At 40.9% G+C, this 72089-nt stretch overlaps 1 protein-coding gene across 1 annotated transcript; it reads left to right on the top strand.

The window, feature by feature from the left end:
* Nucleotides 1-1626: 1626 nt before the first annotated feature.
* NOP10 (NOP10 ribonucleoprotein) lies at nucleotides 1627-45651 on the top strand. Its single transcript, XM_044058691.1, has 2 exons — nucleotides 1627-1806; nucleotides 44895-45651. The coding sequence occupies exons 1-2, from the start codon at nucleotides 1753-1755 to the stop codon at nucleotides 45033-45035; spliced, it is 195 nt and encodes a 64-aa protein (XP_043914626.1). The 5' UTR covers nucleotides 1627-1752; the 3' UTR covers nucleotides 45036-45651.
* Nucleotides 45652-72089: the final 26438 nt, after the last annotated feature.

Here is a 72089-nt window from a genome sequence, read left to right on the forward strand (position 1 = left end):
AGAAAACTGACTTCTTACAGACATGACAAGAATGTAATCTGCTTTCACTGGACAACAGGACATGTTTTTCTAAGAAAGTTTAAAAATGTGCTTTTCTAATCCACAAGGCGTTTTCTTGAAGACAGTTTACTTAGCATTTGGACAAGAACAGATGTGTTAGCATTTGCGTCATCAAAGCAGTATCTTTCCAAAACCTAGAGGGTGTGTGTTTAACTAAAATATGTATAAAAAGTCTGTATTAAATTTAGTTATGTTAGAGGTATGGTAGGGACACAAGTCCTGAGGTAAATGGTATATCTCTCACATCATCTGTACTATATGAGAAGTAAAGTTGGAACAGTACTTTTAAGCTGCAACGTTGGTCCGTTTGATTTATTATAAAAAGTTATTGGTTACTGCTCTCTAAAGTTGATGCTGCAAAGTATATTCTCTCATCAGTGTATATTCTGCAAGTTTCTGTATGCGACAGACTGTGAATGCAACTATAACCAGACTTTGATTCCAGCCAGCAAGACTGAGTGTCTTAAGAAGACTTCAAATCCATCACACCAAGCAAGCAGCAAGCAGAGAGCTAAATATTTTTTCAATAGCGACCCAGCTGAGTGTCAAGAGCCATATATTTTTTCACCATTCAAAAGCACCTTAATATGAGGAACTTTCCTCATTTTATTTTATTTATTTATTTTTATTTTACATTTGTTAACCGGGAAAGTCTGACTTAATACAGGTCCATTTTCAGCGGAGGCCCAGGGAGAAAAGCTCCAAATGTACAAAAACAAGTGTAAATACAGTGAAATTATTACAGTGAGTTATTACAAAACTGAGATTTGTTTAACGATATGTACACACAAGTACATGTTTTTCTCTCATTTTGATCTTAAATATCCATATCCAGGTCAGTCACTTAGTGATTGCTAATAATTTTTTAGCTAATATCCATGGTAATTAATTCTGAATCGCATTAATTCATCAAAAGAATGCTTCAGAAATATAAATTAGCACATTTTAATCATCCTTATTTTATTTATCCTCTGTTGACTAAGTTAGTTCCACTAGGCTGTGGCCTCTTTTCAAGGGAAACCTAAGATAGCATTTATACTAGTAAGGGAACTAATATGGCCAGGGCAGCAGGGAACTTCCTTCTATTTTTGATAGGTGTCCCAGGACCTTTTACATACACATGAAATACCACCACTTCGAGCAGACAGGAGTGCAGCATCCTCATATACCACAGTACAGTAACAGCAATCAGTGTACCTAGTGTGGGACTAGAACCTACAGTCCTGTGCATCAAAAGCGAGTGTACCCCCACATTTCAACATGGATCATTTCTGTGAGCTTCCTAGCTGAAGTTAAAGTTCCACATTTTGCTTATTTGACTCGTTATGAGAAGAAATGTTCCACGTCGGGGGGAGGCTGAAAGTTTGAGAGCAATGACTAGACCTCATCCTTGGGCAAAAAAAAGATTCGTGGATGACATGATGCTGCAAACCGAAGACGCAGAGCGAAACATACATGGAAATCTGTTACAGATAAAAACGACAACAACTTAAAATACAAAGTAAGGCGCCTGGTAAACTTCAATTCCCAGGGTGCATTTCGTCAAAGGTCCCGTTTTGGCGCAAATTGAGAGCGACAATATACTTTTGGGAAATACAAAGCGTGTAAGGCTGTTTACTCTAAGCCGAGTATTAGGTGGCGCAAGGGTGAATGCACTTTGTAGCGTGATTTGTTTTGTTGTCTCTTGCTACGATGTTTTTACAATATTTTCTCGATGAAAATGGAGAACGGGTGTATACGCTGAAGGTAAGTGTGTGGGTCTGCGAGGAAGACAGTAGTTTCTTATTTTCATGGTTAGTGTCAAATCATGCTTATGCGTGCACCTTTTCATAAACCATAAGTCTGGGGGGCTTATGAGCACTTTTGTAACGTGGTTTCCAGGGACTGAATAGTTTCACTCATCTTGGTAGCTGTGAAACTGTTTTCCTGACAGTAACTTTTGTATTGTGTGAGCCTGTCCTCAGTGCTTGCTGTTTAATGTCGCATATTGCTGTGCAGCTGTTTTTTTTTTTTAACTTTTGTTGTATGCATACCATTCAATCATGTCCAAGAAATCTGGACAAAGCTTGACATAACTGGGTTCAAAGGCCAAAAAATGGGGACCGTTTTTAAATATTGCTGTTATAAACTTAGAAAGGTGAGTAACGGGAGGATTTGAATTGGCATGCAATGTATGTCCTCGTTTAGTGACTTCAATCCGCAACTCATCCCAGTGATTTAAAACCACAGATTTTATGAGAAGCCAAAAATTAGGCAAAATCTGGACAGGTATTATGATTGTAGGTATTGTCTAATGTTGCATTAGGTATCTTTCATTTTTTTTTTTTCTTGAAGCAGTTTTACAAAACTGCCTCTTGCCATGGTTCTAATTTCCACAGTGTCTTGATTGTTGTATGCATTTTCCCCAAAGTGTTATAATATAAAACAATTTTATCTATGAGTTTCACATTGTATTAGAACAGTACCTCGCATTTAGCTCTGTGCAGATGGCGTCTTGCCAGTGATTGACATGGGAAATGGGAGTGGAAACGCCCAATAACTGACAGGCATGCTAATTCGCCTGTGACGTAATGCATGTCATCCCGTAATAGTCACACAATACAAATTTCAATGCCGGAAAGTGGCCTTCCATTGAACAAGCTAGTCCAATTGGTAATCTAACAGTGTAGTACCTCGCAAACCCCTCCCCTGACACGCCCACGACTTACGAAGCGGCATTAATAGTAATTAGCTGTCGTGTAGCTGTCACCAGAATGAAATTGAATGTTTATTTAATTAAGTATATAAACCACCATAAAAAGCATGACATATATTTAAAATACTATATTCAAAACACTGTCAGATCCGATCCGGTATGAAAAGTTAACTTTACTTCACTTTCAATTACATTTCTCTTCCTGCATCCACAGACGGAATTGCACCAAATACTGCCACATGAGTCAGTGCCACAACCACGCATATTTAATGAAATGGACATCAAATGGGTTAAAAGCATAACATATATATAGGTGGCAACCATGTGTTAAAGCAATAGTTACAACTTCTTTTGTGGCAGGTAGTTGTGCTTTAAATGGTTGTTAATATTTTCAGAAGATTTCTGTTATTACATATAGGTTAACATAGTAACGTTAGGAGAGTGTAAAATTAGCGGTTACTCGTGTAAGTGTAAAATTGAAATTAGCGGTTATTAATGTAAACACGGGCAGTGGAACAGCTGAATAAAGGGTGTTTTTCTAACATCTGTCACTCAGCTGTACGACGACCTGCCAATCACTGTGGACACGCCCTAACCTCCGCCGAACCGCCCGCGAGGTACTACACTGTTCGTAGTAAGGATATTAAATGCTTGGTTATTAAATAATTATGGCGAAATTGAAGTGTATTAACGCACCACCGAGTTCGTGCAGGAATGGGCGTGCCCGCCGTGATTGACATGCGGGAGGGCGGGAATTAACAGTGCCAATGTGCCGTGATTGACACACAATGCTAATGACCTTTCCATTCAAGTAATATAACATTAACATGGTGTTGTATCTAGTCATTATGCTAAGTGTGAACCTACCTCATTGTTGCATAGAGTCATTATCACATCAAAATGCACTGTTAATATCTGAAAATGTTAGTTTTTAACACACCCTTAACATGCAGGCAGCAAATTGTTCTATGATCTTCTTCATTTTCTCAATATAAAGTGGTCCTACTGTCCCAGTAGTTCTGTTTGCTTCAGAGAAGGTCTGTTGTTATCTGGAACAAGGGCACACATGGTGCCCAGTTATCTAGACTAGTATATGTGGAGATTGAAGTACGGACATGGCTTTGACACTTTGCTTCTGAACTTTTTGTGTCATATCAGAGTACCAAGAAGCTCAAGCAGTGGAGCTGGATGAAGGCTCTGACAAGGAAAATGAACTGCCTTGACTGTATACTTAATTATGAGTCACTTCATAGCTCATCTTCCTGATGTAGTTGGTGTTAGAGGTTGTGGGTGTCTGAAATAGAGGCACATGCTACGTGTACGTATTTTCTGTTTATAAATGTAACTGTACAAACAGTACTTGCCTTTGTACTTTTGCCCCTATTTGCGAAATAAAAAAAGATTTGCTTTCACAGCAATCGCATCTGCGTTTTTATGTTATACATACAATGTTTTCTTTATAATCTATAATCTTTGTGCAATTACCTTGTGTTTTGGTGGCATTTACAGCAATCGCAACTGCATTTGAATACGCGTATAATGTTTTCTGTTTATAGGTCTAGATTACCTTGTTACGGTGGCATCTTTCAATCAAACGGTGGACGGTGCATTCAAAATGCTCGCATGCGGGGTTTGGGAGGGGCTTGCTACTGCACATCTGGTGGGTTAATACACTTCAATTTTGCCATAATTATTACTTTTTCTCTCTGTTTTTGTCAGGGGGACAAGCCCCCCCCCCCCCTGCAACCCCCCACACCTCCCACTACTTCAGTATACCGGCTCCGACATCGCCCTACATTGAGGATGAGGGTAAATTGAGCAGTGCTGTTTCAGGTGCTTACTGTATACTTTTTCTTACTGTACTTCCTGATTTGCTTTTCATTTCCCTCTCCTGCTACCATCAGTTGCTATATTTCAAATAAAATGCCATTCCTGTACTGTCAACAGAACGCATTCATCAGTATAGGTTCATAGTCAACAGAACGCATTCATCAGTATAGGTTCATAGTCAACAGAACGCATTCATCAGTATAGATTCATAGGTTCATACTAATAGGTTCATACTAGGCTATCTGCCCTAGGGCATTTATAAGCCTAGCCAGAGTGTTTGGCTTTCGCCACCCATTTTAAATTAATTTTGCTATGCCCTTTTTCAAGGTTAGTATACTGTGCCTCTGTCTAACAGTGACACCGAAGTGATACCTGGGGTAAACCTACGATCTCCCATCCACTCATCAAGATTCCTCTTGAAGAGAGTCAATGAGGGACTCTGCCTAACCTGGACTGGGATTTTATTCCAGAGTGAAGGGAGCCTCTGGGTTATGAATCTGTCCCTTCAGCGTGTCCTATTTATTTCAGTGCTGAGGTTCAAGTCTCTGTAGCACGTAGCTCGATGGGATTTGGATTTTCTGAGGTGCAGCATGTCCATTAATTCTGGGTTGGATGTGGCTTTATACGTCAGGCACAGATCGCCTCTGAGCAGGCGGTATGCCACTGAGTAGAGCTGGACTTAGCATGTGGCATCTGTTTGAGCCCTTTGATCCTCTTGGTGAGGTACTTTTGGGGTCTTTCCAGTTGCTGCAGGTGTCTGGTAAGGTATCAATTATGGGCCTGATGTGGGATGAGTAAAGAGGCACGATTATCTCTCCTGATCTAGATGTGAATCCCTTCATGATTAGGTGGGCTATATAAAATGTTTTTCTAACCACTTTGGCCACGTGGTTGTCAAATGAGAGATTGCTATTAGCTTGGGTCCCCAGGTCCCTAATTACTTCTGTACTTAATGGATTGCCACCTATGTGGTAATTTGTGGGCACTTTGTTTTTGCCAAAGGGGATGACTATACACTTTTTGGCGTTTAGCTTGAGACCATGGCTCTGGCACCAGTTGTCTGTTTCTATGAGGCCCTTTTGGAGGATGCTTGTGTTGGCTGGCTAGTCGATTATGGTGCCCAGTTTGCAGTCATCTGCGAACTTGGTCAGCCACAGTCCTTCCGTTTTGGCCTGTACCTCCGAGAAATATATACCGAACAAGAGAGGTTCCAGGACTGAGCCTTATGGGACGCCACTTGTAACTGGTTTGGAGTCTGACATGGCTGCAGCAATTCTAGCCATGTGGGTTCTGTCCTTGAGCCAGTTTGCAACCCATCTAGTGACATAGGGGTTTATATTTAAGCTGGTGAGCTTATCTATAATGCCCGGGTGGGGTGTTGTATTGAAGGCTTTTGCGAGGTACAGGTGGGCTGTGTGGACCACCTTCCCCTCGTCAATGGCCTTGGTGAATGTTTCAAAGAAATCGACCAGGTTTAAGAGGCTGGATCTGCCCTTAACAAAGCCGAACTGGGTAGGATCCAGTGTCTGTAGGTCCCCAATATCTTTATTTATGAGGTCCATGATGATCCTTTCCATAGCTTTGCAGACCAAGATAGTCAGGCTTATTGGGTGATAGTTTCCAGGATCCGTTGAGGCACCACCTTTGAGGAGAGGGACCACTGTTGCTGTACGCCACTCTTTGGGTACATATCCTGTAGTAAGGCTGAGATTGAACAGTAGTTTTATGTTTGGGTTTAGCTCTTCTTGGAGTTCATGTAGGACGCAGCCCGGGACACCGTCTGGTCCCATTGATGCTGTGTTTTTTCCTTTGGAGAGGGCGGCTCTTAGAGCATCTGAGATGTCAGGGGGGCAGCACTCTGCTGGGATAGATATTTGCCCTTTTGGGGGGGGGGGGGGTTTGCGCTGAACCTGTCAGCTAGGATGTTGGCAATGTCTGTGGGTTCGGTGTATTTTTTTGTCATTTTGGACTAATTCTGAGCATATCTGTTAATTCCCACCCAGGTTCCTAACACAACTAAAGAAAGTCTTGTGATTATCCTTGGTGTCCTGTGCAATCTTTCTCTCTAAGCTGGCCTTAGACGATTTTATGAGTGCCCGTAGTTTTTTGTTAATACTGATCAGAGATGCCTTCCCTTTTTGGGATTTTGCTCTATCATGTAGTAGCTTCCTCTTTCTATTGTATAGTTTGTTTATGGCTGGGGTCCACCAGACAGGACGTCTGCCTTTGGAGGATTGGGTCTTGGTTTTATTTGGGATTGCATGATCCATGCATTCCTGAAGGTGTTAATGCGTTTATAAAGGATTCTGCAGTCTGGGCCATATTTTCCACAGGCCTGGGGGCTTTGAAGGATTTCACCTCGGTTTTGAGGAGTGTGAGATTTGCTTTAGAGAAGTTTTTCACTGTGGTTTTCTGGGCAGGGGTCGGGATGTGAATATCCAGTGAGATTAGTTTATGGTCTGATCTTACCAGTGAGGGATACACTTCTGGTCTGGAGCATAGAGTCCCCGTGTTGGTGATGATCAGGTCCAGTATGTTTTCCCCTCTTGTGGGAGTGGTAACAGTTGTTCCATACCATTTGAGTTTATAAATTCTAGGAACCTTTGGGCTAGGGTGTTGGAGTTAGAGTAATGCTCCCAGTCTATGTTTGGGTAGTTGAAGTCGCCCAATATTATGGTGTTTGGAGAGACCTTCATATTTTCCAGCCTTCTCAGGAAGGCCGAGTGGGGTTTCTGGGTTTGGGAGGGTGGTCTGTAGCAGGCTATAAACTGGAAGGCAGTTTGCACATGGATAGTCTCTGATGCTTCGTGCTGTCCCACCAACCTGGAGGTGTGGATATCTTTGACGAATATTGATACTCCCCCCCTCCTTTTGTGATTCGGTCCAAGTTTTGGGTCCGAGAAACATGGTATGAGGTATAACCTGGTAGTGCTGGGGTGCTCTTGGGAGCCTTGAACCAGGTTTCTGTTACTGCACAGATATCTGTGCTCTCCATGCTAAGGAGAGTTTTGAGTGCGTCTTATCTGTTTAGAACTGGGGTTGAGTAGCATTACTGTTTCTTATCCCTTGTGATACCCATGGAGGTGGGTTTGTCTTTTGAGCCTTGCCTAAAAAAGGCACTATGGGGGTAGCAAGAGCCTTTGCCAATATCCGAAAGCCCAGGCTGACAGGCATTGGATCCTCTTTGAATGACATCAATACTTAAGCCAATTGTTGAAATTGATCATCTTGTCTTCATATTGTGGCATCATTCTTGGTGAGGGTAAGATGCTACTCAAGGTCAGGGTCATACCGGCCTAGGCTACATGCTCAGAGAGCTTCTCTGTCTCTTTTTTTCATGTAGTCCAGGGAGGTACATCTCAGGTCATTCATACCAGCATGGACAATGACCGAGTCATATTTGAGTGACCTGAGTGCTTGTGTTATGTGGCGGATCCTAGCGCCCGTCGGGCAGCTCACCGTGACCTTCTCCTTGTTCAGCCTGGTGAGCGGGACGTCAGTGTGCCTTACGATAGTCACCTATTACAAGTGTATCAGGTGTGGTTTAGCCTTAAGGGCTGTGACTGTTCGGCATATTGGCTTTGTGAGCTATGTGTTGCACGTGTTTTGTTTTGGGGTAGCAGTTGCTTGGGTGTCTGCTTTGGAGGTCTCTGCTGCTTAGGCTGATTTTTATTTAGAGCCTCCGAGTATGTTTTTGTGCGTTTCTGTTTGGTTTGCTGTCGTGGTAGGTTTGTGTGAGACTGGAGTTGTAGTGAGTGTGGTTTCCTTCTCCTCCTGACTGGTTACGCCAGTACTGAGTTGGGAGCTTAGCCTCCAGTTTGGCTATATGGTTGCATTTCTCACATATGTTGGAATTTGTTGGGAGGAGGAGAGGGTTGTCTGTGTACATGAGGCAGTTGTAACATTGCCTCAAGATTCCCAGATTCACCAGCTGGACCGGAGAGGAGATTGCCAACTGACCTTTGGACATGCTAGAATAGTATTGGGCATTTATAATTGCAAAAAAGGGTCAGTGGGGAACAAGGTACTCAAGGGGAGTTTGTGAGGGTGTAGTGCTTTTAATTTTTTAGTGCTGACTTGTATAATTGCTTTAGTGAGTAAGTGCCGGGTAACTTAAATGCAATGTGTTACAGGTAACTTAAATGCAAAAACGACAAACAGTAACTTTCAAGTGAAACAAGGAAACAAGTACAGTAAGCAATGCAGATATCATAGGGATCCACAGAAGTGCTGAAAAGCCGCGTTTTAGGTGGAATTAGCGTTTCAGGGAAATAACAAGCAAACAACAAGCATACAAACAAAGCTAGATTCAGCAGGCCTGGATCTAGTCTATGCTACAGCAAACAAGGTGTACCAATTTCACTAAGAAACAGTTCAAATATGCAGGCACTATAAGCCTTTAACGAGAAATTCCCAGCTCAGAAAGAGTCCAGCCTCTCCTCCCACAAGAGTGCAGACCACGAGCCTTCTTAATGTAAAATAACTGGCCTGAAGCCCAAGTGCTTAAACCAGAACTAATACACTTTGAGGGCTCAGTGTCTGTTATTCTAAATCAGCAGTTCCCAACTTAGAAGGATGTAAGCTACCTGTTCTGCCACTACAGTGCAGGCAACAAACCTTCCTAATGTAAAACAACTGGTCTGAAGCCCAAGTGCGTAAAACTAAAAGGCTTGGAATGAGTTACACCAAGTAGTAATAAATACAATTGAGTACTTTTAAGATGACGCAAAATAAAGTAGGAAGAAACAAAAATACAGTAAAAGCAGATAATTTAAATTTTTTTTTTTTTGGAAGTGAGCAAATGAGATGGGCCCAGGAGTTACAGGACATAGCAATAACCCATGGCTGGGTGTGGGTAATGTTGGATTTACCCACGGTTGGCTTGGTTTGGTCACTTGCCCTCGTAACCAAACAAAGCCAACTGTGGGTAAATCCAACATTACCCACACCCAGCCGTGGGTTATTGCTATTATGCAATGAAGTTAGTTTTGTGTTATGTTTGTGTTGTTGTTTAGGCTTTTTTTTTTTTTTTTTTTCATTTTGCTTTACTTTGTATTTTTTCACTTTTTGTGCGATAAAGTAGTCCACACTTTGACGTAGTAGTTAGGTACAATCCTTCTGTTTTGTCTTGAACTTTTGTGATTTATATTCCAAACAGTAGGATGTGACATTGTATTACGCAACTGGTGTAGTGTTGAGTCCTAAGCAGCAACACTGATGCTGCCCAGTGTTCTTCATTAACGCCAGTTTTGTCTTGCAAAATCTCCTCTCCTTAAATTCTCCATTTTGAACATCTGAAAAAATTAGCAACTCTACGGTTGTCTCATAACTGGATATAAAGGAAAAGATAAGCAACCTCTTATTTTTAATGTAGCTATTTTAGTTCAATAAACTCTTAAGTTGTTCTGTAAAGGTGCATGACCATACAGAAAGTACGTAAAGACTAAATAGGCAGTGAGAGTAGCTACTATGTTACTACAGTGATTTTTTTTTTCTAAACTAAAATCCAACTACTAGTTTATCTAACTTAACAGCCATATATTCCTTTAAGTAAAACATACTATGAAAGCATATGCTGTTTATTTTTTTGTAGTTTCGTTTTTCCTAAACTGCAATGTAGTCTTCCGCAACTATAACTATATAGATTATAAGGTAGACTTGCGCTTCTCGCATCACGCCTTACTACCAACAAAAACAACTAAACCAATTTTTTCAAGATTACATCAATTGAACATCTACTTCCTGTAAGTCACTTCAAGTTGGAAGAGCTGTGGCCTGGAAAAGGTTGATGGCGTTTACTTGTGATTGGCTGAAGAATGTATAGAAGAACTATGAGTATGAATGCACTGGAAGCGTTTATGCATCTCTAAGCAGCGTTTACGAATTGCAAGTTATACTAACTTCTGGGTACGGTTAGTGTGCCCTTGTGAAGATTAGTCCTACTTTTAGTCGTATAGTTTGTTGATGTAGGTAGACTGCATCATTTAGGTTCATAGGTAGATACTAGGCTATTGGCCCTAGCGCCTATATAAACCTAGCCAAAAAATGTACCCTGGCTTTCGCCACCCAAGATTCCTGTGCCCCTGTTGAGCAGAGCCACAGAAGTGATCCCTGGGGTGAATTTCCCATTTCCCATCCAATCATCAAATTTTTCTTGGAAGAGTGCTAATGAGGAGCTTTGTTTGACATAGGTAGTCTGTTCCAGAGTATGGGAAGTCTCTGGGACAGTAATCTATCCCTCCAGCATGTTCTGTTTATTGTGGTGACAAGGTTTAGGTCCCTAGAGCGTGAAGCTCGGAGGGATTGGGATTTCATTAAGTGGAGCATGTCCAACAGCTCTGGGTTTGACATGGCTTTGTATGTTAGGCAGAGATCGCCCCTGAGTAGGTGATATGCGATGGAGTAAAGCTGTAGTTTTTTGAGACAGTCTGCGTAGGGCATCTGTTTGAGGCCAGTAATCCTCTTTGTGAGGTATTTCTGTGGTCTTTCCAGTTGTAGATGTCTTGTGAGGTACATACCAAAAGGGGCATTGTACTCTATAATGGGTCTAATGAGAGATGAGTAACAGGACCCAGGACTGAACCCTGTGGTACTGCACTTGTCACTGGTCTGAAGTCTGATTTGGAATCCGCTACTTTCACAGTGTAGGTTCTGTCCGTGAGCCAGTTGGCAACCCATCTTGTGACATAGGGATTTATACCTAGTTTAGTGAGCTTATCTATAATTCCAGAGTGGGGGATGGTGTTGAAAGCCTTGGGGAGATCTAGATAAGCTGTGTGAACCATTTTACCCTCCTCTATGGCTTTGGTGACTGCTTCAAAGATGTCAATTAGGTTTAGGAGACATGATCTGCCTTTTACAAATCCAAACTGGGTAGGGTCCAGAGTTTGGAGATTACCAATGCCTTTGTTTGAGTTCCATGATGATACGTTCCATGGCCTTGCAGACCAGGCTCATCAGGCTAATGGGGTGGTAGTTCCCGGGGTCCGTCATGGCTCCACCTTTGTGGAGTGGGATAACCGTCGCGGTGCGCCATTCAGTGGGTACAAAGCCTGAGGGGAGGCTATGATTGAACATGGTACTTAGGGTGCCAGTTCATTCTGTAGTTCGTGTAGAATGCAGCCTGGGATATTGTCAGGTACCATGGATGCTGTGTTCTTGGCTTTGGAGAGTGTTTTTTTTTTTTTTACCTGTGCAGCCGTGATTATTCTTCCGGTATAGAGATGGGCCCTCTAGGGGGTGAAAGGGGGTAAAGTTATCTGCTAGGATGTTGGCAATATCAGTTGGTTCTGTATATTTAGTGCCATTGTGCTGTAACTCAGAGCAGATCGGAGTGTTCCCATTGAGATTCTTGACATAGCTATAGAATGCTTTGTGGTTGTCTTTAGAGTCAGTGGCAACTTTGTTTTCGTAACTAGCTTTGGAGGATTTTATGAGGGATCTCATCTTCTTACTGCGGTTGACCAGGGAGTTCCTCCAGTCATGGGATTTTACACTTTTTTTGCAACAGTTTCTTCTGTTGTAGAGTTTATGGCAGAGGACCACCAGATTGGCTTCCTTTTTTTGGAGGAGAACATCTTGGTTCTATTAGGGATAGCATGATCCATGCACTCGTGTAAGTGCTTATAAAGTGCATTTGTATAGGATTCAGCAGTCATACCTCTATTGTCCATCTGCATGGGTGTCATGAAGTTTGCCACTTCTGTCTTAAGAAGTGTGAAGTTGGCTTTGGAGAAGTTTTTTACGATGGTTTCCCCAATTGGGGGTGGGATGTGGATGTCTAGGCTGATTAGCTTGTGGTCGGATCTGACCAACGAGGAATTTACCTCTGGTGTGGAACACCGGTTTCCCATGTTAGTAATGACCAGGTCTAGGATATTGCTGCCCCTGGTGGGGGTGTGAATAAGTTGATCCAAGGCGTTGGAATTTATGAATTCTAGAAAATGTTGAGCAAAAGAGTTGGTACATGAGTAGTTTTCACAGTTAATTGTGGGGTAGTTGAAATTGCCCATTATTAGGGTGTTGGGTTGTACCCTAATACTTTCCAGTTTATCAAGAAATGAGGAGTGGGAATCCTGGGGCATGGTGTGGGGTCTGTAGCAAGCTAAAATTTGGATTGCAGTCTTGCCCAGAGTTAGTTGCACTTGGATAATCTCGGATGCATTATGCTGTGCAACTAGCCTGGAGGTGTGGATATCCTTAATGAGTATGGACACGCCTCCGCCTTTAGTGCTTCGTTCTGGGTTAGGTGGCCGAAATGTGTGGTATGAATTGTAGCCTGGTAATGCAGGGGTGCTCTCTGTAGCTTTGAACCAGGTCTCTGTCACTGCACAGATGTCAATGTTCTCCATTTTAAGGAGTGCCTCGAGTGAGTGCATTTTGAGGTTTAGACGTCTGGCATTGAGTAGCATTACCCTCGGATTTTGTTTGCTTGTACCTGTTACGGTGGTGACTTTGTCATTTGAACTTTGCCTAAAAAGTCACTATAGGGATGGCAAGAGCCTTAGTCAGTATCTGGAATCCTAAGGGTGACAGGTGCAGGCCATCTCTGGCAAAGCATCGTGGTCTGTCGATCATGTCGTCCCAGGCAGGCAAATACTGGATCCCCTTATTGTAGATTGGAAATGCTGGTTATTAATTTCACGTATGCGAGGACTGCTAGTTTGTTGCCGTTTGTTTAGAGTCTTGCTGCCTTTTAACCTCAAAACCTTTTTGGCAGTTGAGTAACCAGTTGGTACGATTCGGGTATCTCCTATAACGGACTGAATAATCTGTTGTAGGTATGGAGATAATAAAATGCTGCAACGTAATGCAAAAAAAAACTGTTCAGTTTCGGCGATTTGCTCTGTTTTGCTATTTTTACAACCCAAACAAAGGTCATGTTAGACTGGAGTTTCAATGCTCTGGCAGGCACAACTTATTCGTCAAATGTCAAGTCGAAACTGTTCCTTAACCGTACGTTAAAAGTATTAAGCTTGCACACTTAATACGACATATCACTGAGCAGAAATTATTTCCCATTGATGTTGCCAAGAAAATGAAAGCCATTGTCGTGGAGCACATTTTGTGTTTTGTAGATTATACAATGTCATCTCCGAAAAGAAAGGTAGGGCCGCATGATTTCTTAGCGGTCGGACTTGTAACCTAGGTTACTTTGCATTTACAACGTGCATGCTGGTTGGATTGGCCAATCAGTGTGCACGTTTCTCATATTTTTGAAAATTACATTGTATAATATTAATTTCTTCAGCAGATTCAACAGCCCAGCCGGAATCCCAGCCGGAACTGTCGGGCTGGAGGTGTGGTTAGGGCATGATTTGCTACTGTACATCCTGCGAGGTACTGTTCTAATATGAAACCATATCTCCTACTATACCACTCAACCACCTGGCACAAGAATTCTGGATAAAAGCTATTTTGGGGGGGGGGGGGTAAAGACCCAAAATGAGACACTAGTAAAAAAAAATGTTCTTAAGAAATTTAGAATGTTATAAGTTTTGGATTAGCATGTATTTTTCAACAGGACATTGAGTCTGGAGCTCAGTTGTCTGATTTCTGTCCTCAAGTTTTGCCAGAAAAGCACACACTTTTTGAGGAAAAAGACCAAAGTATGAGAGAAATCTGTATAATTTGAAAAATTTTTGGCAGTTTGCATGTTATCTGCCTAACCACCCACCAAATAAGTAAAACTGATTACTGCATATCAAGTGGCACACTGTGCTGGAAGACCATAAGGCTATGGTTTCCAGTCTCCTTCCAGGAGATTGGATGGATGACTCTGTAGGAAAGCATGGACGATGTATTCCTGAGTGTCATGATTACGGTGAGAAGTCTTAACCTGTTTGGGGGCAGTAAATCGGGTAGATATTAAAGCTGCCATAGCACTAAAAGAGTAGGGGTCCTTTATTTGTATGCAAAAATAACTGTTTTTACTAATTATTTGCATATTTACAAATATTCACAGGTATAAATATGTCTGTTTACATATTCATAATTTCCTACAATCTTGCTAAATTTTCCTTCCAATTAGCCCCCCTTCCTTTTTCCATAACCACAGTCTGTTTTTACTTAATTCTGTTGTTGTTAAAAATCCATTTACCCTTAAACATAATTTCATTTATTCTTTCGTTCTGTGTATGCCATGTGATGTTATGAGGTAGTGCCATTTGTAAGAGTAGGGCAGTACATGTGTACATGCCAGCATAGCTAGCTGCAGTTTTATAAAGAATTTTAATTGATTATCACACTGATTTGTACAGATGTTTGAGTAGTTATTTGTGTTAAAAAAATGTATTATTGTAACTGGTCAAATGTATGTTTATCGGCGAACCCTGGAATGGTGAAAGGTCTGAAATTGTCTTGTAGCTTTCAGATGCTGCCACAGATAAAGAGCTCTGTGTGTGTGTGTGTGTGTGTATTGGACCAGAGATTATGTCATCCTCTAACCAGCATCTGGTTTCTTTGGAACTCTCGCAACAGCACTTTGGAACCTGACATGATATATATCTCACACATCCATACAAGACAGAGAGAGAGACATCATCTGGCTTTTACTGTGGTAAGCACAAAGCACACACCTTGCCTTGCTTTAGTAAGTAGTAGTCAAGGAACAGTAATTAGTCAGTCAGGGTTATTTAGTGAGAATAGTTTGATATTGTTTTCTACATCTGAGAAACTGTCCAACTGTATTACTTTTAACATCTTGAGAGTACTTTTGCTTGTTTTGGCTGCTTGTGAAAGCCTTGCTGCTTTGGTCACACCCTACCAGTTTTGTCTTTTCGGCTTTTCCCGGTTAGGGGTCGTCACAGCGGAACTCTGGTCCGCTAATGATTGGCAGTAGATTTTTATGGTGCAGAGTTGCCAGCCCGACGCCCAACCTTCAATGAAGGCATGCCCATTCACACATGTCTTTCGAAAGCCACTCGACCGTGTGGAGGACATGCAGACTCCACACCGAATCTAACAGGAGAACCTCTTGCTGTGAGGCAACAATACTACTGCTGCACCACCGTATAATTGGGTACCCTTTGTACAATCCTTTGGTAGTGGACTGGTGGCAACTTAATTGCCTGGGCAGAAAGGGGCACAGCTAGTAAATCTATGACTGCTTTTCCCAGGTGTTTGTGTGTGTGTAACTCAAATATCCAAGTGCGTGTGTCGGCTACTTGAGTCCTTGATTGCTGGCCCAGAGTAGAGACCTGTCACAACGCATGTTAAATAAAATGACTTGTTTCTATTTTTTAACACATTCTTCTCTCTCTCCCTTTCTTTTTATACAATACCCATATTTAATCGTATTAATGTGTTTTTTTTTTTTTTTTCTTTTATATCTTCAAAAAATAATCTTTACATAGTTTTCCCTGTAACTGTTTTATTCTTTTTTTTTTTATTATTTTTTTTTTTTTTTTTTTTTTTTTTACATTTCAAAAACACACGTTTGTATTTTTCTTCTTGGCAAGATGCCATCACTTTTGTTTGTATATGTCATCTATCCTTTTACTGGCAATTTATCTATTGCCAGTCTCCACAACATCTTGAGATTCTACTGTTTGCTTCTTATTTTTATAGCTTTAATTTCTTCATAGCCTAGTACCAACCTATGAACCTATCAGCCCTAGGGCCTATACAAGCCTAGCCATAACAATTCCCTGGCTATTTCTTCCCACATTATTTACTTTCCTGGACCCCTGTCTAGCAGGGCGACTGACGTGATCCCTGGGGTGAATTTCCTTTCTCCCATCCAAACGTCAAGGTTCCTCTTGAAGAGGTCCAAAGAGGCACTCTGCTTGACATGTATGGGCAATCTATTCCAGAGTCTGGGGAGTCTCTGGGTCAGGAACCTATCCCTCCAGCATGTTTTGTTTATTGTGATGACAAGGTTTAGATCCCTGGAGCGTGTAGCTCTGAGGGATTGGGATTTCTTTAAGTGTAGCATGTCCAACAGCTCTGGGTTTGACATGGCCTTGTATGTTAAGCAGAGATTGCCTCTGAGTAGACGATATGCGACAGTATAGCTGGAGTTTTTTAAGGCGGTCAGCGTAGGGCATCTGCTTTAGGCCTGTCATTCTTTTAGTGAGGTATTTCTGAGGCCTTTCCAGTTGTTGCAGATGTCTTGAGAGGTACATACCAAATGGGGCGTTGTATTCTATAATGGGTCTAATGAGGGATGAGTACAGTGGGACAATGACCTCCTTTTTTCTGGATGAAAAGCCCTTCGTGATGAGGTGTGCCACGTAGAAGGATTTCCTGACTATTGTGGCGATGTGGTTATCGAAGGTGAGACCACTGTCCACCTGTGTCCCTAAGTCATCACACTTTCTGTGTTTAGTGTACTGCCACCTATATGGTAATTCATGGATACATGTTTTTTCCCAAAGGGGATAACAATACATTTCTTGGCATTGAGCTTGAGCCCATGGCTCTGGCACCAAGCATCTGTTTCTGTAAGGCCCTTTTGTAGAGTATCCACATCATTTGGGGATTCAATAATGGCTCCCAGTTTGCAGTCATCTGCAAACTTTGTTAGCCAGAGTCAGAGAAGTAGATGCCAAACAAGAGCGGCCCCAGGACTTAACCCTGAGGTACTCCACTTGTCACTTGTCTGGAGCTGGATTTAGAGTCGGCTACTTTTACAGTGTGGGTTCTATCAGTAAGCCATTTAGCAACCCATTGGGTGACATATACCCAACTTAGTAAGTTATCTATGATTCCAGAGTGGGGGATGGTGTCAAAGGCCTTGGCAAGGTCTAGATAGGCTGTGTGGACCACCTTACCCTTGTCCATGGCTCTGGAGACTGATTCAAAGAAGTCAATCAGGTTCAGGAGACAAGATCGGCCCTTCACAAACCCAAACTGGGTGGGGTCCAGTGTTTGAAGGTTGCCAATGTCTTCGTTTATAAGTTCCATGATAATACGCTCCATGGCCTTGCAGATAAGGCCCGTCAGACTGATGGGACGGTAGTTTCCGGGATCCAAGGTGGATCCCCCCTTGTGGATTGGGATAACTGTAGCTCTGCGCCACTCAGTGGGCACGAAACCTGAGGTGAGGCTATGATTAAACATGACACTTCACTTTTTCTCATTGAGACACCTTTACTTTTTTTTTTTTTTTTGTCTATACCCCAAAATTTATCCTACTACAGTTATACTACCAATTTATTTATCTTTTTTTATTTACTTTGTACATATTTAATGAAGCAACCTATACCACTGGGTTATTTAACCCTAGACCTCTTTTACATACAAAGCTCCTCTTTTACTGGGTTTAGTCTAGAACCCCATAAAAAAAAATATCTGCAATAATTCCTTTGTGAATACTATTGGCAATATAAATATACTTGCCAATTATGCTATTGTTCCCATTAGTATTGAATTTATCAAATAAGCTTATTTATTGTAAAATATATACCCCCAATTACATCATGTAAACATTTACTTTTCTCTTAATGTAATCTTATCACCTCTAATTTGTGCAAATTACTTCTTTTATCCAAATTTAATTTTTTTGCAGTTATTCTAATGTCATCTGCATATGTTAACAGAACTGGAGTTCTTAACGTTTCGGGTGTTGTATACACCACCTCCTTATTTTGTAATACATATGACATTCATAACTAATGCAAGGAGTGTACAGCTCATTGGACATCCCTGTCTTACACCACTCTTCATATGCACCTCTTGGCTTATCCAGGCATTTGCAAGTATTTTTACTTTATTATTACTATACACTGACCTATGTAATTTCCTAACTTCTCACGTATATTATTTTCTTTGGTTATGCACAAGATTTAATGTCCAATTGTGTCAAATGCTGTATTTATGAAGATCGACTATCTTGATTTTTCACTTATTTTCTGTTCATAATATCCTCCACAATTGTCGTCAATAATTCCTGACGGCACTTCCTCTTATACTTTGTGCCATCTTCCGTAATATTTTCCATTTTAGTTTCATCTCCTTGTATTATTTTCATTTTAATTCTCTTCTCCCTTCCTTCCTCCATATGAATTTAAGTATTCCACTAGCTTCCTCCATATGAATTTAAGTATTCCACTAGCAAAATTCTTTATAGAATATAATTTTTTTTGCCAGTCCCTTAAATTTTTATTTCGTACCCTGTTCCATCTGGGCCTGCAGCTGAATCGTTTAGTTGTTCTAATACTTATCTAGCTCATTTAAAGAAATCCTCCTTTTACAGTTTTTATTTCTGTCATTACACTGCCATCTTCCTTTATTAATCTGTTTAAGTAATTTTATACAACTTTTCTCTGTCGAGGTACTTTGTATTATATTTCAAATCTTCCATGCATATTGTATTTTCTTTCTCTACTTTTCTCATATCATATTGCCACTGTAAAAATGAATTTTGTCCCAATGTAACTTCTGCCATATTTCTTAATTTCTTTTATGTTTGCTTCTTAAATCAGTCTCATGTCATTAATTATCATTGCATAGTCTAAAATCTGATTAAATAAGCCTTCCCTTTACAGTTACAATGCCCATATTATAACTCTATATATACTTGTTTGTTCCATTTTAAATCTACGTTGGTTAGTCTTCCCCTTTTTGCTAAAGTTACATCTAATATCTTTACTGTAGTTCTACAGAACACGCCTGTTCCAGAATATCTCATTTCCCAAATTCCAAATCATCCTTCCCCATTGCTTCTCTGTTTACCTTTCTTCATCCTTCCCCATTGCTTCTCTGTTTACCTTTCTTCATCCTTCCCCATTGCTTCTCTGTTTACATTTCTTCATTTTTACTGTAATTAGATCTATCACGTTACACCGCTGCAACATTCCTATTTTCATATTTACAGAGCGCACTCTTAAACTCTCTAGATCCATGGTTTTACAAGCGTATGCTAGCTTTCTTAGCAGGCCATTGTAACCCTATCCAGTTCCTTTCCCAAAGGTGAAAATCGAACACTGTACTTTGTCTGCGGGTCAAGCCCCTTGACCATTATACCGAGCCCCAATCCTTAGCTGTACATATTTTTTCATCATTTCCTTTTCCTTTTACCAGTACAATTCTTTCCCCTTTTACTACCCCAAGTTTGTCTGTGTCAATACAAAAGAAGGTTATAAATTCAAGTTATAAATTCTTTTCTCATCTATTTTTTTCTATTTCTACTACTAAAATTTATTCTTTGTTCGTTTTCTTTCTCGTTTTCCTTCCTGTATTTTTTATTTTTCCAGTACATCATAAATGTCCATTTTTGATAAATTTATAGGTTTATACGTCCTTGGGCTGATAGTCCCTGTCTTACGCCATCCTGTCTTACGCCACCCAAAAAAGTTATTTTCCTGTGCCCCTGTCTAGTAGAGCCACAGAAGTGATCCCTGGGGTGCATTTCCTATTTCCCATCCACTTATCAAGATTTTTCTTGATTGCTAATGAGGAACTTTGCTTGACATAGATGGGTAACTTGTTCCAGAGCATGGGAAGTCTCTGGGATTGGATTCTATCCCTCCAGCATGTCCTGTTTATTGTGGTGGCAAGGTTTAGTTCCCTAGAGCGTGTAATCCAAGGCACACAGGATCCGAACTTAAAAATGTTCAAGAAGCCAGCAATAGCGTGTAAAATCTTTTTAATGTAAAATTTCAAACCACAGTCCGTAAACCAGAACAGCAAGAACAAAAATAAGCCAAGCGCTTTCACCCAGTAATTACCAGGCTTTTTCAAGGCAAACAGGACTGTCCAGTGCAAAAAACTTTTTTAAGTAGTGAGGATAATTAAAACTCCACCCATTTAATTAAGTTGTAAACCTAATGAGCCAATTAAGTCACCTTAAAGTCACAACCACTAACCATACTTTTTGACATGCCTTGGTTAGTGTAAAGCATGCTTGATTTGTTACAATCAATAGTATTAATCCTCAATGTTTTAAAATAGTAAAAAAATTCTATTATAAATATACAATAAACCAAATGAACAGAAAAAGTAAAATTCAGATATACAGTTCAATTATGTTAAACTCCATTCTCAACCCAAAACAGTTAAAATAATCTGTATTGAGTACAACAATGTATAAAAGTGTGCACATTATAATATATATGCAGTGGATTCCACCCTAATAGCACCAAATTACCCCGTACAAAGGGGAAGTATGAAAAAAAAATCAAATAGGTTAATCTTATAACTGTGCTCTTCTCATTTTAAGAACACTGTTAATGTTTAATGCCTCGTTCATCCCAGGGGGGGGTACAAGCGTCCAACCTCAACTGCCAAAACAACTCTCGGTTCTCCAACCTAACCTCCCAATTACCTCCTCGTGGGTCGGGGACTACCTGCTCCAAAACCATCAATTTTAAATTCATCCTGTCACATGCCTGGGAATGTTAAAAAAAGCGTTGGTGTCCTTACACCTAGTAATTTCGTATTGGTGCTCATACACCCTTCTCCTAAGCTGCCTCTCAGTTTTTCCAACATAAAAACCAAAACAGTAAGTACAAATACCCAAATAAACCACCCCTTTAGTTCCACAGTTAAAATGTTGGTTGACCTTATATTTAAACCTTCTTGAGGGAATACTGATAGTGTCTTGATTCAACATAAAGTGACATTGGTTACAATGACCACATTTGAAGGTACCAACCTTCCTACTGTCCACTTCATGGTGAATTGTCCTTTTCCTCTCAAAGAGGTCAGTTTTTACCCCTCTTCCTAACAAATCTGGGTACCGAAGGGATAAACTGCTTTAAATCATCATTGGTAGATGCAATAGGCCAATATTTTATAATGATGTTTTCTAATGCTTGGAAATTGGAAGAAAATGTGTGTGCTAAACCATTCTGGTGCTTGTTAATCATAATGTTTAAAGGTTTTTCCACAGGTTGTAGACCAGTACCTAACAAGGGGTAGTAGACCATTTCCCTTTTACCAGAAACCTTTTATACATTGTTGTACTCGATGCAGATTATTTTAACTGTTTTGGGTTGAGAATGGAGTTTTAACATAATTGAACTGTATATCTTAATTTTACTTTTTCTGTTCATTTGGTTTATTGTATATTTATAATAGAATTTTTTACTATTTTAAAACATTGTTGAGGATTAATACTATTGATTGCAACAATCAAGCATGCTTTACACTAACCAAGGCATGTCAAAAAGTATGGTTAGTGGTTGTGACTTTTTTAAGGTGACTTAATTGACTCATTAGGTTTACAACTTAATGGGTGGAGTTTTAACTGGATTATCCTCACTACTTAAGTTTTTTGTACTGGACAGTCTTGTTTGCCTTGAAAAAGCCTGGTAATTACTGGGTGAAAGCGCTTGGCTTTTCTTGCTGTTCTGGTTTACGGACTGTGGTTGTTTGAAATTTTACATTAAAAAGATTTTACACGCTATTGCTGGCTTCTTGAACATTTTTATTCGGATCCTGTGTGCCTTGGATTGTACATTGTTCTTGGTTGTGTTTTCTCTTATTGGACGTCCCTAGAGCGTGTAGCTCGGAGGGATTGGGATTTCTTTAGGTGTAGCATGTCCAACAGCTCTGGGTTTGACACAGCTTTATATGTTAGACAGAGATCACCTCGGAGTATGCGATATTTATGGAGTAAAGCTGAAGTATTTTGAGACTGTCAGAGTAGGGCATCTGTTTTGAGACCAGTAATCCTCTCTGTGAGGTACTTCTGTGAACTTTCCAGCTGCTACAAATGTCTTGTGAGGTACTTTCCAAAAGGGGCATTGTACTCAATAATGGGTCTGAGTGTAGTAGAGGGGAACAATGACCTCCTTTTTTTCCTAGATGAGAACCCTTTTGTGATGAGGTGTGCCACGTAGAAGGATTTCCGACTACTGTGGCGATGTGATTATCAAAGGAGAGACTACTGTCCACCTGGGTCTCCAGGTCTGTTATCACACATTCGGCGTTAAGTAGACTGCCGCCTATGTGGTAGTTCATGGGTACAGAGTTTTTACCAAAGCGGATGACCATGCAATTTTTGGCATTGAGCTTGAGTACATGGCTCTGACACCAGGGTACATGGCTCTGACACCAGGAATCTCTCAGTGAGGCCCTTCTGTAGGCTGTACACATAATTTGGGGACTCCGCTATGGCTCCTAGTTTGCAGTCATCTGCAAACTTTGTTAGCCAAAGGCCTTCTGTGTTAGCCTGTACTTCAGAGAAGTAGATACCAAACAGTGCTTAGGTGGGGAGCCAATTCATTTTGAAGTTCATCTAAAACGCAATCTGGGATGTTGTCCGGTCCCATGGATGCTGTTTTTTTTGGCTTTAGAGAGTGCAGCGTTTACCTGCGTAGTTGGGATTACAAGGACTTTTCATTCTTCCTGTATAGCTATGTGCCCTTTAGGGGGTGAGAGGGGGGTAAAGTTAGCACTGAACCGGTCTGCCAGGATGTCGGCAATATCATTTGGTGTTCTGTAATTTTCATGCCGATGTGCTGTAACTCTGAGCAGATCTGGGTGTTGCCATTGCGATTCTTGACATAGCTATAGAATGCTTTGTGGTTGTCCCTAGAATCAGTGGCAATTTTGTTTTCATAGCTAGCTTTGGAGGATCTTATAAGGGATCTCAGCTTCTTACTGTGGCTGACCAGGGAACTCCTCCACTCATGAGATTTTACTCTCTCTTGCAACAGTTTCTTCCTTCTGTTGTAGAGTTTGTGTATGGCAGGGGACCACCATATTGGCTTCCCTTTTTTTTTTTTTTTTTTTTTTTTTTTTTTTTTTTGTCTTGGTTCTGTGTTGGATAGCATGATCCATGCACTTGTGTAAGTGCATATAGAGTGCATCTGTTTAGAATTCAGCAGTTGTAACTGTATTGTCCATCTGCATGGGTGTCATGAAGTTCACCACTCTTAAGCATGAATTTGGCTTTGGAGACATTTTTTACTGTGGTTTCCTTAATAGGGGGGTGGGATGTGGATATCTAGGGTGATTAGATTATGGTCGGATCTGGCCAAGGAGGAGTTGACTTCAGGTGTGGAACACCCGTCACTCATGTTGGTAATGACTAGGTCTAGGATAAGTTGATCCAGGGCACTGGAATTTATGAATTTCAGAAAGCGTTGAGCGAAGGGGTTGGTATATGAGTAGTTTTCCCAGTTAATGGTGGGGTAGTTGAAATCGCCCATTATTAGGGTGTTTGGTTGAACCCTAATATTTTCAGTATATCAAGAAAAGAGGAGTGGGAATCCTGGGGCATGGTGGGGGATCTGTAGCAAGCTACAGTTTGGATAGCAGTTTTGCCCAGAGTTAGTTGCACTTGGATAACCTCTGATGCATTATGCTGAGCAACTAGCTTGGAGGTGTGGATATCCTTAATGAAGATGGACACACCTCCAGCTTTGGTATTCTGGTCCAGGTTAGGTGGCCGAAAAGTGTGGTATGAGTTATTGCCTGGTAATGCAGGGGTACTCTGGAGCCTTGAACCAGGTCTCAGTCACTGCACAGAAATCTATGTTCTCCATTTTAAGGAGTGACTCGAGGGAGTGCATTACCCTCAGTTTTTGCTTGCCTGTTACAGTGGTGAATTTGTCATTTGAACCTTGCCTAAAAGGAGCTATAGGGACAGCAAGAGCCTTAGCCAGTATCCAGAATCCCAGGGGTGGCAGGTGCAGGCCATCTCTGGCAAAGCATCATGGTCTGTCGACCATGTCGTTCCAGGCAGACAGATACTGGATCCCAGGGGTGGCAGGTGCGGGCCATCTCTGGAAAAACATCATGGTCTGTCGACCATGTCGTTCCAGGCAGACGATACTAGATCCCCTTAGAATGACACCAGAAGCTTAGCCAATTGAAGTCTATCATTTTGTCCTTTTACTGCGGTATCATTCTGGGCGATGGCAGGATGCTACTCAGGGCTAGGGTCATACTGCCTGGGCTACAAGATTGGAGAGCTGTTCCATGTTTCTCTTCATGTAGTCCAGGGAGGGAAGTCTCAGGTCGTTCACACCAACATAGACAATGACCGTCATATTTGTACTTTGTTGTGGAGTGATCAGAGTGTGTGGGTTATGTGGTGGATCTTGGCACCCGACAGGCAGCTGACAGTAACCTTCTTGTTTAGCCTGGTGAGTGGGACTTCAGTGTGCCTCACCTATGATTAGTGTGTTGGGTACATTTTTGCCTTATGGGCTGTGGTTGAGTGGCACACTGAGTCTGTGGGCTATGTGCCATTTGAGTTTGGTTAGAGGGTGGAGGTTGCTTGCGTTTCTGCTTTGGAGGTCTCTGTTGCTTGAGCAGATTATTATTGAGAGCCTCTGAGAATGTTTTGTGTTTGTGTGTGGATTTTGTTGGTTTAGGTTTAGTGGTACTATGTAAAGTGTGGTGTGGTGCAAGTGTTTACTTTCTCCTCATGACTGTCAAGTTCAGTCTTGGTTGGAGAGAGCTTTACTTCCAGTTTGGCTAGATAAGTGCTTTACTTCCATTTTGGCTAGATAAGTGCATCTCTCATGTGTTGGGTGGTAGGAGGAGAGGGTTGTCTGTGTACATGAGGCAATTGCTACTTTGCCCCAAGATGCCCAGATTCATCAGATAGACAGGAGAGACCACTGTGAGCTGACCCTTGGAACATCCCTGAATAAAAAAACTACTCTCCTCTAGACAAGCGAGTATATAAGAGCTGTTTTTTCTCTAAGCAAGTGAGGAAAGTAAGTACAAAAACTGTTTTCCTCTAGGTAAAGAGGAAGGTTGAGTGCTGTGGTAATTTGTAGCTTATTTAGTGCCAACAACAAGTTCTGAGCACAAATAAGCAAATTCAAGTTCTAAAACTAAGAATCTGTACCTGGATCTTGTGGTAGATAAGCTACCTAGTGCTAATCACTCCCTCTGAGCTAGAATGCTTCCCTCCAAAGGTTTGGGAGGCTCAGAAGCGTACATACATTCCTGGATACAGCAAGTCTGTATCTGGACTAGACTAGTTACAGGAAAGGTGGGGAACGAGTGCAAGCACAGGCTTTTAAACCAGAACGCTGAAATGTATGGAAAAACTGCCCAAACGGCCAATAAACTACAATTCCTGGGCCAGAAACCACTCTTGTGGTAGATGGGTTACCTAGTGCGTACCACTCCCACTGATAAGCTAGAAGGCTTCCCTCATGTTAAAAAGAGAAAAAAGAAATACACACATACCAAGCATGATAAATGTAGAAGGGAACAGGCATGTTGTAACATATCAATTCACATTTTGTTTCATCCTGTCCCATTTCCCCACAAATGTATAACATTTTCTTTTGTCAAACTTACTTATCAAATGTCCTTTTCCACAAAAAGTGTTTGGGTTGTCCCCAGTATTTTTACAACACCCCTGTTCCCGTCTACATTTATCATGCTTGGTATATGTGTATTTTTTTTTTTCTTTTTCTCTTTTTAACATATATTATAATCCCAGGCCTCAGTCTATAAACCCCTTTTGTCATTAACTTTTGCAGCGTCCAGTGCTTCTTTATATAAAGCTTTCCTTTCAAAGTCTCTCCTTTTGCCCATGTTCAAAATTGTACAAGAATCTTCTTTTTTTGTTTTCTCTGTTCATAGGTGTGTACTAACTAGGCTAATGGCCCTGTAGCCTTTAGGTGTGTACTAACTAGGCTAATGGCCCTGTAGCCTTTACAAGCCTAGCCCATAGGATTACCCTGGCATTGTGCCACCCGATCTTGGTTCCCGCACGTGCCTCTGTCGAGTAGAGCAACTGGAGTGATCCCTGGGGTGAATTTTCTATTTCCCATTCACTCATCAAGATCTCTCTTGAAGAGGGCCAGTGAGGTGCTCTGCTTGACATGTATGGGAAGTCTGTTCCATAGCAGTGGCAGTCTCTCTAGGTTATGGACCTGTCCCTCCAGCATGTTCTGTTGGTGTGTGGTGTGGAGGGGATTGGGATTTCTTTAGATGTCTCATTTCTAACAGAGCTGTGTGCCACATAGGACTGTCTGATCACAGTGGCAATGTGGTGGTCAAAAGAAAGGTTGCTGTCAACCTGTGTTCCCGGATCTCTTATAACGCCTTTTGTGTTGTACACTACCATAGATGTGGTAATTCATGGGAATCAGATTTTTCCCAAAGGGGATGACTACACATTTTTTGGCTTTGAGCTTAAGGCCATGGTTCTGACACCAGTCGTTGGTGTTGGTGAGGCCTTTCTGTAAAATGTCACCATCACTTGGGGAGTTAATAATGGCTCCCAACTTGCAGTTGTCTGCAAATTTTGTCCGCTAGAGTCCCTTTGTGTTTGCCTGAACTTCAGAGAAGTAGATAACCAAACAGGAGAGGACTCGGCACCGAACCCTGTGGGACTCCACTCATGACTGGTCGGCAGTCTGACTTTTAGTCAGAACCCAGTAACCCACCTTGTGATATAGGGGTTGATGCCAAGCTTAGTGAGTTTCTTTTTCTATGATTCCTGAGTGGGGAATGGTATCAAAGCCCTTGGCCAGCTCAAGGTAGGCTGTATGAGAGACGCGTGTGCAGAGAGCCACGCGCACTAAGGTAGTTATCACTAGTCAGTACTGTAAGGCTATTAAAAGGTATCCAATTATACTGTGTAATATAGTTCACCAAGATGAATAGGACTTCTGGAGTGGCCCGCACAATGTCACCAAATATAAGCACTCTCCAAGGTTAGACGCTTTCTACAATTAAATATATTTAATAATAAATAATAAAAAGTACATGAAAATACTGAATATATAGTCACAGTAGACCACACACAGTTCAGATAGATCACAGGAAATAATTTAAAAGGACAGTAACTGACAAGACTCGGACAAATACAGAAAAACAATATCTAAACTAAGCTTCACTATGAATATATATTCACAGTAGACCACACAGAGTTCAGATAGATCACAGGAAATAATTTAAAAGAACAGTAACTGACGAGACTCGGACAAATACAGAAAAACAATATCTAAACTAAGCTTCACTATATTTTTAACTGAATCTAAGAGAATTTCTGTTGCCTAAGTTGCTTACTGCCACAAGGCAAGATGCTGTGGGTGAGGGTCTTTCTAGTCAGGCTTCCCAAATAGAATACTCAATACTCTGAGGGTTCTCTCATGTCTAAAATATAATTTCCAAGAGGGCTGGCAGAATGATCTTATCTGGTCACCTGACTCTAGGTTCTCACAGTAGTCTCCTTTTGAAGCTGAGACAGGAATTAGCACAGATGCCAGTACACATCCAAATGTTTATGGCAGTGCCTGGAGCCTCCTGTCTTTTCACTGAGCTAACGGACAAAGGCTCTTCCCCAGACCCAGTGTCTCCAGTCCTATTCATCACTGTGGGGTGCCTTTTAATGATGTAACAGCTCATTAGCACTTCCCTTATTTTTCTTGGTTAACCTTGCTGTGCAAGTATTCTCAACATATACATTTAGTTCAGCTACAGTAGTACATGTACATTTCCTCTTCATTTCAGCAGGGTGCGTTGTTACATTTCAACGCAACGCTCGCAAGTATATTTTCAGCACAAGCATCTGTACAAAATCAGTTTGATATACAAATGACCTATAGTTCTAATATATTTGTAACACAAGCGTCTTGTATAAATCAGTCTGATATTCAAAGGACGTATCATTCTTTACAAAACTCCAGCTGGTTATGCTGGCACTTGTCCATATCATCACATTAATGTTGACCAAACAGCCACGCTTCATGAGTGACCCCAGTGTCACCAATTGTTAGAAGTACTCTAGTGTTAAAATATTCTCTAAAGGACCAGCCACAGTGAAAAGTTTAAATATATTTAATAATAATAAAAGAACATGAAAATACAAAATATCTATTTACAGTGAACACCAGAGTTTCAATCACAGGAAATATTAAAAGATAACACAGCTGGAAGTATTCACACAGTTGCAGAAAAACAATACATTCCTGACTGATCTAGAGAAGTACTGTTCCTTCTTACTTAATAGAGCAAGGCAAGATGAAGTAGGTGAGGGATCCTTCTATGTCAAGTTCCAAGAAACAGACTGCAATGAGACTTCAGTCTAAGCCAATATTAAAACATTATTTCTATACAGAGTGACATCTGGTCATCTGACTTCTGGTTCCCATGCAACCTCTCCATTGCTTAAAACTGCCAGGATTTGACCCCAACTATCAGATGCCACCAACTATCTGTTCTCCTGAGAATGTCCTTAGGAGTCCCCCAGGGCTCCATACTTGGCCCACTACTATTCTCTCATTTACCAATCTGCTCTCAACCTCCACCCCCAATGCCTCAGTAGTATAATATGCTGAGGACACCACCATCATATATGCAGCCCATACAATAGGTGACCTCCAGTCCCTAACATAAAACTTGTTTCACAGAAGCTGAGACGTGCTTCACTTAACTCCCAGCTTATCCTAAAGCCAAATAAAACCAAACTACTACTTTTCAGCCGACCCCCCCCCCCTTCGGCAACAACTGTACTGTTATGTCTAACAATAAAATCATGATCACCCCTACCTCCCATACCAAATTGTTAGGTGTAGAAATAGACAACAACCATAGATTCGACATCCATATAGCCCAAACTAAAAAAAAAAAAAAAAAAAAAGTTTGCAAAAAAACTAGGACTACTCTATAGGAACAAGCAATTTCACACTAAACGCACCAAAACTACTGTAGCCAAGACACACCTGCTGTCTACCCTCCTCTATGCATCCCCAGTACTAATTAACATCAGCAAAACTGATCTGAACAAACTTGAATCTTGTTATAACCAGATTGCCAGATTTGTTACTGAATCCCAATGTAGGACACATCGCTGTGAAGCTCTGAAACAACTAAACTGGCTTGAGCTATCCGCTGGCATTAGCTCACAAACTGTACTGCTACCTGGCTAAAACTCCAGCACTCCATAATCTAATTAAACCATATTTTGCATAAAGAACTTTGATATATAGTACCTAAAACCGCTGGGAATCCTCCAAAATAATTCCACAGGTAAATCTCGCTCCAGTTTCCTTATTTCCAAGGCCTGGAATACCCTACCTACCCATTTAAACACTATTGGCTCTACTCCAACATGTAAAAAGCACCTCAAAGTGCACTACACAAATAACTGGTTATGCTCCTGTAACTCCCCAGGATAAACACTTAACAATCTTTTTCACCTCAACCCAATTTGCCATACCTTTTTCTTTTCAACCACAAAACTAACCAGTCTGCATTATTGTAAAACCTAGTATTCTTTTTCTACTTGGCTTATACTGATCCAAAATCTTGAACTTTTAACCTAAACATTATGTTCACTATTTAGCCTTGTCTTGTATTTCCACTTCACGGTGCACGCCTCTCAGTTGTTATGCCAGTTCACCCACACTACTAGTAACCTCTTAACTAGCTGCAACAACTCTATTTCAGCTAGCTGTGTTGGCATATGTTAACAGATCTGCACTTCTCCTGGCAGAGCTGGCAGTACCTCACATCACACCAGATATCAACCTAGTAAAACTAATCTGGTCAACAGATGATTGGATAAATAAAAACTGGGTGTGTCAGTGGACACGCAGTCCTTTTTCAGAGGTAATGCTGGAGCACTGCCCACTTGAGTGACTTACTTAGTCACACAGTAAGCAATGCATATTTTTAAACCATATTGCAAGTTTTAAAAAAGTGGTAATTAAGCAATCTTTTTGTACTGTTAATGATTTTGTGTACCAAACCAAATTTTATTCATTTACATGTTGTGTATTTTATCTTGGCTGCAGAGCTTTAGTTGGACAGTTAAGTATACAGTGGTATTTGCCCCCCCCCCCCTTTTTTTTTTTTTTTTTTTTTTTTTTTTTTTTTGGGTGGAAGCTGCATTTCAGCAATATTTTATTTACTTTAGTATGCAACTCTTATTTGATGTTTGTAATTTCTGTTTTATTTGACATTTGTAATTTCAGTTTTTTTACCTCTGGGATGAACCTGAAGAGGGTCAAAGTAAACCAGAGAACTGCATTGGTTAATAAACAAAACTAAAAATAAACACTTTGCTGGTTAGACCTGTGTTTCTCCCATTCTACAAGGAGCAGATTTAGGTAAAATTGGAACGTTGGTGAAACGTTCACTAGTGTCACGTTCCTTGGATGCAAAGCTGACAGCTGACGCCATCTTCTCCAGTCTTTCTTGCCGTGCGGTGATAGCAGTTCGCAAGTACCGGTCGGCTGACTCGAATTTTTCTATATACTTCGGTCCGAAGATTAATCTAAGTACCCCGTTGGGGAAACTTTTTTTTCTTGCTCCACTCCGATGTCGGAATAATTGTATTTCATGTGGGAAGGAAATACCTCATAAGGATTTTCATTCTAACTGTATTCCTTGCTTAGGCCCTGACCACGACGTAGCTAGTGTCGGTTTTGTGCTAGATTCAATCAACGTACAATTAAGCGAAGGTACGATTTTGCTTTTCATTACTTCGGTAGGCGCTTTAACTACAAAATGTCATCGGATACGGTCCCGGCTACCGGAGTTCACAAACGTCGCAAGGATAAAGACAGGCCTCCGAGGTCCAAATCTGATAACGCAACACACAAGCGGAGCCAGCTTCAGGTTCAGCTGACATTAGTGAGGCGCTTTTGCAGCCCCTGTCGTCGGCCATTTCAGAACAGACGGCCGAAACGGACTCTCATGAGGAGCCAACCAGGCCTTTAAATATTTCTGTTGCAGGACCTTTGGAAAATGCTCCTTCGGATGGGTCCGGAGCCTTTGTGCAGGTACCGGCTTCCGAAGGGGTTTTCAGGCCTACTCAGCTACTAGTAAAGACAAAGGCAAAGACTCCTTCTAAATCAGACTTCAACACAGGCCTCTTCTGAACTGGCTCCCAAGTCACAGAAACGGTTACTCAGGATGGTGGAGGATTTACTTACTATGATTAGGGGTTCACATCCCCCTCCAGACAAAAGGCCAAGGCAGGATGTTTATTATGATTCCTCTGATCAGGCTTCTGTTTCCTCAGTTTCTTCTTCTGATCAGGAATATTCTTTCCCTCCTTATGAGGATTCTGATGCTGAAGAATGCATTCCTTCAGCTTCTCCCCCTGAGGATTTCTCTTTTGGGGAAACTTTGCATGAAATGAGGGAACATTTCCACTGGGAAGGACAGGAGTATTCGGAATCCAAGAAAAGACTAAGGGATTTTCTTCTTCCCCAACATAGACCCCTGGCTATTCCTCCTGTTTTGGATATTGTGGATGATGCCTTTTCGGAGGCTAATTTAACCCCCTGACTCTCTTCCTCCTCCTGTTAAGCCTGATAGATATTACAGGGTTCCTGATTCCCATCAGTTTTTATACAAGAACCCTGCTGCTGACCCTGAAACTATTTCTCAGGGTCCTAAGGGAGTTAAGGCCGCTTCTGCCAAAAATCCCATTCCTACTGAAAAGGATTCTCGATCCTTTGAAAGATGGGGCAAAAAGGTGTACACTTCTGCTACTTTGTCCATTAGGGCAACTGTCAGTTTCATATGCTTAAATACCAGCAATTTCTCTTGTCTGTTTTATTTCTGCCTGTGTAGATGAGGAATTACATGACTTATTGCATGCCACTGAACAGGTTGGGAAGCATGGTTTACACTGTGGATTTGATGCCTTGGAGGCTTCTTGTAGGGCTGCGGCCTCTGGCACGGTCATTAGAAGGCATGCATGGCTAAAGGAACAAAATTTACCTGAACAAGTAAAGGCTAAATTATTGGATGCTCCTGTTCAGCATAATGTTTTGTTTGGATCAAAAGCTGAAGAGGTGATTAAAACGATGGAGGATAAGGCGAAATCCATGCAAACAGTTATACAAGTACAGCCACCTAGATTTAGCAGGAATTGGCCTTCAAAAAATTGGTCATTTTCCACTTCAGACAGGCCTCAGAGGGGTAGATATAGACGCTCCAGAGGTAGGCCTCAAACACAAGCTGCTTATAGACCAAGACAGTGGACTGCTTCCACCCCTATGGGAGGAGAGGACAGGTCACAATCTCAAAGGAAACAAAACTCAATGACTCCCTCTGTTGGGCTACAGGAACTTCTTGCCTGGAAGCCCCTCTCGGAGGAAAACTCTCTTATCAAAATTGGACTCAAATAACCCAAGACAAATGGGTTTTGGATGTGGTTTGAAGAGGTTACATATTCCATTTTCATACCTTGCCAAGGCCGAGCAGATGGCCAGACCTTCCAAAACATCAATGGACGGAGGCCTTAAACCAGGTGGAAGCTCTTTTGGCTATGAATGCCATAGAACTGGTTCCTCTTTCAGAGATGGGAAAAGGTTTTTACTCAAGGCTTTTTCTAGTCCCAAGGAAGCAAAACTCATGGAGACCCATTCTGGATCTGTCTGTCTTGAACACCTTTCTAGAGATTCCAAAATTCAAGATGCTTACTCTACAGCAGCTACTTCAATGCTGTCCAAAGATGCATGGATGGTAACTTTGGATTTAAAGGAGGCATATTTACACATTCCCATCGGGCAGGATCGCAGAAAATACCTCTGGTTCAAGGCCGGATCGAGGCACTTTCAATTCTCTGCGCTGCCCTTTGGATTGTCTACTGCGCCTAGGGTCTTCACCAAATGTCTGGCTCCAGTAGTAGCTTATTGCAGACTCAAGGGAATTCAAATTTACCCTTATCTTGGGTAATTCAGGCAGACAGCAAGGATGTCTTACTCCAGCATCTAGAATTTGTACAGAACCTCCTCAAGTTCCTGGGATTCTCTGTAAACATAAAGTCAAATTTGACACCATCACAACAGATAACTTTTCTGGGTGCACTTCTAAACACCACAACCCACAACCCAGATGGCATTTCTGACATCCGAAAAACAATTACAACTGGCTTCAACTTTCAAAACCTTGGCAACTGTAACTCCACTATCTGCAAGGAAATTCCTGCAGGCTTTGGGTTACATGGCCTCCTGCATCCTTCTCGTACCATATGCAAGACTACACATGAGTAAAATACAGTGGTACCTAAAAAGTGTATGGTCTCAGCATTGCCACAGTTGAGACATACTGATCTCTGTCCTTCCTTGCTTTCAAAAGGAATTTCTTTGGTGGTCCAGGGCATGTGCTCTAAACAAAGGGAAACCCTTCCGTCTGCCTCCTGCCACTCAGATTCTAACCACAGACGCCTCGGATTATGCTTGGGGACCCCATTTTCAGGGCAATTGTTTGCAGGGCCTTTGGACAAAGGATCAGAAGCACCTGCATATCAATTTAAAGGAAGTGTTAGCCGTTCAGAAAGCTCTGTTGGCCTTCAGGAATCTTTTACAACCAGGACAACTGCTAATACGGACAGACAACACCACAGTTATGTGGTACATAAACAATCAAGGGGGATCTCATTCCTACCCCCTTTGCAGACTAGCCATGGATCTATGGAACACAGCTCTAGCTTGCAATCTGGATCTTCAAGCTCAGTTTCTACCAGGGAAACGAAATTTCCTGGCAAACAGTCTGAGCAGAAACCTTTCGGATCCACACGAGTGGATGCTGGACACCAAAATATTCAGGATAACAGCAGTCTGGGGATGTCCTCACAAAGACCTCTTTGCATCCCATCTCAATCATCAACTACAGAATTTTTGCACCAGGACTTTCCACAGAGAAGCTTGGAAAGTGGACGCCCTGTCATTCAGTTGGAGGAACCTCTCGGGATATGCCTTTCTGCCTCTTCCTCTTCTACCACGGGTTTTATTGAAGATAAAACAGGACAAGCCCAAGATGATCTTGCTAGCTCCAAATTGGCCTCTGCAGTTTTGGTATCCAACTCTAAAACAAAAAAATAAATAAAACCTATGCCTGGAGCCCCCTTGGGTTTTACCTCAGTCTCCGAACCTTCTGTCCCAACATCAGGGTCAGGTTCTACACTCATGTCAGAACTCTCAGCCTGGCGGCCTGGTTAATCCAGGGCCTTTGATTTCTTCTTTACTACCCAAGCAGGTTATGGATGTCATTTTAGAAGCCAGACGTCCTAGCACTAAAAAATCTTATGCAGGAAAATGGAAAAGATTTTGTTCCTGGATGCAGGCTCAGGATTCTGATCCTCTTCTTCCTAATATTACTTTAAAATTACTTGACAGATCTCTTACATAAGGGTCTCTCTTTCTCTTCCATTAAGATGCATGCCTCTGCTATTTCTGCTCATTATAATACAGACCCTCCCATCTTTTCCCACCAGCTCATGAGTTTCTCAGAGGAGCTAAGAACTTAAGACCTCCTAGATCTCCTCCCATTCCTGTTTGGGATCTCAACTATGTTTTGGAAAAACTAACCTTGCCTCCTTTTGAGCCTGCTGCCTCTTCTGACATCAAGTTTTTATCTTGGAAGACAGCTATCCTGTTAGCCCTAACCTCTGCCTGGAGAGTTTCAGAGTTACAAGCTCTTATGGCTGTGGAACCTTATATTATTTTTCATCAAGACAGGGTATCTCTGAGGACTAATCCTACCTTCATGCCTAAGGTGGTTTCCAAAGTGGCTTTAAATCAAACTATCCACTTGCCAACCTTTTTCCCCACTCCTCAAAATAAAGGGGAAAGGATCTTGCATTCCTTGGATGTACACATCACCTGAACAGAACCAAGGACTTCAGAAAATCAGAACAATTGTTTCTTATGCTTCAAGTTCCCAAGGTAAAGCCATTTCAAAACAGACCATTTCTAAATGGATTGCTCATGGAATCAGATTTTGTTATTCTCACCATGGAAAGCAGATCCCAGGGAGTATACGGACTCATTCCACCAGAGCTGCTGCCACTTCTGCGGCCTTCCTCAGGGGAGTTCCTACCAAGGACATTTTGGAAGCTGCAACTTGTGAGTTCAGTGCATACTTTTTCTAAGCACTACAATCTACCTCTCTACTCCAAGTCTAGGGCAGGCTTTGCCTCTGCAGTCTTGCAGGGCCTTTTTAGCCGCCCCTTCCTCTTTATGACCACCTCCCTTTCTTTCAGCTTTGGGATTCTACCCTACAGTCATGACTGCAACAGTGAAACACGATGAACATAGTACAGTTGTGTACACCTACCATAAATGTAGATGTTAGAGTGTCTTCACTGTTGCAGTCTGGGTTTCCCTCCCTCCTGTCCCCTCTTGTTTTTACTTTTGTGTATTTCCTTTTTTCACCATTCTTCTGAGGTGTATTTGCAAAGGTTATGGGACCTTTTTCATTTTGGGACTCCTGACATCTGGGGCAAGAAAAACTGGAGAGGATGGCGTCGGCTGTCAGCTTTGTACTCCTGGCGCTCTGACGTCAGGGAGCGTGGTTGAACAGCCGACGCCGGACCCAGACTTTGGGATTCTGGCCGACCTGGGGCTGCCTGCCGGCAGCGGAGAACCCTACAGTCATGACTGCAACAGTGAAGACACTCTAACATCTACATTTATGGTAGGTGTACCCAACTGTACTTTGTCCGTAGCCTCGAGCAGTCCAATAAATGGAAATGTATCACTTGTGTTTTTGAAGTGCCTGCATGTTTGGTAACGTTCTGCTTGTGTAGAAATGGTTTACTTAATTATAATTCTTGGCTTGTCTTAGTTTTTCATCAGAATGCATCCCTGACCCTTAGAGTTTCTATGCCCAGTCTTGAGGCTGTGAAGAATTGATGAGACTTGGTCTCATAATTAAAACATTACAGAATGCTTAATTTGTACCATTTTGATTTACGAAACTTCATATTAAGTGCTGCTAATTTGGCAAATGTGATCCTCATGCTTGGGGGGAAAAGAGAGAGATACTCGCTTGTAATGCTCTGTAAAAGGGCGTTTACTTTCTGCATTTTACTTGTATTCAGTCAAACACAGCAGGTGTTCTGTTCACTGTTTCATTTTATGCAAAACCAAAAAATGTTGGTACTGCATGGGAGGTAGGCTTCATAATCTACAGGAGGTGTGTTTTGTTTTTTTTTGTTTTTTTTTTTTGTTCTTTCTTGCTAGGAGTCCAATCCTTGACCCTGGCATTTAATGTCCATGTAGGTGGTGCTTGCGTATCCCTTCACACAGCCACAATGAACAAACTGTGCGCTCTTCAGTCATACATGGTACAGCTGAGCCCTGCAGCATCTCTACTGTGAGCTTAACCAAAAACCTTTTCCACCTTGTTTGTTCCCACTCACTCTTGCTTGATTCATTAGGTACTGGCACCACTAGTGCCGCCCAGGTGCCCTGGACTGCTATCATAGCTTCACCCCTTTGCTGTTTGTGATACTAGTTAGTGCTGTATATATATTTATAAATCTTAGCAGTATAATGAATATTTATAAATCATAGCACTATAATGAAGTTAATTTGTAAATCTGTATTTAAAAAAAAAAAAAAACTCCAGATTAATTAAAGATAGAACTCCAGAGCAACTAAAGATAGGTGCAGGGCAGAAAAACAATGACCTTGTGCAACTGTCATCAAGGTGGCCGTGGCCCTAAACCCACGCTGGTGCCTGATGTGCCCAGTCGGGGTTCGGCTGCACCTTCTGCCTGTGTTCTGTCATGTATACCACATGGGCATGTCTTTGTCGAAGAAGGAGCACATCTGTAACGTATGCTGCATTTCCTGCACTTCCGATTCCATTGGGTACCAGCTGTGATGGGTATGCTGGTAGTGCCCCCCCCCACACCTCACTGGCTGCATCAGTGCCCAAACAGTTAGCTGATTACAGTTTTTCTGTGGTTTCATCCAGAAACAGTAATAAGAACTAGCACTCTCAACAGAGCTTTTGGTAAAAAATGAGAACCTTTTTTTTTCCCCTGACGTTCCTCTCCCCCTTTTAAAGGCATATTTAGTTGGGGGTGGGCTAAACTGGTTGTTAGGCATAAAAGTAAGACGTTATCATCAACTATTTAAATTGTATCACAGATTTGTTTAAAAGTTCAGGATTGCTGTACTTCGATAGTGTTACCCTTATTCTGAGGTATATCAGTCCTGGAGGTGGTACACAAGTAGCAAGAGTGTAAGAGGGAACATTTGGGCAAAGCCCACCCCCTTGTTCAGAAATGCAGAGTTTAAGTGGTAGTAAACATGAGATAAAAAAAAAAATAGATTTCTTGAGAAAATATTGTCACTAGTTTAAAGTTGTTTTTGCTGTTTTCATTTTGAGAACTTGATTGCACATTTTGGTATTTGTTGCTACCATTACAGAGCCAGACAAAGCTTATTACTTTTCAAAATGGTGGTGAGAGAATTCTACCAGAAGTTTAACAAAGCACTGACTATATTCCTGGCTTCATGACGTAAAGTGATTTGACTATGACCCCATGCTGCCAGAGTTCATTTAGCACCCCCCGGCACAGAGGTTGCCAGGGTTCATTTAGCAACCCCGGCACTAGAGCCAGCCAAAGAGAGAGAAGGAGCTTGACCCATTTGCCTCTGTGGGAAGAGGATTGTGAGCATCCAGGGGCATACAGGCATGGTGGTGTAGTCGATTGTGAGATCCAGGGGCATATGGGTATAGTGCAGATTCGATTGTGAGCATCCAGGGGTTTAACGGGCATGGTGTGGTTCCCTGTTGAAGACCAAGTAAACCAGCTTGCTTGCTTCAGGATTGGGTGGGGTCTAACGGTGCCCTTTGCAGAAAGGAGGAAGCGGATAGCAAAGTTGGCCAATTGCATGCATAGTTGATTTTGTACGGTCGCAAAGTCGAAAAAAATGGCCCTTCTCCCCTATGCTTACCATCTGTGATCAGGAAATGAATGGGTCAGTTCACTGAGAGACAGTTGGTGATAATGCAGAGGTGGCAAAAAAAAGCACTGGGGATGAGGTGCTTTAATTTAAACATGATGATGGGCATAGATTGAAAGCCCATGGATGGAGATGGTGTAGCAGGACTAATTGCTTCCCACCATTCTCCAGCAGTGCCATTTGTGTATAAGGAAAATAAAAGTTGGGTGCCCGTCTCTTCATATTATCAGATGTTGGACTCTCGCTGGAACTTACTGACCAGCTGTAGATTCTTCAGTCACTTTAGTAAAATTAATGCAGTATAACAAATGTTGGTGCACATCAAGGATTAATTCTACGCATTTAATAGTTGTTCACTGATGTAATTTTTGGTGATGGTTTTGTAATTTTTGGTGACAGTTTTGTAAATTTTAAACTGTCAAGTGTGTTTCTTGGCTTCCACAAACAAGACAGTGCTGAAGTGAAGAGTTTTGTTTTTCGTTTGCCAGTGCCACCCAGAATAAAACTTGGCTTATGTCTTTGTTTTTGCTGTTCAACCAGCAAATCACCACACATGTTAACTAGTCTGCGTGTACACATTTTATGTTGTACGTAAATCCTTGGTTTGCTTCCTTTTTTTGTTTTTTGTTTCTGTGTTACTGTTTTGGCTAGTGCAATCCTCTTTACAGGGACTGCATGTGTTCCTGCCTTGTTTGGCTGTAGGTAAATATCATTGGTTGCTCCAAGGTTTTGTGCCAGAGGTTATTTTGTGGAAGATGAGACTGAAGAAGCTTTCGTATTTATAACCCAGTAAGGACACTTGCACCCTGTGTATATGTTATCTCCCATGCTTTGCCTTCTGCACGTTTATGTGGGCAGCATTACTACCTTTTTTGTGTAGTAGGTCTGTATGTTAAATCCTATGCCATATCCGTTGTCATTGTCAACCCCCCCTGCAGAATACTGTAAGGTATGCACTTTGGGCCTGTGTTTTCTGTCAAATAGGAACAAATGGGTTATGTCAAGGAATGAGTTTGAGAGAAAGTCAAGGACAGATTCCAGCTGTGGACTCCAGGCAGCAACAAAGCCGTTTTAAAAATCTGTTACTGCCATTTGCTGGTTAGTACTGACTGGTTTTAGTGCAAAGCATGATCTTAAAAGGATTTGAGGGGTGCCTAACAGTTGAGCCTCATGCTGTAGAAGTTCTTAAGTAGCCCCCCCCCCCAAAGGTATTGAAGTGTAGTCACTGTGCTCCATGTATAATTAAGAAAAGGAAATTACAGATGCCCTTGTGAGTGTTGACAATAAGTAATGCTGATCTCCTCTGTTTAGAAGCCTAGTTTACTCCAGAAGGACCAGATATTCTATCAGTAATTGAGTAATATATCAAACAGGAATCCAGTCCCTCAATCTGTCTAGGAACAATTTAATTATTTTAGCACCTTTCTAGTCAGTATCAAAAAAAGACTGAAGTTTTAAACGGCACGTTGAGCTAAAACTCTTGGCATTTCAACACTTGTACATCAGTGCGACTGAAGGTTCATCATCTGTTTCTCCAGATACAGCTACTTGTATGTTCTCAACGCGTATGTGTAGATTCACTTCTGGAGCTTTTTTGCTCTTTCCCCTCAAGGTGATTTTCATGACTGTTTCTAAAACATATTGGTTACAATTGGAAATCTGCTCATAATAGACTGTTAGGCGCATTCTTGTGCATTGCCGGCCAGGTGGGAATATAAAGGGAGCTGTATTGGGCTCAGCTGACCTATTTAAAAGCTGTAACAGTCCCATCACACTGATGTGTAGAACAAACTGCAACCTGCAGTTTTTGTTGACTAAGTAAATACGCTTACACTAAATACAGTCGCCTCTTTTTAAGGGCAGTCCATAGCATTGTGCTTGCAGCACGAAGCCTTAGTTGTACATATTAATCTGCGACCCAGAAGTTGTAACAGCAATCATCTAACAGCCTTGGAAGCTTTAATGTTCTAGGAGCGCAGAACACCATCACCAGTTTAGTGCATCAAAATTAAAAATGTATTGGCTTAAATAGCAGTTGCACGCTACCCTAATCAGGTTTGTTTGAATTGGTAGGTCTGTATCTTACTACTGCATAAGGTTTTGAATTTCAGATTCCACACAAACAGGTAAAGGCCCCATGTGTTATTAAGAATTGTTTGGGTCACCAAATAGGTCTCGATTGAATTTTGCTTTGATGTGCTGCAGAGATATTTCAACAGTGCTGCAGAAATATGGGTTACTGTGCGTTACATGTTTTATTTACAGTGGATATAAAATACACACCCCTGTTTTAAATGCCCGGTTTTTGTGATGTATAAAAAAAAAATGAGACTACAATAAATCATTTAAAAAACTTTCCCACCTTTAATGTGACCCACAAACTGTACAATTCAATTGCAAAACAAATCTGTTGGGGGATAAATATAAAAAAAATAAAAGTATAAGCTGGTTGCATAAGTGTGCACACTCTTAAACTAATACTTTGTTGAAACACCTTTTGATTTAATTACAGTATTATATTTGGAAAAAGATGCTAAGGATGAAGCTGTCAGGTAACAGGAAAAGAGGAAGGCCTAAGATGAGGTTTATGGATGTGGTGAGAGAGGACATGCAGGTGGTTGGTGTGACAGAGCAAGATGCAGAGGACATGAAGAAATCCTAATGGGAGCAGCCGAAAGAAGATGATTCAGTCTTCTTGGGGAGGAGTCTTATCAGCATGCCACATCTTGACAATATTTGCCCACTCTTCCTTGCAAAAGCGCTCCAAATATGTCATATTGCAAGGGCATCTCTTGTGCACAGCCCTCTTCAGGTCACCCCACAGATTTTCTATTGGATGTAGGTCTGGGCTCTGGCTGGGCCATTCCAAAACTTTAATTTTCTTCTGGTGAAGCCATTCTTTTGTTGATTTGGATGTATGCTTGGGGTCGTTGTGTTGAAAGGTGAAATTCATCTTCAGCTTTGTAGCAGACACCTGAAGGTTTTGGGACAAAAGTGACTGATATTTGGAACTATTAGTAATTTCCCTCCACCTTGACTAAAGCCCCAGTTCCAGCTGAAGAAAAGCAACCCCAAAGCAGGATACTGCCACCACCATGCTTCTCATCACCAAAAGAACACCATCACCATGGTGAAGTGTTTTTGCGTCAAACATACCTTTTGGAATTGTGGCCAAAATGTTCAATCTTGACCTTATCAGACCGTAACACATTTTCCCACATGCTTTTGGGAGACTTGATGTATTGTTTTGCAAATTTTAGCCGGGCCTGGATGTTGTGTAAGAAAAGGTTTCTGTCTTGCAACCCTACTCCATAAGCCAGACATATGGAGAATATGGGAGATTGTTGTTGCACGTAGTACACAACCAGTACTAGTACACAACCAGTACTTGCCAGAAATTCCTGCAGCTCCTTCAGTGTTGCTGTAGGTCTCTTGGCAGCCTCCCTGACAAGTGTCTTCATCAATTTTGGAGGGACGTCCAGTTCTTTGCGATGTCACTGTTGTCCCATATTCTCTCCACTTTTTGACGACTGTCTTCACTGTGTTTCTTGGGGTAGTTTAACTTCTCCTGACTGATACCCATCAACAATGCTATACCTTTGATGCTTTTTAAAAGCTCTGCGAGCCATGGCTTTTTGCTATAGCAGGCAACGGAGTAAATGTTGGGAAAATCCTACTAGGATAACTGAACTTTTTGGGGTTAATCAGTGTCCCTTTAATTGTTGGCAGGTATGTACCCAAGAAGACAATGTTGTCATTAAAGCAAAAGGTGCTTCAACAAAGTATTAGTTTAAGGGTGTGCACACTTGTGCAACCAACTTATTTAAGTTTTATATTTTTTTCCCCTAACAGAGTTTTCAGTTGAATTGTACAGGTTATAGGTCACATTAAAGGTGGGAAAAGTTTTGAAATGATTTATTGTGGTCTTATTTTAACAGGGTTTTGTACACTTTTTATATCCACTAGATGTGCATTATTGGCAACAAACCATGGGTGTAGATCCCTTCTTGGCTTATGGTGCAGCTGTACTAGATTGCCATCTCAAATTTTGCAGATTTCTGCTCCTCTCAAAGTACATCTTCCTACGATGTCCACTTTCTGGTAGGGCAGTCGTGATAACTCTGCCTTCTCTTAGAAGTTTGCAAAGCGGTCCTTAATGGGGGACTAGTGAGAAAAATGTGGCTACAGAGTCTTGGGCCTCCATAGAGCCTGAAAGTGGTGCTGCAGAAATCACCCTTTTCGAACCAGCATCTTCACCCATCTAAAATACTTATTTTGGGAGAGTTTATTTTTTTTTAGTTGCACTTACTTTCAGAACTTCAACGTCCCTTATCTTTCAGAAGGAAAGGGTATAGTTTCAGTATATAGGTTGGCTGCTGAGACTAACTTGTTTTGCAAATTATTTCACTAATGGAGAATATCTGTAGTAATGCCTAATGCCCATAGGCAATTTAGATTTTACTTTAATAGAACCAAAGTTTAGAATTGTTCTCTTTGGCATTTTTGCAAAATAAGTTAGGGCAGAAAGTCTAGACACTGGATTTGTTTTGTAGTGGTGCTTTGTGTATGCATGCAAGGTGGCTCAGAGATTGCATTCAAGTCTGTTATGAACAGTATGCGAGCAGCTTCCACCAGGACTGCTCATTCTGTTGGAGTCTTAACTGCCTCCTAAGGTCGTCTTACTAATGTTTCTGTTGAGTAGCTACAGTGTGGGCTTCTCTGCATATTTTCACAAACCACAGTTTGTAGGATGTGGTATCCAGGGAATGCCTTTTTTGTGGCCATATTTTTCCATGGATTCTCTCAACATCCTTTAATCCACTCTCATTCCCCATTCCAGTGTTGAAGCAAGGTCTGGAGGAAGGGCTGTTGATTAGAAAGATGGGCTCTGGAGCTGAGAACAGCTAGTACATAGTACTATATAGGAGGGTAAGAGGACAGGGAGATGGCTTCAGATAAGCCTAACACAAAATATTTCCCCAGGCACTGTTGGTAAGTTATGCATGTTCAAAAGGATGGATTACAGTGATATAGAGCTGCTGTTGGGGTAGGTGATAACTTTTGAACCCCCCCCCCCCGAAAAATCACATCAGCCTGCTGCCAGAGTCATAGTGATGAATCTGTAGAAAGTCTGTCTTTGCAGAAAGGATGGCCCTTATATTTTGTTGTTGACAGGGAAAAGTCTCTAGACCTGTGACCTTTACTCCCTACCATGGACTATAAGTCCATTTTCTGTAACTGTTCCAAATCCAGAGACTAGGCAAGCCGAGTGTCTTTTTTTGTCAGCTCTCTGTGTTTTGAGCGCTTATAGTATTAGGTAATACTTTATCTGGGTGTTAAGTGATATGCTCCATCTTGCTTGGTTGGGGGGCTTAGAAAACTTTCTTGGCTCATTTAGTGAGGAAGATGAGATTTAAGTTTATACTTCTTAATTTCGGGTAGTTGAGAGTTTATTTGCTTCATTGCTTTTTGAAAACTTAAATTATTTACTTTTTCCATTTTTCTTATAACCGTTAACTTGCAGTGGTTAAAATTACTGCAGCTTGGATTGTGTGGCTCTTATTGTTTATGGTTGCAGCTAGTTGCAGACTATCCATCCATCCATCCACTACCCAGCAGGTGTGGTCCAGTAACAATTTTTATGTTGTGGTTCTAACTGAAACTGCAGCTTGATCACTTCCATTAACCAGGAAGTGCTCTTGCCCCCACCCCGTACAAAGAGGTACACGCAGTTAAATGGGTAAGAGTGCTATGACAAGCAGCAATGCAGGTAAACTACATGCAGGAATTGATTTTGCTGCTGATTTGCACACACTACATTTTTGCTGTTGCAGATAAATGTTTGATGCACTAAAGTTAAAATGCATGTTGACTTGTATTTTGGCATTTCTTTTTGATTTTAATTGTTTCTGCGATGTATTGTTTGAGTTCAGTTTGCTTGTCTTGTTGGTCATGATACAAGTATTCAGTAGGATTCTGTTGATCAACATTGTTAGTGCAACAGGTGTGTAAAGTTGTTGTAACTGTTTTGAATAATGATATTTACATAACACCCTGTAAGCCTGAAAATATTTTGGTGCAATACAAATTAATGCACGGAAGACCAGAGTGGTTCTCGGTTCTCTACCTACTTCAGAGGATTGGAATCTCCAAGGCCCTAAGGCCACTGATAACATGAAGGCTTCCACCTGCACAGAAGGTTGGTCTGACTAGGCCTACCATTTCCAACCCCCCGCCCCCGATGAACAAGCCTGCGTAATCCCCTTATGTCCATCCTTTCCTACCAGACTATTCAAACACCTGAGTATAGTCTAGTCTCCTCTCAGTTGCAGAGCCAATCAGTCCAAATTGTTTTAATTAAAAGCCTGAAACCAAGCTTTATCTTGGCCATGAATGTTCTTGCAAAATTCCAGCTTTTCTGCCTTTTAAAGGGTCGCATGATGATTAACTGAAAAGATGGATACCTTTAGTGACAGAAGCTCCCTTCACAAATACCCTCATGGCTTTGGTGTTATCCTCCTGTAGTACCACAGCCACCATTAAAGTCAGTATGTTTGCCGCAAAAGGCTGTTTTAAGCGTTTGTACATGGCATATCTAGTTTTGGGTACTGCATGATTTGTATCGGTTACTTCTGTGCATTCTTGCTATTGGTTATCTGAGCAAATGGACATCACTTCTTAAGGCACTTGATTTAAATAATTTTGTGTTTATTTTACAGAAGTATGACCCTGAAGGGAAGCCAACAGCCTCTGCCCATCCTGCCCGATTTTCCCCAGATGACAAGTACTCGAGACAACGCATCACTGTAAAGAAGCGTTTTGGTGTCCTCCTTACCCAACAGCCAAAGCTGATCATGTAAAACTGGCAGTAGATGAACCTCTGGATTAATGTCTGCAATGCCTGTGTGTTTACATACGTGTATGTATTTAACATACTGGCTTTACAAAACCATACTGGCTTTACAAATATATGGGTGGCTTTACAAATATCTAGGCGACTCTGTAGTTTCTTGTATGTTCTAGTACAGAAGTATCCACTAAAAGATGATTGGAAATGTGCAGTAGCTGTCTGCGGAGTGCAGCATTTCACTTATTGACTCATGTCTTTGAACAGCACCATGATGGTACTTTGAAGCAACACATCACAAACCCACAGTGGAGCATTCCAGGAGAGGAGAGTAGGGCAGCCCAAGCAGCCAGTCAAGTTTGTACCACAGTGCAGAATGGATGTTTTAGCAATTTTTAAAATCGCATCTTCCTCATGCCATACCATGCTGAGATTATTAAAAACGTAGATGTGTAACCATTGTTTTCCCATTGAGCTTTATACTGCTGATGTCTGTTCATTTCAACTTGAACCCGTATCTCATGATGTGCTGCCTTTTCGAAATGTAATCATCTTGTGATTTTTATATCCTCGGTGCAATGGATATAATTTGTGCTATTTGTAATAAATTTTCTACACTTTCTGTGAAATTGTATGTATTTTTCTGGTTAAATGTGTAGTCTTCTGTAAATATGCTTACGTCACGTCAAGTAGAGTGCAGTTGCAGATATAGCAGCTGATATTCCAGCTGATTTGCAGATGAGTTACATGCCATCTTACTATTTGTGTGTTTTTGTTCTGCAACATTAACAGCATTTCTTCTTTCACCATTTGATTTTCTGTTATGCTTCCCAGAATGCATTGTGGGCCTTTTCTTATTTTTACTGTTTTATTTATTGGCATTTTTTGCCGGGAAAGTCCACAGAGCCAAGAAGAGCCCATTTTCATGGGAGGCCCAGGGAGAAAAGCTCCACAAAGGCAGTTAGCATGAATGTACATAGTATTAGAAACAGTTAGTAAAACCAAATGCATTGTGCAAAATATATTATAAAAACACAAGTAGTACAGAGAAATAAAATACAAGGATAGTACAGAGAAATAAAATACAAGGCACAGATAATAGTTTAAGCTAGTCCAATTACAATACAATTCCAGGCAAACTTAGAAGTATAAGCCAGTGCAGTCGCATGACAAATGCAGAGAAATTTATTATAAGGCATGCATATTGAGTATATACATTAGCAGGTGTAGTTTGGTACAGCTAAGGTAAGTTAGCTGAAGAGGAAAGGGGTGTACAAACTGTAGAATGTAGGATAGAGGAATAGGTTAATGGATGAGGGTGGAGTACTGCTGTATTAAAATACCAAATATTTTAATACATTTCTTAATCCACTGTCCATTGTTGTATTTTCCCACCTGGTCCCCCAGATACATTCTCACTGTTGCAAATAAAGTTCCAGTCCCCATCTGTAACAGCATTCCCTGCTGAAAATTGATTATTTCTTCCAAAATTTGATTAAGCTCCATAATAGCAGCTTTACGTGGAATGTGAGTATATGCAATCTATTGCTATCTTTTTTTTTTTTCCTCTTCTGTCACTTTTGGAGCTCCTCTACCAATTAGTGGAAGTACTTCCCTTTTCATTTTCCCTGATTCTGCTGAATATCCGTCCTCTAATCCTTTATCAAATTGGCAAGCACTTGCTTCTAAATGTCTCCTGTAGCATTGCCATTTGCACTTGCTTCTAAATGTCTCCTGTAGCATTGCCATTTGCACTTGCTTCTAAATGTCTCCTGTAGCATTGCCATTTGCACTTTGCATTAATATAATTCTATGCACTTACCTTTTTGGCTGTGAGGCCATTCATGTTCCAAAGTAATGTTTAGTCTAGCTTCCCACCTATTATGATGTTATGACAGTTTTTTTTAATGTCTGTTGCCAACTTTTGTGTTACATGACCCACAAATGTTTGGCAGGTTGAGCCTTTTTACCATTGATTCTTGTCATCTTTATTTGAACCTATGACATATTTACAAGACTTTATGAAAATCCTCAAACACACCACCATAACCTATGTACATCTTCAAATAAAGAGGTTTAACCTTCCTGGTAGGTGCAGTTGTCCCAAATTGATAGCTGCAGTCACAGGCATTAAGTAACCTAAAGTTCAGGTTACCTATGCTAATGCTGATGTTACAGCCTATGCGCTTTTACATACTGTTTTTGTCTTATCCCTCTTAGATATGAAAAACAGCTTGCATGCTTTCAGATTAGCCTCAAGAAAAAGTGCACTGGCTATCTTTTTAATGAGACTAAATTATATACTGTTTAAATAAGTACATTTTAAAGTGTTTAGTAAACAGAAAAGCTACTAGCTCTTATTCACTTCCAATAATGTTTTTATTTTTATTGCAAACTTGCTTTCCTTGTGCCTTATTGCCTTCACCATTTGGTCAGCAGAAATGGTGTGTACAACTGTCCTTAGTTGCAAAGTTGTCATCTGAACTTAACGAAAACTGGAGGCCGGATTCATTCAGAGCTACACTAAGTGCAGCTCTCTTGTAGGTGGCACAGCGCACACAACAGAGTGCAATTTCAGATGTTGAGCCACTAATCTGACATGGTAGAGCTGTTCGAGAAGCTCTAAAGAAATTTTGTTCACTCACTGCAGCCATTTGCTCTGATGTCCAAAACTCTTTTTGAATTACAGCTACCTTTGTAGCTGGCATTAGAAAGAGATGTGTAGAGTAAGCTTTCATTAAAGTTGCTGCTGTTGCCAGACATCTGCCAAGAAGTTTTTTTTTTAAATTTTTTTTTTTTTTTTTAATTAACCATGTTTGGCTTGCTATAAATCGCATTATGAAAATTTAAACAGTAAAACCTGGTAGACAGGGAAATAGTACAGTAAATATTGTTTGCCATCGTATGAGGCCCAAGGTTGTATAGAACCTGTTAAAAAAAACTGCTTATTTCCATGTGCACGTCATATGTCCATAAGATGAAACATCAGTCCTGTGTACAATAATACTGTGTGAGATGACCAGTATTAGTCATATCATACCATTGTGATTTATTTTATAGCACATTCATGCCTTCTCGTCAAGATTTGAATGTGGTCTAGGTATATTTATGTAGTTCTCATATTGTTTTATGTGTTAATTAAGTAATGTGACATGCCATTGATCCAATCTTTTTTTGTCTCCCTCCACCCTTTATCTTTTTTTTTTTTTTTTATTTAAACTTTGCTTTCAAAATGACCATCAGCATAGGGAGGTAGACCGACCACTGAGGTCTACCATACCTCTACAACCACAGGCACACAGCACATGTGGGTCACAAGTCCTGCCCTACCTGCTCCACCTGCATCATGTAGCTGTTATGCAGCTGCTGGTGCAATGGTACCCTCTGGAGCAGTAGTAGTGGAGGTGGTGATTTTTGTTAACAGTCTGAAGCTGGCAGGATCAGTGGAGGACATGATGTTGAGGGCCTTCATTTCCTGAATTGGCAGGGTTAAAAAGGTCCTGTGGTGTTGATGCCACATCAACACTGTCCCAGGCAGCCATCACAGGAGACACTGATGGCAGTTTTTTTTTTTTATTTGATTTTGAAACTATAAGACAAACATATCTATTTACGTAGGTCCACAACTGATCAATACATCAAAGTTATACAGATTAACAACAGTTAGCATTTTAAATCCAAATGAAAAATTTCCAGTATAAGGAATGTGTAGTATTTTTCATTATTAATTTCCGAGGAGTAGTTCCAATGGGAATTCTCTAAATAAATATCTGAAAACCAAATTAAGACTTTGTTATAAATATGATTTTTCATTACATTATTGATATGTATTAAATTCCAATAACATTTCTTTATGTATTTGTTTAATTTTGAATCATAGTTACAAAGTCTCTAAATATTTGTAAAATTAACCAATTCTCAGTATCTTGATTGTGTTTGGATCTCAAAATGTCAACGTTATTTACAGACACACGTGTGTGTGTGTGTGTGTGTGTGTGTGTGTGTGTGTGTGTGTGTGTATATAATCAATAAATTAAGTTACTTTAGTGTTTCAGTAGTAGCATGTTGAAGTTGAGTTTTTAAGTAGTCCTTTGTATATGCAATTGGAAACAGAAAATACAAGTCTTTAATATAATGGTTCGACTATGAACTTTTGGAAAGGGGAAATGATATTTAAATAGGAGTTTTTGAGAAGAGGGTGTAATTCCATTTACGCAGGGAATCCTGTTCTGCCATTATCCCAAACTTTTCTGTGCTAGTCAAAGGAAACTATTGGTTTATTAGGATGCAAAAAGAAAATTTAAATAGAATATTATATATCATCAGTTTTTTAGAACTAAAGATCCTAAGACAATGTTTTAGGGAGAATTACCATTTTAAAAAGCATTCATCCTTTTTCCTTGGTAAATAAAATAACATGTTTAGCATAAGCACAAGAGTTATTGTATAACTTAGAAGTTAATGCAATTCAAGTGAAAAATTGTATACTTGGTGTTTTAAACAGGTATGACCAATTAACAGAGTCAAAAGTCTTATCTAAATCAAGACTAATGATAGAAAGTTCTTTGTTTTTATTTGCATAATTTATTAATGTATGTATTCTTATACTATCTTGTAGTTGTCAATTTTAAAATAAACCCAGTTTGATCATTAAGTAGTTTTAGTATAAGTACATAACTTCTGTTAGCTAAACTAGTCCACGTTTAAAAATGAAATGGGTCTGTATGATCACTTTTGTAGGATCCTTATCTTTTTAAAATGGGTGATGGGAATATTTCTATGATGGGAGGGACTACAGCAGTTTTTATATACCTTATCTAATATTTTAACTACATCTAATAGTATTTTTACATAGTTTTGGTATAAGGCCATCTAAGCCTGGCACGTTATTTAACTTTATTTGATATATATATATATATATATATATATGTGTGTGTATGTAATAAATATATATATATATATATATATATATATATATATATATATATATATATATATATATATATATATATGGGTCTACTTCAATTCACTGACTTTCATTTCACTGACCCCATTTCACTGAAATTTAATTTGACACTTCATTTCACTGACAGTTCATTTGACTGACCAGTATTATTAGCAAGAAAATGGAATATGCCCCCTTCCCCACAGTAGTGCGACCCTGGAGTTAGAATATGTAGTTGGGGTGTGGGGGGCGCAGCCCCCCACTTCATTTCATATGATAAGTTTTGATATAATATTGCTTAGTAAAAGAAAAGTGGGGGGCTTTGCCCCCCCCACCCTCCCATTGTGGGGGGCTGTGCCCCCCACACCCCCAACTATATATTCTAACTCCAGGGACGCACTACAGTGGGGAACGGGGCATATTCCATTTTCTTGCTAATACTTGTCAGTCAAATGAACTGTCAGTGAAATGAGTTGTCAGTGAAATGAAATTTCAGTCATTTGGTCTCAGTCAAATGGGAGTCAGTGAGTTGGAAGTTAGGTGAAGTGAAGTAGACCCACATATTTTATATATATATATATATATATATAATTTTTTTTTTTTTTTTCCCTGTTAAGTGAATGGTATGTCACTTTTTTTGTTCACTTTATTTATTCTAAGGGAAAATATAAATAAATTTCTACTATATCATCTGTATTTGTTTTCATAAAATAAAGCCTTCAAGAATACTTTAATCCCCTGGATTCTCATAAGCTTGCACGATGTGCAAGATTGGTGCAGGAGCTCAAGCAGGCAATATGTCTGCCGTGTGCTCCAGGAATAGCTTGCAGGGGCATGCACGAGCGCTCTTGCATTAATCTTGCATGGACTAAGCCCTGATATGCAAATTGCCCCATTTGCAGGTGAAATCATCTGGGAAGCTTGCAACAGTCTGTGCAAGACTAGTGCTATCTGCAGAAATGTACTCTGTTAGTAATAAAGTACAGTTCTGCAAAATCCAAAATGGAGCTATGACAGCTCCAAATGCGTATCGTGTAGTAAGCATGCCAATGGCCAAGTATAAGGCCATTGGCATGGCAAATAAAACAAAATAAAAAAAAATCAACTTTTTAAAATTTTTTTGCCAATCTCTGCTGTTTAAGCATAGGGCAGCGGCAAGCAAAATGGGATCAGGGGGGATAATAAAATAAACATTCTAACTAAAATCAGTTTTCTGCCATGCAAGTCAATGGCAAGCAGAAGACAACATGGCCAGTGAGTAGTAGTTGCTAAAGGGGGGAGGCTCAGTGTGAGACATGTAACTATGCATTAACAGGCAATCCTATGCAAATGAGGTGAATGATAGTGAATCCCAGTTTTCCTCTGCATACGAGTCATGTCCCAACAGTGTAAGAGCAGGTATAGCTTGGTGCAGGCCTAGGAGTTAAGTGACATCATGGGGTGAGGGGTGTCGGTCATACTGTAAGCGGATTGGAGTCCTGTGGCTCTGGTTTACTCCTAGCTTAGCACTAAGCTAGGGGGTGTATATATAAACCTGCCTAGCAGTCTTTACAAATCGTAAGCGTGTGTGCTCACCGCGCACTGGGTTTTACAGGAAGAAAATAGAAGTTACACCAGGAAATGGCAGCATTGTGCACATTTGAGCATTGTTTGTGCAGCACGGGCACAGGCTTAAACACAGGAAGGCAAAACATCAGTAGGAAGGTAAATGAGTAGGACTAGCTTAGTTGGCAGGTGAAATGTATCAGAATCAGCCAGTTACACAGGCAGCAGACCAGCCCAGCCCAGAGCATTACTGTAAGCTAAGCAAACGCCTTCCCTTCTAGTTGTTCCCACACACTACACCGGTGTAAATAAGCGGGGAACTTTTAAAACTCACAGCAGCAAAATGATAGGGGCTGCAATAGCTCTCGTACAACTTGTGGAAGAGGCTGAGGGTGGTGAGGATGTGAATGCTGTCGACCAACCCACAGTGAGGAGACTGAGAAGATTGTACAGACCCATGGTAACCTACCAGGGGCTACATGACCTGGAGATAGTGGAGCGCTATAGGGTGGACAGGTACCTCCTACAGCAAATTGTTGAGCTGTGCTGGCCACGCCTGACACACACAACTAACAGAGGGAAACCCATCCCAGTGGATACCAAGGTATGTGTAGGCCAAAGAATACTAGCTATAGGTACCTTCGAAAGGCCAACTTGGGGATATGATGGAAATTTCACAGGCATCAGCATCCAGGGTACTCGACCAGTTCCTGGATGCCATGTTAGCACGTCGGTGAGCACATAAATTTCCCCAACACCCGTGGGGAGTTGGTCAGCAATATGCAACTGTTCCACCAAATAGCAGAATACCCAAAGTAGTGGGTGCTATAGACTGTATGCACATATGCATCAAAGCACCACCTGGTGAGTGGGGTAGGGTCTACATCAACCACAAGGGCTTCCCCTCCAACTGCCAGGTCGTGTGCGATGCCCAGGGCATAATAATGTGTGCTGGCAGCCCTGGAAGCTATCATGATTCCCACATCTGGCATCTGATGCAGCTGTATTAGAGATTTGCCAATGGGGAGATCCCTCACGGGTCACCTGGTGGGGGGATACTGGAGCCGTGGCTGATGATGCCTATCAGAAATGCACACACACCCAAACAAGAACTCCATAATGAGGCACGCGAACAGACCAGAATTATAGTAGAGAGTATGTTTGGGATGCTCAAGTCACGGTTCTGGTGCCTGGGCACATGCGGTGGAGCCTTGCAGTACTCACCAGCTACATGTACCCAAATCGTCCTTGTATGTGCCATGCTACACAATATGATTCTGTGAAAACAGCTGCAGCAGGAACAGCACAGGGCAGGGCCACACAGCTCCCCATTGTTTACAAGGCCTGCACAGGCACTGAATGACTTGGAGAAGGAGGAACAATCTAAGCCAGTCCCAGTCGGCAGAAGGAGGCATGCCCAGTATGCCCTGGCAAAGAGGCAACGCATAGCACATACACTGATACAAGGGGTACCCAGGGAATAACCATCTCTCTGACTCTCACATACAGTTAACAGGGATGCCAAACATTACACTACCTGTGCCTACGCATGTGTAGGGAGTGTACTATGTGTATCCGACATAGGCAGCCCTGTAGCACCACCTTCAATACTGCGACACACTCACAAGGTAAGTGGTTCACACATGCCAGAGGGTGTCACATACCCAACAACAGTCACAGCCAGTAGAACAGGTGTAGACCAACACAAAGGCTGTGCTATGGCCTCTGAATGAGAGGCCTATGGGTAACCCCCCCCCCCCCAGGCCTACACAGACTACAACACACCAAGCAGTTGGATGTCAGTTCTGAAGGGTAGAAAGTCGAAAACAAATACGTGGGTAATTAAAAGCTAAGATCTGTAGTTACCTGGTATAACTCTCGCCAGCATGATAGGTAAGATTACATACTGAAATGGAGTACCTGACATACCAGTAAAGTCCTAGCAAATGTGTACAAGTGTCAGGTATACCCCCCCATCTTATGTAGAAATATAGTAACAGGTGTGACCCCACCTGCTGTGCAGAAATGTAGTCAATGTGAAATGATCAATGGATACCCTGTACAGACGGCATGCTACATGTCTGTGTACAACACAAAGGTCAGCACTGCAGTACAAACTACCTGGATGCGATCTGCATATTCAATACAGATGGCCGTACTGGGCATGCTCACACATGTAAAACACATGAAGCCCATGTCTGCAAACACCAGTGGACCAGACATATCTGGCAATCACAATTGTTAGTGCAGACACTCAGTATGCACCGCTCATGCCTTACACACACATAGGAATATAGACATGTATGAAAGGACAACACACTAATAAGACAAAGGTAGATGGACATGAATGTGTAGAAGAGGGTGACTGTGACAAGGAGCCATCCAGGCCTGTCCCACCCAGCATACAGCTAAAGGTCCCAAACACATGAAGTGTGGATGTCACTCACTACAGATACTAGCCACCAGTATCTGTCAGCATTAGAGAATATGTGGTGCATGTGCCAGCTATGCAACATGACTGTACAAGGAAGTAGTCATCTAGCAGTTGTATACACGTACCTGTGCATATGACCTTGTGTGTGCCTGCATGTGGTGTGTCAACCCCTAGATGAATGGGTTATGGCCCATGCACACATACTCCCCCTCCTCATAGCCTACTATGACAAGCCTGCTGAGGTCATTCAATGTGAAATACACCTTTGGGAGAGTTGTAGCCCAGTAATCTCTGTGGCGTGTCCCATAACTGTGTACTGCTGTAGTGTGATAAACTAGTTAGGTAGGAGTTCTAATCCCAGACTTGCAAGTGTGTGTGTGTGTATATATAGAGAGCAATGCTTTTTTAGGGTACTCACACTCCCTGCGATTCATATACTCAACTTTGGCAAGGCTGCTGATGTCATCCACCTAGAAATACATCTAGGAAGGTTGTAGCCTAGTAATCTCCATAGCACATGCCATAACTGAGTACTGCTGTAGTGTGATTTAGAACTGTAGTGTAGGGTTCCATCCCGACCCATGGCCGTTCTGGATGTTTTGTGTGTGTTTCAATGTCTGTGTAGGGAGCAATACATTTCAGGCTAATCACACGTAGTACATTTCAAATGCCCTAGCAATCCTGCTGATGTCATTCATTGTGAAATACACTTTTGGGGGAAGGGGTTCTCCAATAATTCCCATGGCACGTATTATAACTGCGTAGTGCTGTAGTGTAATAAACTAGTTAGGGGTTCTACTCCCAGACATGACAGGTGTGTGAGTGGGTGTGTTTGCAACTTGTATCCTGTGTGGAGGTGGTTGTGAGTGTGTGACACCTGTGGCCAATGTGGAACAGGTTTTGCATATTTATTATATGGTGGCCCTACTCTATATCGCAATGTCCACTGTACAGGGATAACAGGTGTGAAATGGCTGAGAGGCAAAGCCATACCCATACATGACATCAAGGACAAGCAGTCACAGCAACCCCAGTATTACCCAGAGCGCACTCTCAACCCATGTCTCTCTCTCACACATGCCTAGGCATCAGCCAATATGTGGGTAGTACATTGCATATTGGCCACTGATAGCATCTATGGAGTGGTAGCAGTGGGCTACAGAGGGCATGGCACCATGTCAATCTGTCCAATATGCACATACATGCAGACGATGCACCTTCCCCATGTTCCCCAATAGACACCTGCCACACCGGTGGTGCCATCACATGTGACCCACAAAGGACATGCCATGCCATGCCTGACAACATGCCCTGTATGGACAGATGCCACTGACACCAGGGAATGCTGTTAGCATGCTGTCAATGTAGGTGCAGGGTAAACCTGCTGCCCATTACCAGTTCCTGCCACAGTTGGGCAGGACTGGCACATCTGATGATCTGTGTTCACAACATGAGCCAGACACCCCAGGTACAGTTCCACATGTCACTGTACATGCATGTAGGAGGTGTGCACATCCCAGACACCCTCCATGTCATGGACTAACGAACACATACATGGCAAGCGATGTGCAGCATTGGTCACACACAGTAGTCACCCAGGTGACTGGATGGGGGATACAATACTCCCCTGTTTGGGCAAATGCAGAAACTACAGCTTTGAGCCACAATGCAGACCCTTGTCATGTGGCCTGATGCCAAGGTATACCCATCACAGAGCCTTGTATAGCTGTCTGGCACAGTCAACCACCACACACCCATGCATGTCAGTACTGGCACCCTGTGTGTTGTATGGTGTGTATGTTCACATCTGCACTCACTACAACCCCCATTGGCATACTGAAGCATGCTGTCTGATGTCCGACACATTCCCATACCCTTTGCCCATGCAACCTCCTTATGACCCATGTGGTGCATGTGATACCTGCACAGTGATGTGTTGTGGCAATCCCACTACTGATGAGTTGTAATCCTGGCCCTGCCAAGTGTGTCAATGTGTGTGTCCCTGTGAGAGTGTGGCTGTGTTAAAGCTGGCACCTGTTCAGGCAGACAGTCACGTGTACATCACCTACAGTTTAACTACCGTATCCCTGTTGCAGATGTCACTATCACATATATGTTCTGAGGGCTCCACAGCAGGTAACCCATGTGGCGCATCCAGTAACTGCATAGAACTGTGATAGCACTACATAGTCACTGGTTTGATACCCTGGGCTGGTAGGGGGTGTGACACAAACATGCTTAAGTTTTACCTCCCACCCCTCCCTGACTTGTCATTGCCTCTGTCTGCCTCTCCCACTACCTCACTGGTGGATGTGGAGACCTACACCTGCTTTGCTTGGGCAGCAGCATGTGCATTTTAAGTGATGCTCATGATCAGCTGATTGCCTCTGCACGAATTGCAGCCCTCCCCTAGCTGATTGCATGTGGAACAGCTGTGGTAACATTCCCATAGCCAATTGCATGGAAACGCACTCCAATATCTAGGAACATCATGTTGGTGTTGGCCCTTTCAAGTCACTGTGAGCAGGAACCAGATCTGTTTGGCAAACAGCATCATAGATGGATTGGGGATTTACCTCTTAACAACATACACTGTGGAAACAGGGCAACACACGGGGGGGGGGGTGCCTGATCTGACTACAGACTGCAAGTGCTGCTATACTGCATTTGGAGTAATGTTGGTTTAACAGTGTGTGTGTGGATATGACCGTCCTACATGTCTCAATACCTGCCATGTCAGTTCTATGTTTGAGGAATCCCCACCTGTAGACTGGGCAGTGTGTTGTGCCTTTTTCATGTTACCCATGGAGCATCTATCTGTGGACTGCAGAAGGTAGTGTGAGGATCTCAGTCTGTCGATGGTGAAAGCCATGACAGTTACTGACTTCATATCCCTCATATGACATATGTTATGACATATGTTGCAACAAACCCTGTTACAACAGTAAATGTATGAGGTTATCACAGCAACAAATCAGTATTGGCCCCTGTGTATGTGCTTCCAGCCACAACTCTGTCAACCTTTGTGCATCTGTGCATGAAGAATTGCATATGTGTTGTACACCATAATTAGTGTCATATCTGATAAGCCAGTGAGATATCAGACTGCTACATATGTTATGTACAGTAGGGGTTATATTTGATGACATAACCTGGACATTCTGTGAATGTTTGTACAGTACTGAGGTCTGTGTACTTATGGTGAATGTCGACAGTGTGTGTAATGTTAATATGTACTTTAGCCTGTGTACAGACTGTGTTAGATATCATTGTTTTAGGTCCCATCCTATCTGATGTTTCATGCTGCTCCACTGTGGTACTGTATTGGCACGCATGTTTGTAGGGCCATACACACCTGTCCCATACCACAGATAGCCATCAGACCAAACTGTGTAGCAGCCCAGTATATGTAAGGTCAGTCTGTGAGTGGCATATAAGAGGATGGTGTCTAACCATCTATATACTGTATTATTAAGCTAGCTTAACATGTGTGGCTGTGTTCACATTGGTTGTGGTTATGCACCGTTACACAGGTGCCTGCTATATATATGCAGGTACATGTGCATTCCCCCATAGGAGATGTAGGCCAGTATTGAGCTGCCTGTAGCCTGCATAGTTACATGCCTAGCATCTTAGTGTACTTACCAAGTGAGATGTCATGTGCAGATTCTTGCCAGATGTACTGCTGCCGGGCCTCCCTTAACAGTCATGGTTGTCAGACAGAGCAGTGGGATGCTGTACAGATATATGTCAATATCTAGTGGGTAGTATGTGGCCATGGCACCCCTGTACCAGCAGTTATGTCAGGCCAGACATGGGTGTGTGAATGCATAACCTATGGTGGCAAATGTATACCAGTTGTGTTATATCCATCTACATGGCTGTCTACATCCATATTGTCAGGCATGGTACACATGTTTTGCACTAAGGGGTTATGTGTATATCTCTGGAGTGTACAGTGTGTGTGTGTGTGTGTGTCAATGTCCACATATATTGGCCAATATCTCTGCTGCAGTCCACAGGGGCATTACGTGCTTGCAGCGGTACTTTACTATGATGTTCTTAGGATGTCCATCAGTAGCCATGGCACACGTGATAAGCAGATGTGACCTCCCACACACACCATGTATGTGAAGACATTCCTAATTACAGTAGCAATTGTCTACTAATATACCTGCTATACATACCTGACATCCCCTTGCACTATGACTTTGGGACTATAGAGGCCGGGGTAGGGCTACAATCCATGTCCAGGACATATGGTGAAAATGTGTACATATAATTATCCAGATAGCTATATATATATATATATATATATATACATACACACGTGTAGTACTTCCAGTTACCACTGTCATGGCAACCACCTACTATAAATCCCTACATCATGTGGGCTTGGTCCCTTTACATTTCCTGTGTGGTGGACATCCTTCCTGTGTGACGGCATCACTGTTAGACAGCAGGTAGCAATACCTCTTACAAGAGAACCGGCACACTCTGGGCAGCTATGTATGTAGGGGGTTCAAAAACTACAGACAGAGTGTGAGTAGAGTTGTGTAATGCTTTGTATAGTACTGGTGTTACAGGGTGTGTGTGTGTACATACTACCTTGGAATGCAGTCTGTCTGCATAGCTCTAAACTGTGGGCCTGTTCCCTTGGTGGCCAGATGTGTGCCTATCATGTTTTGTCTGTCCACCACACAGGTCCTGTGTCAGATATTTCACTGGCAGTGTGTGTGTGTTGAGTGCTGTCAGCACATGGCTATATCCATTTCTGTTTCTAACCTCAATTCCATAAGGATATATTGCAGACTATCATGTAACACCAGCAACTTGCTTAGTGTATGGCAACAGTTTTCCACATATGTGCCTGTGTTCCAGCCTCTGTCCTTCACCTACATACCAAGCTTTGCACATATTACATGCTGTCGGGGGTGGTTCTGTAGTGGGCTGTGAGTATATCACACTATCATTGCTGCCATCAGTCCACTGCTGTTGTATCCCCCACACATACGGTGGGGCTGGGGCTATATATTTGTGGGCGTCACCTACACAATACATCTGTGCCCTTATGCACTCCAGAGGCCAGTGTATGTGACAGTGGTTTATGGCCCTGTGTTATTGAGTCTAGGGGGGGAGCACCATAAATGGCCTAGGCTGGTACAAAATGTGGGGGTATCTGGATGTACAGTACCGTATACTTCACCTATATTTACATTACTTACATAAATTGGGTTAATGCAAGCCTCCTGCCATACTGTCTGTTCTGTTTGTCAGTGTGCTTGTGATGGTGTCAGTTATGCCTTGTTATGTAACAGTTACAACCCATTTGGTCACCTGACGTCTTTACCACCTAGTGATTTTATACAGATTGTAGATAGAGGCTGCTGAACTATACACCTGCATTACATACTGTTGATTGTTTGGTATCCTGTGGCCCAGTCTGTCTTTACTATTGTACAATTTGAAGTGCTTGGCCTGGACAGCAACAGTTGTGAACTTTTCCAAACTGCTGTATTAGTATAACTGTTTTACAGTTGCATTACTCTGTTTATATGGATGTTAGTGTCTGAACAGCTATATGACATGGCATATAGAACTGTAATAGTGCACAAGTAAAGGTTTTCCATTTCTGCAAACCTGTGTGCGGTGTTTTTTCCTATGACCTCTCTGTGGGTATATGTTGTAAGCAACAATTCTCATTTGTATGGGTGGCCCATACAGTGTCCAGTTGTTCAGGTGTTAACTGTAGGCATAGTGGCTGTTCCATATTGTGTGCACGTTCTACATAGTATCTTACTGTACATATATCTGTGTAGTCACATATATACATATATATCTATATATCTGTATCTGTGTATCCTGGGGATGTTGATAGCTTCCACATTTTACATTTCATATGGGAGGCAGACTGTACTGCATGATATGTTACCAATACCAGCCTGATGATATACAGGTGGGATGTAGTACTGTTGACATCTTGTGCCCATGTCGTGTCACGTCCTGGTTATGGTATCTGGAACACTTGGTAGTGTATTGCAGGGCGGATGTGTTTGGCTGTGGGGGGTATTCGTACAAGACATATAGTGTGTGTGACCTCTCAAGCCCACATACTTGTTAATCTACCATTGCTATCTACAGATGTATGGCTATATATATATATATATATAAAAGCTTACATATGTATGACTATGTCCGTATATACCTACATAGATATATATCTGTGTACACATGTGTAACTTGCTGTGTTTATGTAGACCTGCAGGTGTAGACACGTGTCGATGTAGGCATTTGCATGTATATATGTTCATATATATTTATATTTATAGAAATATTTATATATATATATATATATATATATATATATATATACACACACACACACACATATAGATATGTTGTATCTTTTTAGATATTAATATATTTACACACACATCTAGATGTTGGTATACATTTTCTGTATTGTTGCATGACTGGGCTGGATGATATGTTTCTGAAAACAGCAGATTTATGTACATCTGGCATGGCTTAGTGGTAAATCACTTTGTCTATGGTGGGCAGGGTCCTGAGTTTCAGCCGTGCAGAGGCTGTTTATTTTGTTGCTGGGCAGAACATGGGCCATTGGACACAGAGTGATTAAGGCATTTTATAGCAGTTGTAAATGGGTGTGCGCGTGTTTGCATGGAGCTAAGCACTGCTAACTTCTGGTTACACTTTCTTATACTCAGCTTCCATATTGCTTAATCTGTGTAGGCAGTGCTTACCCCCGTGCAGACACACTCACACTTACTAGTGCTTACTACTGCTCAGTTGTGCTTAGACCTGCTTACTAGTGCCTTGTTCATAATGACATTGATACTTCACATGTGCATTTCCTGCAGTACTCTAGTTCATAAATGTGTTATTTAGTGGGTTTTGCAACAAAAAAAATGGTTATAACGTGCTTTGCCATGTAAAATAGACTGTGCTGCAGTGGGATTCAAATCCGGATTGCCTGCTCTGCCCCCTACACTATTGCTGTGCTGCTTCATTTGCATATATCTTCCTTGTTATCGTCTTCAGCCTTTTAAGCTGTATTAACCATAGCTAAGCGATGGGCACACCCACGCACCCATGGTTAGCTTTAATCAGATTTAAAAAAAAATAAAAGGGTTTCTTCATTTACTTTTTCAGTACTGTTGCTGTTGTACACATGGAGAACTGTTGGTGGGGATATGCGGACACCTATGAGCAATCTCGCTCATTTCTTAACACATTCTGCTGTTCTACATTGCAGGGTCGTGTTTATTCTGAGAGCTCTGCTCTCAAGACACATCCCCTGCACATGTTCTGTGTAAGGCTGGGAGCTCAGGCAGCGTGCCTTCATTATTATGCATGGCACCCTGCCATCCTACTGAGTTAGTACTGCACGAAAGATTAGTGAATCCGAGGGAATATATATTCTTTCTTTATTATTTATATGTGAAACAATAGAATAAAAGTCCACCAGGCTGTACGAACTCTGCAACACACTTTATTACTATCTTGATTCTGGTCAGATAAATGTAAATGTGTATATACATACATACACACACACACATATATTTTTTAAGAATAAGGGTGATGTGCAGAGCTGTTGTAATTACAGAGGGATTAAATTGATCAGTCACAGCATGAAGTTAGGGGAAAGAGTAGTGGAAGCCAGGTTAAGTAGGGACGTGATGATTAGTGAACAGCAGTATGGTTTCATGCTGGGAAAGAGCACTACAGATGTGATGTTTGCTCTGAGAGTGTTGATGGAGAAGTACAGAGAATGTCAGAAGGAGTTGCATTGTGTTTTTGTTTTTGTAGACTTAGAGAAAGCATATGACAGGGTGCCTAGAGAGGAGTTGTGGTATTGTATGAGGAAGTCAGGAATGTCAGAGAAGTATGTAAGAGTGGTACAGGATATGTACGAGGGTAGTGTGACAGCGGTGAGGTCTGCGTTGGGAGTGACGTATGCTTTTAAGGTGGAGGTAGGGTTACATCAAGGATCAGCTCTGAGCCCTTTCTTATTTACAGTGGTGATGGACAGGTTGACAGACAAGATCAGACAGGATTCCCCATGGACTATGATGTTTGCAGATGACATTGTGATCTGTAGTGAGAGCAGGTGGAGGAGACCCTGGAGAGATGGAGATATGCTCTAGAGAGAAGAGGAATGAAGGTCAGCAGGACTAAGACAGAATATATGTGTGTGATTGAGAGGGAGGATAGGGGAATGGTGAGGATGCAAGGAGTAGAGGTGGCGAAGGTGGATGAGTTTAAATACTTGGGGTCAATAGTTCAGAGTAACGGTGAGTGTGGAAGAGAGGGGAAGAAGAGAGTACAGGCAGGATGGAGTGGGTGGAGAAGAGTGTCAGGAGTCATTTGTGACAGACGAGTACCTGTAAGAGTGAAAGGGAAGGTCTACAAGAGGGTAGTGAGACCAACTATGTTATATGGGTTGGAGACAGTGGCATTGACAAAAAGGCAGGAGTTTGAGCTGAATGTGGCAGAGTTAAAGATGTTAAGATTTGCACTGGATGTGACAAGGGTGGACAGGATTAGGAATAAGTATATTAGAGGGTCAGCCCAGGTTGGAAGGTTTGGAGACAAAGCCAGAGAGGCAAGATTACGTTGGTTTGGACATGTGCTGAGGAGGGATGCAGAGTATATTGTATATCGAAACTAACCCACGAAAATTCTGGGCAAGTATAAATTCACTCTTAAAACCTGGTACTATAGAAAACCCAAACCCCAGCCCAGACTCACAAGACATAGATCTTGCTACCCAATTCAATTGTTTCTTCATAGACTCTATTTCTAAACTTACTTCCTCTTTTACACACAACAATTCACCTAATACCTCCTCTTCTGCCAACCAACATCCCCCTCCTACTCCTTTGTCTCATTCACCCTCACCTCAATCTCCCCCTCCTACTCCTTTGTCCCATTCATCCCCACCTCAATTACACCCTTTTTCAATTAAACCTACTCCTACTTCTACCATAAGAAAACTCCTACAGAAATTAAAACCAGGCACCAATGCCCCTGACAACATTCCCTCATACTATCTCAGTATAGCTGCTGATGCCATTGCCCTCCCTATCAGCATCCTCATCAATCGCTCTATCCAAGAAGGTCTTGTTCCCGAATCCTGGAAGAAAGCCTATATTATTCCTCTACACAAAGGTGGAAATAATACTAACATCTCCAATTTTCGTCCTATAGCCATCCTCTCTCCCATTTCTAAAGTCCTGGAGAAATGTATCCACCTTCAACTCCTTCCCCACCTCTTGGACAACAATCAACTAACCCCCACCCAACACGGATTCAGACCCCATCATAGTACTATGACAGCCCTTCTATCTTTCCTCGAAACTGTTAACAAAGCTAGGGATTCTGGACTCATTGTATCTACCACTCTTCTTGATCTTTCCAAGGCCTTTGATACTATATCCCATAACCTACTTCTTACTAAGCTATCTAATCTAAACCTTTCTCTCACTTCACTCCACTGGTTTAACAGCTATCTCTCCAACAGACAACAAGCAGTCAAATGGAAAAAAGCCACTTCCTCCTTTCTAAATACCCCTACAGGTGTCCCACAAGGCTCCATCCTGGGCCCCTTCTCTTCAATATTTTCATTAATGACTTTTACCACGCTATCCCTCAAGCTAATATTATTCAATATGCAGATGATTCCACAATCATCTGCACTGCCTCATCCATACCAACTCTACTAAAGCTTACCCAGGATGCCTTCTCCACCACTGAAAATTGGATGAAAGACAACCATCTAGCCCTTAATGCTACTAAAACCAAACTCATGATATTTACTCCTTCAAAAAATACTAACATCGATCTTAAATCATTCTCCATCTACAGCCATAATAACATTCCCCTTGAGCTTGTATCAGAAACCAAACTATTAGGAGTCCAAATCGATGACCAGTTTAAATTCCACTCCCATCTGCTAAAAAACATAAAAAAACACACCAAAAACTTGGAATGCTCTACCGTCATAATCGCTTTCTCAGCCCAGCTACCAAGATTACACTCTCAACTACATTTCTCTTGCCCTCCCTTCTCTATGGAGCACCCCTTCTTACTAACCTCCAATCTTCCCTCAAAACCAAACTATCCTCTTGTTACAATAAAATTGCCAAATTTGCCACTTCTAACAAATCATCTACACACCACTGTGAACCACTCCACAAACTAAAATGGTTAGAACTACCCAACTATCTCTCATATACCCAACTCACATATGCTCACAAACTGATTTTCCAGCCATCCCTCTGCTCCTCACTCTCTTCTACCTTTAAAATGCACCACACACAAAGACAGCTAAGATCAAACAATCAAAACCTCATAGAAATACATAGACCCCACCACCCTCCTGGACAAAACCTTCTGTCCTTCTCTCTAGCACACTCATGGAACTCCCTTCCTCCCTCTATTCGTACCATCACAAGCCTCCCATCCTTCAAAAAATCACTCCACTCTTATCTATCCTCCACATGGCAATGCTCCTGCTCTCACCCTTCATAATCTGCTATTTCATCTAGTAACTCTTTCAGCTCTGACTAAACGAACACCAGGCAGCATTACCCTTGGCCTACCTGTATACTACGCTAACTCTCTCTCTCTATATAAATACATATAAAAAAAATAAATAAATACATTTTGTTTTTATAAATTTGGTGTAACTCTTATTGCCTTGTTTCAGCTGTTCTCTGCACGTTTTATTACGTAAATTGTACTATGTTTTACCCCATCAAATGTATATGTATTTCCTTTATACTTGGTACTTTTCTCATGTTGAACCCCATGAAATGTCTATGTATATCCTCATTCTCTGTTAAATATGTATGTGGAGCTTTTCTCCCCAGGACTCCATTGAAAACGGGTTCTTGAGCCCAATGGACTATCCTGGTTAAACAAATGCAAATAAATAAATAAATAAATATTGGGAAAAAGATGCTAAGGATGAAGCTGCCAGGTAACAGGAAAAGAGGGAGGCCTAAGATAAGGTTTATGGATGTGAGAGAGGACATGCAGGTGGTTGGTGTGACAGAGAAAGATGCAGAAGACAGGAAGAAATGGAAACAGCTGATCCGCTGTGGCGACTCCTAATGGGAACAGCCAAAAGAAGAAGATGATGATATACTTACATATATTTGCCCTCTAACCACTTACCATGCATACCTTTATATAGAATAACGATGCACAATACTACGGAAGGTGTATATTTATGTGTTCAAATTTCTTTGCTATGCTTTAGTTTATTCATTTTATTTGATCTAACAAGTTTATGCAAGCTTAAAGGGTTTACTGAATATGCCTGAAGTTTGCATTTTCCCATGCTTATTGAATCTTTATGATTTAGAATTTCAACATATTTTGTATTTAAATTCAGACTGACTGATAATGCCATGTGGTTTTAGATTTAACTTTAGTGAGTCTATTTTGGCCTGTAGTGTATTCAATTCTTTGTCCCAGTCTCTTGTTTTACTAGTATACCAGCTTGTAACTTTTAGTGAATCCCACAGTACAGTGTCAGGTACTTCGCCATTCATGTTTATTTGTAGGAAATTTTTGATCTGTTTAACATGCCAATCCTTTTATTTTAGTAATGTACACTGGTAATCCCGTGATGTATTAAATTGTCAGTTTTTAAAATAATATTAAAGATTATAGCATTATGGTCTGATAATGAACATGAAACTATTGAAACTTCTCTGATATGTGATAACAGATTGAGACAAAAGTCACAGAAACGGAACGAGAGTTACCAACCACGGTGTTCACAAGATCAATGTCACAGAATATCAAGTCCAATCCAGTAAAATTGTTCCAAAGCAGTTTTATTAGGATCCAGGAAGAAATTAGCGCTTTCACGTAGAAAGTATCCACGCTTCATCAGACTACAAATAAAACCAAAATGAGATGTTCATTAAATACATCTCTGGGCGGGAAAATTAGTCTCTATAGTAACTAAGCACATCTAATTGATAGCAATAAGCAATGTTACAAATTAAAAACACAATGTTGTGAATTAAAAACACAATATTTTTAAAAGTTTCATGAATAAAACATTGTGTTGTTTAAAATCAGAATCTTGCTAACTCATGTGGACTTTTAGCCATTTAGATGTTTAGAATGCCGTACTTTGACAACTCCGTACGGTAAAAGTCTGTTTACATAAAATGGCGAACATTAACAAATTCATTTGTATAAAAGTTTGATGTCACTGGACTAATGCAAAACATCTGCGTAAGACAACAAAACATTAGTGCACTACATTTTTTAAAAACTAAAGCCATGTTTAACCAGAGGAAGTATATAGTGGTAATGTCATATATAAAAAAGTTTTAAATGCAACTGAAATACAGAGCTGAAATCCCTTTATATGGGCTTGCCCACCAAAAGCGTCCTTCTAGAGATCTCATTCTGTGGATATATTATCCAAGACAAATATGTATTATCGAAACCATATATTGGATCAGCCCATAAATAAAGTATTATTGAAAATATTAACAATAATATTACCAAAAATATTATCAATAATATTACCAAAAATATATTATTAAAAATATATTATTATTTTTTTTTATTGAGACAAAAATGTTATCAATATCTGTTTGTGTTCCATATCTATATGAATAATGGGTAACTTGAAGTGATTTTGTTTTCCTTAGCTCATATATATCCTTTAACTTTATTAGATTTACAAAATTTGTTAAGTGCTTGGCAGAAGATGTGATTCTCAGCTTTCTTTCTGCAGTGGAAATTATAACAATGCTTAACATACCATTTTTGTCAACATGGGTATCTTTTACTTTAGGCATTACTGGTGAGTTCTTCCATAAAATCAGGGTGTCTCTTTTAGCTCGAAAGCCAGAACCTGCTAAAATCAAATAATTCTTTAATGAAAGTTTATTCTCATATTTATTAAGTAAATGTGTTTCCTGTAGAAATGCTATTTGAGCTTTATGTAATTACAAGTATTTGAACAGACTCACCCTCGTTACGGGATTATTCATTCCATTAATATTAATAGATATGCATTTAAAATCAGACATTTATATAAGAGAGAAAAGAACACAGTTATAGTGAAATCAGATTTAAACCTTATTATATACGTTATATATATCACAATATGAAATCTTCAGCTATGGGCAAAACTTTTGAAACAAATAAAAACATTACTTAATATAAACCTAAAACATTCTACCATGGAATAAAATATTCCTAGTTTGTTGTAAAAGGCAAACCAACTACCTGTTGAACTCTGCATTAGACTAACAACGCTTAGCTTATGCTTCTGATTCATATTAATGTCTCATATTTTTAGTATCATCTTAAAAAAGCCCATCAGTAAGTTATCATGAATAAAAAAGTGTTAAACAGGTGTCCAGAATCTTATTATTATAAGATGATAAAACAGAATATCTCTACAGTCATCTTTCCCTGTACCTCACATTATCTACCTGGTCTACTATAGGGAGGAAGTCCATTGTTGTTTTTATATTTATTAATGTAGAGATCAGATGATTATATATTTTTCCTGTTTTATTTACTGTGTGTAAAGTTGTTCATAATATAAGTTCATAAATTAGTACTAGGCTAACTGTCCTTGTCGACTATTCAAAGCCCAGTCAATTACTCCATGTGATAATCAAACCCTGCAACTTGTGCCTATAAGGTGAACACCTTGACCACTATGCCAACCTCCCACCCTTGTAGCCATATTTATATTCTTTATATACATATTTACTTATTCTGATCTTTTTCTATTTGTATACTATGTTCTGTGCTATTACTATATTCCTAGGTTTTATATTCTAGCTATAATCCTAGTGTAGAATATTATATAATAGAATGTTTATATTTACCCTTATATATTTGATACTCTTTAACCTAGTACTACTATTAGAATCAGTCCTGTTTTTTTTCCTTAAATGTTATGTTTAATGGTATCTGAACAAACATCTGAAAAATCTTGCCTTTAAGATTCAAACTTTCTATAAAGTTGTTCTGTGATATTAAGTTTTGTTGTCATTAAAAAGAGACCATAACAGAGAAACATGATCCTACTTTTTTATCAGAAGTGTCTTTCTGTAGGCTAGCATATAAACTACCCTTATGGTATACAACAAGCATTCAGAAGTATTTAATAACTGACGGTGGTTTATCATACAATTCACTGTCTTTTGCTTATTATCTAACTTGTATTCTTTGACATCTTAGCATATTCTTCAAAATATTATGATTTACTTTTAGACAGGAAGAAGTAACCTGGACAATTCTTAGAATTTTTAAAACTCCTGCATCACAAAAATACTCACGACTCTAATTGCGCTGCTTCAAGCTTGTACTCATGACAAGGGCTTGCAAATAAACAGTTAGCAGCTGCAATACACACAAAAACATTCACGAGCGAATCCAAGCCATCTCTACATTATACGTCAATCCTTCAAACTCTTCCAAGCCAATAATAAAACAACAAAAAACATTTCAAAGTATTTTGACCACTAAAAAGCTATTGTATTTAAAGAAATAACATTTAATGATTGAATGAGGGTTCCAGGGTGGGAGGAAGTGTGAAGGTTGTTAATGAAAATGTTGAAGAGTAGGGGTCTGAGGATGGAGCCTAGGAGGAATCCAGCAGGGTTGTGGAGAAAGGGTGAGAGTTTGTTGGACCATTTCACTGCTTGTTTATGATCCTCAAGTTAGCTCTGAAACCATTTTACTGTGTTATGTGAGAAGCCTAAGTTACACAGTGTGTTTAATAGTAGGGGGTGAGAGGTGTTGTCAAAGGCCTTAGAGAGGTCAAGGAATACTGAGGCTTGAGGCTGTATAGGATCCTGCATCTCTGGCCTTGTTCACGGTGTCTGTAAAGGATAATAGGGCTGTAGATGTGCTGTGGCTGGGTTAGAAACCAAGTTGGGTTTGGGTTAAAAGGTTGTTTTGCAATAGGTATTGCATTACCTGCTGATGGATACCCCTCTCAAGATTTTTGTATATGGGTGACAAGATGGATATAGGGCAGAAGTTGGTTGGTTCAATACAGTTGCCTCCTTTGTGGATGGGGGTGATGTGACATTATTTCCATGTGGTTGGTACTTCTGATTCAGATAAAGACCTATTTATGATACTGATTGGGTAGGCGGTTGAATTGTCAGCCAGTTTGAGGTAGTGTGGTGGAAGATTTTCAGCCAAAGTAGAGCAGGGTTTTAGATTTTGTAGCAGTTTCTTTATGGTATCTGTGGGTATGGGCTGAAATTAGAATTATTAATGTCAGAGATAGAGGTAGTCAATGTTAGAGGATAGGTGCCTAAATAGGTTGAAAGGTGTAGGGTCCAGTGTTAGGGGTGTTAGTAGGTCTGATATTGATTTTATGACGTGCTTATTAAAACATTTGGCTATTTGTGCTAGAGGTATATTAATTTATGGGGTGTGGTCTCTATTTGTTTTGGGGTTAAGTAGAGTAGAGATGGAGTGCCAAAATTTTGGGGGTTGGCTTTATGCTGGCGGTGAGGCTGGGAATAGTATGATTTCTTATCGTTGTTGATTAATTTTGTCACTTTGTTACATAGTGTTTTGAAGTTGACATGATTTTCTTTGTTTTTTTTTCCCCAGGTTTTCCAGGCTAGGTCCCTTTGCTTCATCAGGTGTTTACATTCCTTAGAGAGCCATGGGGCTGAGTTCTTTTTGATTCTTTTCATATGAATGGGGGCTAGGGTATTGAATATGTAAAGGAAGATGTAATTAAAGTATAGTATGGCATCATTAAGGAGTAGTAGTGTAAGGGGTGTCCAATCTGTTTCATGTCGGAGATTGTTGAATTTATGCTCACAGAAATTAGTTGAATTCCTAACTGATTTTACAGTGTGTACTCTTAGTTGTTGGTAGTTTGTTCTAAGGGGGTCTATATTGAATCAGCGAACGCTTAAAAAAGCGAACGCTGATTCATCGACCCTATTTCAGCAAACGCTGAAAATCCTGAACAGCTAATTTTTTCTAAGGGAAAAAAAAATCACTGGGCCGGTTTCGGGAGTTTGCCGTTCCTCCACTGTGGTGCGATTTTGGAGTTGGTATATTTAAGTAGGGGGTGTTGCGGGCTTCGCCCCCCCCCCACAATAAATAATGTTTTAAGTTTTTTTTGTTTTTTGCGGAACAGCGATTTTTTTCCCTGGGGAAAAAAATCACTGTTCCGAGTGTTCGACATTTTCAGCGTTCGCTAAACTAGGGTAGATGAATAAGAGTTCACTTTTTTAAGCATTCGCTTATTTAATATAGACCCGTTCTAAGGGCATAAGCTGGCAGATGATCTGTCAGGGAAATAGACAGTGTACCAGAAGAGGGATAATTGGTGGGGTGGGATACTAGGATCCAGTCTGGGGTGGATTGGTGGATAAGATCTTTGCTCTATCTCCTTCTTGGACGATTGATAAGCTGTGAAAAAACAGATTCACTTTAGATACTGAACTATCTAAATTCAGTATTTCGAGCCCATAAAGTGGAATCCTGAAAACAGCAAAACCTCAGAAGCGCAAAATTAAAAAAAAACCTCGCATACCAGAGGTTTTGAATTAGCACCTCTAGTTTTTCACTGTGGTTATGTATTCAGGTAAGTGTTGATGTGTTAAGGGTTTTAGGTAGGGGTGTGGTGTGTGTGATAGTGTGTTTTGTTGCTGTGATGTGTGTGTGCGAGGATAATGTAGCTTGTGTGGTGGTGTTTTGTGCGTTTTTGCATGTAGTGCGACCTCGGAGTTAGAATATTTTAGTAGGGGGTATGGGGGTGCAAGGGGGCTTGCCCCCTGCTTTTATGTAGTACAGAGTTTGTGTGTGTGTGTAGGGGGGGGAGGAGGGTGCCGGTTTGTGGACAGCAGATGCGCTAATTCAAAATCTCCAGTATGCAAGATTTTGAATTTTGCGCTTCTGAGTTTTTGTTCTTGTTAGGTTTTGACTTTATAGCCTCGAAATACTGAATTTCAACATTTCAGTATTTCGTGGATATAAAGTGAATCCGAAAAAACATACAGATTGATACTGTTTATGGTGGAGTTGGAAGAAGTGGTCTGCCAATCTATATTTATGTCTCCTAAGATTATTGTTTCATGATTTATTGTTTGGGATGTCCAGGATAGTATATCTTCCAACACCGGTATATTGTGACCTGGTGGAATATATATCACTATTATGCAAATTTCTTTTGTTGTGTTGAGGTTCAAAAAAAAAGATTAATACCTCAGCATTAGAAAAGATGGGTATATTACTGGTGTAGGATGTAATATTGAGTTCAGAGGAATATAGAAGGGCTATCCTCCCCCTTTCATTTTAGCTCTATCTCGTCAGGTTATAACAAAGTTTGGAGATATTATTTCTGAGTATTTTACGTTGGGGTGTAGCCATGTTTCAGTAAGGGCTAATATGTCAGGTTTATTTTGATCCATCCAGGCATGCAGTGGGGCTGTTTTATTACATGTACTTCTAAGATTCAGTGTTAGTATGTTTAAGCCTTTGGGGTTACTTTTGGGATTAGGATTAAAGGGTGGGCCAGGGTTAGGATGCATGTCTCCACATTTGATTAGATAGGTAATGAGGAATGAGTACCATGGGAGGTGTTTTTATTTATAGGTGATGGTACTGGTGTCAAGTGTGGTTTCATAGGAGGTGAGGAGGCCAATTTCTGGCTTGAATAATATGGGAGGGTACAGGGGAAAATCTGTGAGGAGATGAGCTAGAAGATGTGTTTATTGGAGAGATGGTTAGAGAAAGTTATTGACGTGTATTGGTGTGTGGGGGTGTATAAGGATATAGTTATAGTGACATTGAGAATTAAAAGTAAAGATGTTAGGCAGGTTAATCATGAGGGTGGGTTTAAAAACAGTAGAAGTGGTATTTCTATGTTAGAACAAAATATCAGGTGCAATTAGAGCTTTATGTTATCTAGTGATATGTGAGCAGCTTAAGGTGAGGTTCGAAAAGTAGTGTCTTCAGTGTGGGCTTTGACAATTTGGATAGGTGCTTTGTCTTGTGGTTTGTGATAAGGAGGGGGAGATACGTGATTGGGGAATAGTAAATTTATGGTGGAGTGTTAGTTTGATGTGTGTATTAATAGGAGGAATGAA

This window comes from Protopterus annectens, chromosome 16.part0 (genome assembly GCF_019279795.1).
Source record: "Protopterus annectens isolate FY-2018-M chromosome 16.part0, PAN1.0, whole genome shotgun sequence".
In the NCBI taxonomy this organism is placed as follows: Eukaryota; Metazoa; Chordata; order Ceratodontiformes; family Protopteridae; genus Protopterus; species Protopterus annectens.

Bases quoted from the DNA above. Each gene is read 5' to 3' on its own strand.
- NOP10 (XM_044058691.1), top strand. From the start codon at position 1,753: ATGTTTTTACAATATTTTCTCGATGAAAATGGAGAACGGGTGTATACG. The intron at 1,807-44,894 runs GTAAGTGTGTGG...TTTATTTTACAG, and splicing joins AACGGGTGTATACGCTGAAG to AAGTATGACCCTGAAGGGAA.